We start from the raw sequence: 58322 nt of genomic DNA on the forward strand, positions 1-58322 counted from the left end.
ATTTCAAAAATTTTATTTAGACCCTAATTTTTTTAAAGTTTAATTACTTATTTTATTAATTATATGTCCATCTTAAAATATAAAATTTTTCAATTAATTATTTAATTTACGAACATATTCCCCCTAAAATTTTATTTAATCAAATCATTTAAAAATTTTATATCGTTAACTAAAAATTATTTTTGAATCCTACGCTCGTTGAATCGATGATGCTCGTTTCTTACACACTTTTAGCATCCATAAAAAACTAAATGGGGACATCTGGGGGCCACACCCCAAATTTAAATAAATTATAGTTTTGCCTCTTAATTTTTTAAAAAATAATAATTTGGCCCCTACAATTTTTTTAATTTTAGATTAAGCTTTAAAATTTTGAATGTTTTTAACTAAATCCCTCCCATAATTTTTAAAAATTCTCATTAGGTCTCTCAAATTTTCAAAAATTTTATTTAGACCCTAATTTTTTTAAAGTTTTAAGGTGGCTTCAAACAGTATCACTAAATTCCTCCACTGAATAAAAGTATCCAACAAAGTCTGACAATGAATGTTTAGAAGATTACTGTAATTAATACTATAGAATGATTAGGAATTGGGCTTCTGAATTCATTTCATCATCCCTATGTAATCTATGTATGAGCTGGCAGTTCCATTTTGCCATAACATGATATTGGATGGTGATATTTTCTGGCACGTTAACTTGGTAGTGCGAATCGGTATTCAGCATCTACCATTATCGGATTTAAGCGTGTTGAATTATTGACAATACGGTGCACCTCTAATCCCAAAGTTCTGTGCTAAAATTTTGAGTCTCTCAGACCTTGCAATTTCGTCAGGCAGCTTCACGTGGGGCTTCTTATGCTATTATGGCTCATTCTTTTGATTCATGGTTGATAGCATCAATTTATCACCAGTTGTGTCAGCCTTACTGTTAATTAGATGTGAAATGTTTTCTTTACTGCATTTCTCCATACTCTTTCGAGAAACTATGATTAATTTCCTGTACATGAGTAGAGAACCAGTAACCAAGTCTTCTATTGCAGGTTCATGCGGCTATCGCTGAAATGAACCAGCTGAAATGGTGAGAAAAGGATGCAGGACCAAATATGATTGACATTCACTCTACTCTAGAGTTTTTGAGTGCCGAAATGGTTTTGAGTCCGCCGCTCACATCCATTGAAGAATGCATCCAATGACAGTTTCTTGAATCAGGCTAATAGCTGTGCCCTTTAAATGATCGATGTTTGGATAATTTGGTGTCATCTCCTTTTGAATTAGTTGATGTTGTTTCTGAACTAATGGTGAGTTGTTTTTTTTTTCTTTCCTGATGTTGCTCATTGATGAATCTGGCAGCTCTGCAGGACAGCCCAAGAAAACCCTGAAATTATGTTCCTAAAAGTAAATTTTGATGAGAATAAGCCTATGTGTAAATGTTTGAATGTGAAGGTGCTTCCTTATTTTGAGTTCTATCGTGGAGCACATGGGCAACTGGAATCGTTTTCATGTTCACTAGCCAAGGTGAGTCTTTTATCCCCTCTGAGCCCATGGTCGTGTTTGCATCTTAAGACGTAAGTTGATTCCATTAGTTAGTTGTTCTCCCCCTATAATTGCCTCGCTTACTCGACCACAGAGTCACCATCGGAATCTTTCACCTATCGTAAGGGGATTTATACTAGAAGAACTCTTCTTCATGCACATCTAGGCTTCCAAACTTGCATGTATAGATGACGAACTTTCTCATGCATATCACTTGCACAATTTTTCAAGATAAAGTGATCATCACCATTTCCTTACCATCTGCAGTTTCAAAAAGTAAAGTACAATAACGAAACGCACAGACAACTGCATTGCAACACCTGTCCGTCAAAGGAGCTGAAGACCTGAATCTTGAATCTGTATCTGCTCCAATCGAAATGCCAGCCGTGTCAACCTAAACACAGATAGCATGTGTATTTCTATGCATATTGCAAGTCCGGTTGTCCCTCACTTTCAGCTCATCTGAATAGTATTCTTGTATATTGACATTTTTCTCAGTAAAAGAAATACTAAATAGAAATTCTTAGCTTTGCAGCATTCTTTTTTAATTCTTATTCTACATGTTTATATACGTGAGCTTAAAATTCAAGTGGAGATCAAGTTTCCATGTTTAAGGATATTGTGTGCCGATATTCAGAATTTAGAGGTTAAATTTATTTGGTCTGCAGCCATTTAATGAAATGATGAAACCGTAGACTTTTGAAACAACTGATGACGATAAGTATAACGTAACTCCCAATATGAACCACTAAAACAAGATGACAAACCAAATGATGTAAACCACACCCTTGTCTGTGTACTTTCACTTGGTAACCTTGATCCTACGGTTGTCAATGGTCCACGTGCATGCTATCATATCATGTTCCATGTAACAGCATATAAAAGTGCATACCTATATATAAGTTGAGATGAAGTCAAAGATGGCAATCCTCGGGCTTCAACTACAACCAAGGTTCCCTGTTTTGACTGGTTTTAGTCATTCACGTTTGAGTTCTACTACCATTCATGCTCGGGCTGTTAGTTCTGTTTCTAGTCTTCCGAGTAAGCTGAAAAAATGGAACAATGGTGGTAGGCTGCCACGTAGATTGGTGGTAGGCTTAGGGGCTTCGTTTTGGGCTCAGCTTATGAACATGGCAGGCAATAGCAAGTCTTTCATGGCTTCTGCAAGGCTAAAGAGTACTGTTGAACAGGTTCATTTTTCAATGTTTAACAATTCTTCTTTCATTGATTTGGTTTCTTGGTTTTTTCCCCTAGCACTGTGTTTTGAAAGGTGGGTTATGAAGGAATATAGCTTGGGGGTTATTTCAATTTTAGAAAGCAATTTCTAAGCTTTTGAAAATGGGTTTGCAGCAAAATTGAAGAAAAAAAAAACACTCTTGACTCATTAGTTGATGCATAATCATCATAAATATTAAGTTTATTGGGTTATAATTTTGATTAATTTCTGGGTTGTTCTTGGCTGATTATATAAGAAAAGCTTTGCACTTTATGAAAATTGTATAGGTGGATGGATGGCAAGAAATCTTACAGTCCTTGAGTTCTTCATATTCTGCATATAGGGTTAAAAGGTATATACTTTATATGAAACAATTGCATTGAATCACTAAGAATGAAACCAATGATGTTTACCCTTTCTTAAACCAGAGATGATTTTGAGCTCTATCCAAACCAAATATGGCCTGCTATGCAATTGGTAGTAGTGAATGGTTTCACTCGCTTGCATACATGCGTAATATGTATCAATGCATGCTTTTAGTTTAATTTCTAGAGATTTCAGTGTCACTACTGAACCTATAAAATTCATCAATGTCCTAATGCTTTAGTTCATCACTAAAATTTGAATGGAAATTGTTGTTCTTTCTATCGAGATGTCAATCCCCTTGCTTTACTTCACAGGCATTGCAGAATGTGGATTGGCCAGAGCAGTTCCCCTTCAAGGACGAGGATTTCCAGCGTTTTGACGAGTAAATAATCCAGACTATAATATGCTTTTTAGTTGAACACTATGTTAAATTTCTACTTTACTTGAGGATATGCATCTTATTCTAGATGAAAGAAAGTTGTAAAAGTGAGACATGTTTGGCAAAACTCTTCGTTCAAACTTCAAACGAAGTACTATGATTAAACCACAAGTCGGATGAATCTGATATTTCTCGTGGACTGAAAGGCTTCGTGTTTCAATCATCCTATATCATGTTGGTTACGGAATCTAATGCTTCAATGAGTGGTTCAGTCTAGCAGATATCATTTATCTGAACACATATTGCTTCAAACATTACTCATTTCTGAGTTTCGACCTCAATGATAAGCATATTGTCCGGATTTCATATTTTCATGGCTGTAATACAACTTTTGGTATGTGTCAGATCACCTGATTCATTGTTCTATGAAGCTCCACGATTTGTTACACACATCGATGATGCAGCCATTGCCGCACTTACTAAGTACTATTCAGAGGTTTTCCCTCCCAGCAATACTCCAGGAGTGAGCATCTTGGATATTTGCAGTAGTTGGGTAAGACATTCTTAATGTTGACTTAAGCTTCTCTCTCTATATATCGCATTCCCATGACGCCGTTTTCGGCTTCATGTTTAGGTCAGTCACTTTCCAAAAGGATACAAGCAAGAAAGGATAGTTGGGATGGGGATGAACGAGGACGAGCTCAAGCAAAATCCTGTGAGTACGATATTTCTTCTCGTGTTTTTAATGGTTGGATTAAATCTGATCATCCAAAAGCTGTTATATTATCTGTATTACCTATATTGTTGATGGGATGGGGAGATTCATATTGCCTCAAATTATTGCCTTTGTAGGTTCTAACAGAGCATGTTGTGCAAGACCTGAATTTGAATCCGAAGCTTCCGTTTGAAGATAATTCATTCGACGTCATTACAAATGTGGTGGGTGTTTTTCTTTCTCATCATCAGCGATTCTGTTCGTCCTTCCGTTGTTCTACGCTTTAATGGCTCACGTACCCGCTAAACACGACTCTCTTAGGTTTTGGATGCTTGCATCCTACCCCTTAACAAGCATGCTTGTAAAGATGACATTTTAAGGATGTAATCTTGTAGGTCAGTGTCGATTATCTAACGAAGCCTCTCCATGTTTTCAAAGAGATGTGTCGGGTTCTTAAGCCCGGTGGATTGGCTATAATGAGGTGAACTTTTCATCTACTTCTAAACCAATGGTTGCATCCAAGTTTCAGATCAAACTTTATTCAACTTTTTACAATCTGCTCTAAGAATTATCTGTTAGTTTTTAGAAGTTTTGAACTTAAATGTAACTCCTCCTGTAAACAGCTTTTCAAACCGATGCTTTTGGACAAAAGCAATCTCTATTTGGACATCCACTGGCGACACCGATCATGCTATGATTGTCGGGTCATATTTTCATTATGCTGGTGGCTTTGAACCTCCTCAGGTAAATACTATTCAACATTATAGTCTCTTCACCCCAGAAGTTTTCTTCGACAACCATTAACCGGCACTCTCAACTCTACATGTTGTTATATAAGATATCATCGGATGCTGACTGGGATTATATGTTGTTGCATGTACTTTCATTAAGCCCCAAAGTTTCCAAATTGAAACTAGGAGTTCCCTAAGCCTGCATTGAAGTAAATCCATGTGCATTCATACAAATATATCCGGTTTAAAGCACCCAAGTTGATGGTAGGCACTAATGTGAACCTTTTATTAAAAGGGAAGTTCACTTCTGTTTTGCAGGCTGTCGATATATCACCAAATCCGGGACGCTCAGATCCTATGTACATTGTGTACTCTAGGAAGCTCAGTACTTAAGAAGCTACCAGGCCAAAGATTATGAGGATTTTCTTCCGATCAATAAGTTCCTTTTCTTTTCTTTTTTCTTTTCACAACTTTAAGAAGGGAAACATAGGTTGTCTGAGGTCCAAGGAGGTCTAAAAGTGGATCATTCGAGATTGTATTCTTGTTTTCATAAATTACAGAGTGAAATGAGCACCCTTCATCACTGTCTGTCCATGCATTTTCTAGATATAAACAGACATTGGATATATACAACAGACACATTCTACGGTCTGCTTTAGTCTTCTTCTATACCGTCTCCCGACACATTCCGTTTCGTTTGTTTTAACCCTCTACATAACCTAAGCACCAATGAAAATCAGAAATGGAGGTCTCCTACTTCCAAACTTCTTTTGGTGTTTTAAGTCCAACCGTGTTCGTAGCGGCGGAAGAGGTCCTCCGTTCGGCGCATTCTTTAAGGCACTACGAGCAATGATGAAGACCCATATGAGTACCGCCACTGCCACAATGAGAATTATGTTGGCTTTCCTCCATTCTTTCCTCAGGTTCCCTAGCAGACCAACTTTGCACGAGTTGCAGATTGCAGTTATGGCAGAGTTGGGTCTGGTCATTGCTCCATAGATTGCAGTCAGGGCCCCTGGCCGGAATCGCCGGGTTCGTCCACAATGTCGGGTCCACAAATGTTTAGCCAGCCACAGATTGTCGGAGGTTTACAACACCCTGACTATAAAAAATAAGAACAAACAAGGTTTGAGATGAACAACCTCAATGTGTGTACATCTTGCATTCCCAGCAAATATGTGGTGTACATCATTGCTTTTTTCTATCAAAAAGCATCTTTTTAAATCAATAACAAAGTTAAATAAACGACTTTTGAGATCAAAATGAATAATTTTTCTAAGAGCAAGTTGAACTAACGAGGCTTGAAGGATATATATACAGCCCAAGTTTCTCATTTAAGCTTTAGAGGCTCTTCTCATGGCGTCCCATTTGGCCCGTTGCCTTTGGGTCTCAATCCAAATAACAGAACCTGGAAAAAGAAAAGCCCTGTCGGCCTGCATGTACCCAATCACTGTATGCCAATGGTGATTAGGTGCTTGAGTTACTTCCAGTTCAACCTCTCGATTTTCCCGCGTTTTCCCGTTGGCTTTTACATCCGAGAAAACGAAAAAAGAAAGTAAAAAAAAATGGAGCAATGGGTTCCGTTGTTCGACATTTTCATGAATAGTCCAACACCAGAAACCGAGACATCTCTCTGTCTGCAACAAAATTTCAATGCGAAACAGCGTCATCGTCAACAACAGCTCCAAACACGACAAGCTCTTTCCTCTCTTTGCTTACCAAACCCTGCAACCCATTTGTCAAAGACTCATCTTTTTCTTCACCACCACACCAAAAAGGTAAACCCAGAAATTTTAAGCAAGAAAGAAGACTTCTTTCTTCTATTTTATGTTCTTTTATGAATTCTAGTGATCGATGAGTTGACCACTTTTTTCATTCTTTTTTCCTTTTGCGCTTAAGGATTATGTTTATAGAAACTCTACCATGTATGGTTCAGTCAAGAATATTGCCGTTTCTTGCTTTGGAGAATGAGAGGTTTAATGCCAAGGAATTATCTAAGCTGGCACGTAATTTGTTGAGCGAGGATCGAGGCCTTGATTTTTGGGTCAAGAAATCAGCGCGGAATCTGCTCGATAGAATGTCTGAACCAATTTATGTTAACGAGTGGATTTCTGGTTTTAGTCTGGATCTGGTGAAGAATTAGTCGAAGAGTTCGAGTCCATGCCGGATTGGCTCGAGGACATGGCTGCAGTTGACGATCCGCTTCTCTATTGGCTACCTTTATCCGGAGCTGATTTCTGTCCGAGCTTTTATAGCTCGGACAATGACGATACATTGTTCTGTCAATTTGAAAAAACCAAAGGCAGTGGTTCGAAGGAAGTCGAGGACAAGATGGAGGTGGTTAGCGCTCCGAATGTGCCTTTACAGCCTGAAATCGAAACCATGGCTGTTAGTTTGAGAGACAGGGTTATAAACTCGGAGTCTATCTTCAAAGCTGTAGCTTTAGCAAATGAAATTCGCCAACTTTGCTTGGACAAAGGAGTGAATCCTTTACAAGTTTTGAGTTTGATCGAGCCTTTGAAAGCCGAGGACGAGACCGAGTCGGTGCTGATCTCTCGTCTTTTGAGTGACGACAAAGACGAGCTCGCTTGGCCAAGTCAGGTTCTCAGCTCAATCGTGCTTCCCAAGTTCTTGGTTCTATCAGAGCCAGCTTCTCACCTCAACGATCGGGTACTGCAAGCTTCATCAGAGCGCTGCAGTACACTAAGGCAGTGTTTATTTTTATTGTGTAATGTATGCAAAGTTTTTATGTCTACGCTCTGCACAGACCACGCGTAGACATTGGATTTCGCAGACCGTTTGTTTTTTAGAAGATATAAATTCTTTTAACGTCTGCAAACGTCTTCTAACCTCTTCAAAGAGGTTTTATATTTAATTTTATATTATATTATATTATATTTGATTTTAATTTTAATATTAATTTTTTAAATAAATTAAATATTAATTTTTTAATATTATATTATAGATATTTAATTTTATATCATATAAATTATTTTATATATTATTAAAATTTTATATTTATTTTGATTATTTTGATTTAAGTTTAAATATAATATTTTTTGGATTTGTTATTTTTAAATTATATTTAAATTTTTTATACAAAATGTAAGTATTTAAACCACATTGCTTAATAAAAAATGATTTAATTGTTTGATAATTAAGATTTTAAAATATAAACAATTATAAATTATGTTTTTAAAATTTTAAAATATAATCACAATTAAATAAAAAATAATCATAAAATAATTTGATAAATTAAAAAATATTTTCTAAAAATATCATATAATTATAAAAATAAATTATGAATATATATTTAAAAAATTAAAAGTATTACATAATTGCATATTTAAAAAATTATATAATTTAATGATCATTTATAAATTTTATTCTATAAAACTTGTAAAACTAATAATGCATGTGATTATGTGAGACTTATAACAAAATTAATAAGGTGGTGTTTGTTTTTCTAAAAATTACATTATTGTAGTTGTATGAATTATTTAAATCTCAGTATTATAAAACTAAAATTATTTAAATCTCAATATTGGAAAACTCTTTTAAGTTTAAAAAATCAGTTTATTTATATTTCAGTTTATTTTAGCAGTCTGCAGACGTTAAAAAGCAAACAGTCTTCTTCTTGCAGACTGCAGACTTTTGGTCTACCTCTTCTGTTGCAGATGCCTACAGATGTGATCCGCAGACTTTCAGTTTATTTAGTTACTAAAGTTGATCAAAACTGATAATCTACGTACTAATATGTAATTTACCCTTAAAAAATTGTTATACGGATTGTTTGATGAAGAAATTTAACTTTTTTTTAAAAAAAAATAAGTGATATATATCCGTTTTATTATATATATATATATATATATATATATATATATATATATATATATATAAAAAGATTCTAAAATTTGATGTGCTTGATATTATCATGTTGAGTATCGTAATTAGGGATAGATCAGAAGTGTGGATGGGAAAGTCGCTACATGAAATTTTAAAATTATTATATATTTTTATTAAAAATTTATTTTTATTTTCGTAAAATTTTATAAATTCAAATTTGTCCCCCTTTAAATTTTAAAAATTCAGGTTCTCCTAACATAAATCCCGCATCCGTTCTCGGCCGGAACGTACTTTAAAAATGATACAAAATTTTATCGCCTTCCATTGGAGCATGATGGAGTGCAAAAGATGCCTCAATTTGTTGTAATATCAGTAATACAACGATGACGCATATATAAAACTCAGCACTCGCTGCTATTTCTGACTTTAAGCCCTTAAGATATTGTAATTATGCTGAGTTTATGGACTATGAATGAAAGCAATATTCTACTAATTTTGATTAATTAATTAAATACTGCTAATTACTACAGTATTGTGTTCCTTTCATCTTTGTCAAGTAACACTGATAGGTCTGATCAGGAGGGTTGTCGAGGATGACTTGTTTTCTTCTAAATCCGGCCTCGGGGCGGCGAGCGTGAGCTCGAGGTCAGGCGCCGTCGTCTGTGAATCATCATCGGACACATGTGAATCGTATCGAGGAACCGTGAGACTAGGTGGAGGTCCAGCCATGTTACTGCTTCTAAACTGTCATGGAATCAGAACAAGAAAATTAAATAAAATAAAGGAAAATCTTAGACGGGTAAACCGGACGGACCGATAACGTACCATGTCGAACAGGCTAGAACGTCGGTTCTTCTTGTTGAGAGTCGCCTGTCGGAGAAAATACTTTTGAGCATGACTTGCAACTTGTGTTGGAGTTCTTGTGGTAACAAAGTTTCTAGAGATGCCTCTCCAGTCTCCTTTCCCTAGCTTCTCGAGCCCTACTAGAAATATCCTGTGCTCCTCCTCCGTCCATGGAACTCCTGATTTTAACATCCAAACCATACGGACATATTTAAATAGCGATCGTTATATAGCGGTAACAATATATATATATATATATATATATACTTATAGTTTCTATACGTACCCTTTTTTCTCTCGGGAGATCGGACCATGAGGCCATCGGAAAGATAACCGGCGGAGATTTTATCAGAATTTTCGTCGACAGAAACTCGAGAGGAAGACAAAGGAGAAGGCGAGGCCGAGGAAGAAGACAAACAATCCATGCTGAAACTCTTCGTCATATAATTAGCAGCAGCAGCAGCAACAGACGATGACGAAGAAGAAGATATGTCGAGTTGCAGCTGAACACCAAAGAGCCTAAGTCCTCCGCCGCCGGTAGTGCCTCTGAAAGTGGTGCAGGTCCTGGAATTGTGGCCTATGTTCCCACAATGTGAGCACTTCCTGCCCATCTCCTTCCCTGCAGAGCTTTACACCAAATTCTCAGACCAACAAAAACCAACGGATATCGAAGTACAGAGATAGAGAGATGGAAGTCAAAAGAAATGACGTGTTTGATGAAATGTAATATGATGGATATAAAAGGTGGGGTTCATGAGAACGGAGGCATAGCTAGAGAGAGATTGATTGGATTTGGATGGACTTGTTTGGATATTTTCTTGAGTAAAGTATGCTGATATTCCCCTATGTATTCGGTTACCGATTTAATATATCATATATCAGTTAACATGTAAACGTCTCCCTCAAATTGCCACTATTTTTTAAAGTAGAAGGACGAGAATAGTATGATGATCATTTTGTAGTTTTTAATAGTAATGGGATATAAAAAAATAACTTACAGTTAAGTGATTATTTTATAACTTTTAATAGTCGAAGTACTCAATAAAATAATACATATAGTCGGGTACATTTATATACTTTACCCTTTTTATATAATCTCACCAAAATGGTCTTCATTTTAAAACTACGGTTCAAAAACACTGGCAGCAAACAGAAAGAGGGTTCAAATTGATATTTATTCTTTTTTAATGAATATTTTATTTACGATTGCAGCCCATATTCTTCGCCAAAGATACCATTTGGTACTAATTGATTGGAAAAGGAAAGAATAGTATATTCCCTTTCCCGTATAAGTAAACTTTGATTAATTAATTGATTGATTATTTATATATGTTGTTTAGATTTGAAGATAAATATTAAATTCGAGTATTTATTAATGCTTGTTAGATAAGTTTCTTAGTAGTAGGGAGTTTGATATCGTTTAAACTATACTTCGGGATTGATTAGTACGGATGGAATTTGAGAGAAATTTATATTTACATAACATTTGATCAATTCAATTTCAAATATAGCCGAAACTCATGTAGCTATTAAGGATGAGCATGGAATTTGAATTAGACGGGTTTTAATCCGATCTTATGGAATTAGAAATTTTATATTGAAATTTCGAATTGGGTCGATCGAATTAGATTTTTTAATGGATTTTAAATAATAACTTATGTAATACGATAAGATAAACCAAATAGTATATGATATTGGCTAGATGTGTGGCACAACTACCACTTGTCAATTATATGGTATATTATTTATAAGATAATGGACCGAGTTGATTACTTTAATGATATTAGGTTAATGATGGGTAACATCCACAGGCCAAGTTGAGGAATTTATTAGTCCCGTGGTAAACAATACCATTTACATACACTTACTTGGCATGTATCACAAAAGTGGAATCTCTCGTTTTTTTTTTGTATTTTTCTTTTGTAAACAATGAGTTTCGATCTACTAATTGATTAATCCGAACCGGGTATCATAAAAGTGAGGGCAACCTTCCGAATTCAATTTACTCCATTCGTAAGGATAAAGATTCGAACCTCTAATATTGCTTAAAAAATCTAATATTTCATCCATTAGACCAACGGTTATCGATAGAATCTCTCGTATATGATATGATAATTTACATATATATTTCTAATCTTGTTTGACTAGAAAATAAACAACTTATTATAGCAAGTCCATGATGTTATTATGATAACTATGTGAGATGGGGGATAACAATTATTAATCCCATTTTTATTGTATTATATTCAATCCGATTAAAAAATTGGATAAAATACACAAATAATCCCTCAACTATAAGGTACTACTTTATTTAATCCTTCAACTATTTAAAGATTATAAAATGATTATCTAATTATACAGTGTTACTTTATTAAATCCCTCAACTATTAAATTTTATAAAATAATTACTTGACTATTCATTATGTCCTAAACTCGTTATTTTCCGTTAAAAATATACGATATTATGAGTTGAATGTTAATCTGTTGACTATGATATGATAAAATGATCCTCTGATTATAGAGTGTTGTTTTGTTGAGTCCCTTGATTATTAAAAATTACAAAATGATTACTTGACTATTCATTATGTTCCAAACTCGTATTTTTTCGTTAAATAAATAGACGATATTCTGAGCTGAACGTTAATTTGTTGACTATGATATTATAAAACTTGATCACAGAATCTCAAACGATTATCATATCCTAGTCATTATGTTAACGTCCAACTTAAATAATCGTCAATCTTTTATCAGAAAAAAACAAGTTTGAAATATAATGAATAGTCATGTGACTATTTTTGTAACTTTTAATAGAAACGAGATTTGACAAAACAACATTCTATAGTGGCATAATCATTTTGTAGATTTTAATAGTAAATTACCCTTCCTAATATTTGATCCTAGCTCGGCTAAATTTAACTAAAAATGAAGAACCAAGTCAATTGACCCTATCTCACCGGGAATCTTCATTTTGTTTGTTGTACTAATGTCGACATAGATAGGAGGATACAATAATCTGAATATATCAAATACTTGAAAACAAATCGAGTACACTCGTGTCGGACACAACACAGATGTGTCGGACACAACACAGATGTGTCCGACACTTACTCCCTGGTCTAGGTGATTGTGTCCGACACAAACTCCCTAGTCTAGGTAACATGGGTTAAAACAATAGCAGCCGCAGTCGAAATGTGTATGTGTACATATCAGAGAACCACAAATCAAACCTTCACGAAACAAGCTAAAACTTCTTGGATTGGCTCATGACAGCACACGCTACGCTACAGTTAGAATACAAAGCTCGGAAAGCTACATTTGTCATAAAGATCTGCATAAGCACACCGGAAAGTAAGTCTAACCGCATCGGTTCCGAAGCAGTGATCGAATTTTGTAAACTACATAGATGTATAGCTGAAGGTCTTAGTCTAGTTTGAATGCCATTAAAAACTTTCATACGGCAAACGTATAGCTTGCAGTGAACGAAAGAATATATACACAGACATGCAAAGAACAAAGCTAAACTGAAACTCACTCTGGAAATGCTTTCAAGAACGGCTCCATTGTCTGAATTTGCATATTCCACGGCGATTTCCGGCGAAAGAATCACGAATGGACTGGAGCATGGAACATACAGCAGGAATGCTGCCCAAATCTTCATTATGTTCCTATAAAGTTAATATAGGGCTTGAGTTCTTTGTACATGAATCTAAGTTCGTATTTGTCTAAGAGAGATCGTACCACTTCAGAGAGACGCTCATCGAAACCCATAGAATTTGTGTCGCTTGGCATGAAAATTTTTCTATAAGCTGTTCTCAGACTCTTAATCTAGAACCTTGCACAAAGGGAAAAAGAAAGCAAAGTAAAAATCCAGAAGAAAATGATATGAAAAACCAGTAGAAGACTACATTAACAAAATCGATCCTTTTACACTGAAGTCTTTTCTATCTAGGGTGATAAATAAAACTAAACAGTTAAGCAATCGGAATAAGATTCGAATTTTCCAACAACCTCTGTGACTTGGAATCCACAACGCCGAAGACCCTCCAAATTCAAACCACGAAGCTCAGCTCTATCTCCAGAAACCATCATGTACTTCGGGACATCTTGCGAAACCTTCATGCATGGAAATGAATATGGGAAACAGAGTTCAGTTCTTTCGCAAATGAAAAGGAATGTTTAAAAGTCTTCAGCAATATGATCGAACTGTCCTTACGGTCTACGGGTGGATTATGCTACTAGTGGACTCAATGCAACCTTTTTAGTGAAGGGCATTTATGCAACTAAAAATCATACCACAGATCCACCACCAAGGAAAGAAAACGAGCCAATATGACAAAATTGATGAACAACAGTTGCTCCTCCAGTGTGCACATAATCCTACATTATAGCACTCGAATCAAATTTTAAGCAGACTTGTTGTCTACGAGATAGATATACACAGAATGACTTCAACAAACATTAAGAAGCCTTACCTCCACGATGACATGACCTGCCAGGAGAGTGGTATTAGCAAATATGTTATTGTTACCAATTTTGCAGTCATGTGCAACATGACAAGATCCCATGATAAGATTGTTGTCGCCGATAACCTGATACAATAGCTAGTTAGATAAGGGAATAAAACGTCCATATAATATATACGTTTCCGACTAAATATATAAGAAAACAAATGTGGTTATTATATATATTAGTATTTACCGTTCTATCACATGCTTTTGAAGATCGGTGGATTGAAGTAAATTCTCTGATCTCATTGTTGTCCCCAATAACAAGAAAACATTCATCCCCTAACTAATAGCACAAAAATGCAATGGAAAGTAGTCATATCTTTCGAAAATACTTAACACTTGTACCATACACGTAGGATGCTTCTAACCGATGAAAAGCCGAATAAGACAAGTTACCTTGTATTTCATATCTTGGCATTTGATACCAACCACAGCATGATGGCCGACGATGTTATTGCATCCAATTACAGTACGCCCGGGAATATCATCACCGACCACCGCACCACTGCCTGATAAAGTTTAGTACTTACATAAATTACAACATAAAACATGCATGCTTCTAACAAAGCCTCACAAAGCAGTGAAAGGAAGACGACCAAAGTAAACTCACGTCATCAAAACGCAGTGGTTCCCCAATTCTGTATGTCCGAAAACATGGCTCAAAGGATGCAATCGACATCCGTTCCCTAGCTTTGCAGAAGAACCAATTGTGCAAAAAGGACCTACTGAAACACCCTGTGCCATTACAATTTTGAAATTTTACTCATAAATACAAATCATTACAACAGAGTACACAGCCAACAAAGAACTTAGCTTTAACAATCGAACAAATCATATAGATTTCAGATACCCAAACGCAAATGCCTCTTAAGGGAATTAATAGAAAACAAAGCACCTGGCCACAGCATTGGGATGAACAATTGAAGTTGGGTGTACAAAGCTCGTCGCCTCCTCTTTCTCCTCGAAAACATCTGTTCGAATATCAGAGAGAATTAATCAGCTGTTCAATTCCCATGGTGTGTTTATATATATATATATGTGAAAGAGGTGAAGAGAAAAAAGGGTTTACAGTTGAGAGTTGAAGAGAAGCGTTGCAAGGATAATGAGGTGAAAGAAGAGCTTAATGGCTTTCGAAACTTGAGCAGCGAATTCATAGATTGCCGCTCTCAGTGTTTGCCGATGGCCGATCCCGTCTATTTGTTGTCTTCTTTCTTTTTCGTTTTTTCTTCTTCACTTGAACTTTAACAGAGAGATGATAAGAGAAAAGCTTCAGGCTTCAGCCGCCACGATCGCCGCGCTTCCAGCCGTGTAAAAGAGGTTTGGCTTGTCTTGTCTTCTTCATCCCAGATTTTTCTATCCCTTTGTATCGTACCACTGCTCGCTGTTAATCTCGACCGTTCATTTATCCGACAGAGCTCCATGTACGGATGGAGATATACTTCGATTATTTTAAGCAAAAACAATTAGGTAAACAACATTGGTCACATATATATATATATATTTTTATATTTTTTTCAAAATAAAATTTAATATTATGCATTCGATCAAGTCGAGTTAAAAAAATTGAGTTACTCGACTTGAGGAGTCATATTTTAGAACTCAAATTTAACTTTAAATTTTTCATGTTGAGTCACGTTTAAGAAATTTGAGTCAAATTATTCGAGTTTCTATGCTAATTTTATTATTAGTATTTATAGTATTATGGTAACATTGGTAAGGATTTGTTTTAATTTTTCAACTTTCTCCAACCATATAAGATCTATATATTCCATATTATTTTCACATTATAATGTTATTTAATATATAAAAATAATCTTATATTATAAAATATATACACAATATTATATTTTTCTTCATTTTGAGGGTAAAATATTAATGTGAGTATATAAGAGTCAAGGAATCGATAAGAAGAAATAATGTACAAACAATTACAGTTAAAAGATCAAATTGAGTAAAATGCAATGTTAATGGTCTAAATAGAAAAGGAGAGTACATTTTATAATAAAAATAAGAATTAAAATTGAGGGACTAAATTGAAAAAGAAAAAATTTCTTATTGAAAAGAGAAATTGAATGTATATATGTATTCTACGATGGTTTAAGAATATGCTGTTCAAATTCAATTAAAAATAGACTTAAAGTGAAGAAGGAATTGATAGAATAATGAAATTAATGACTAAAGCGTAAAACTATCAAAATACGAAGTCAATTTTTTTATTTTTCTAGCAACTCGAAATTTCCCATAATCAACTCGACTAAAACTTGAAAATCGAATTGATAATTCGAGTTAATTCAAATAACTTGAAATTAAAAAAAAATCGATTTTTCAAGTTAAGTTTTACTCACTCCTAATTTAAACTATTAGATTTTATCATATCGAAAACTATCAAAATCGAATCAAATTTCAATTCATAATTTATACGATACATTAGGATAAAATTAATGTGATTTACAACATAGTCCCTCAAATTTTACATTTTTACGAGTGTGACCTTAAAATGAAATCTATACCATAGATAAAATACATTATTTCCAACCAATTTTTGCCTCGGGCCTTCTTCAATATTCAAGAGTGAGTTGACTATCTACTCCTTGTACATTGTGTAGCTACCAATATTTTCTGCCAAGTTCATGATGCTGTGATATTCAATCTAACAGCTTCGGCAGCTCGTCGGATGCACGACACTTCAACGATCTGCAGGAATTCATGCATCGGAAGTCGAGTTTGTGATGACGTCCCCCTCCAGCATCCGAAGTACCTTCACGACGTAAAAACGAAACTATAAGTTCGACATACGAGGCCTTGTATCATAGAATAAATGTGTTCTGCAAACCTGAGACATGCGAGGCCTTGTATGAGGGTCCCGCCTGATGCACAAGGTGGCACATTGCAGCATGCCGTAAACCTCTTGCTCGGCGTAGCTGTTCCCCAGGCGGGGGTCGACAAGTTCCCTTATGGCATGACGTTCTAGTAAAGGGCGTGCCTGCTCCGAATTAGAATCGATGAGAAAATTAATTCGGACAACTCCTACGAGTTTGTAACCTAAAATAATCGAACCCTCACCCATTCTGTGAGGCATTGCTGTCCCTTCGGACGACCGATGTCCATAGCTTTTCGTCCAGTGATCAGCTCGACCATTACCACCCCAAAGGAATAGACATCAGCTTTTTCTGTGATTTGCCCACTTTGTGCATATTCTGGAGCTAAGTACCTACCAAGAAGGGTGTTTTTAATATGTTTGTTCTTGCTAGATAATTCAAGTAGCAAGGAATTAAATAGCTATTGCGTACCCGAATCGTCCGATCACTCTAGTTTCCACTCCCCTGTCTCCATCTGGCTGCCACCTCGCCAACCCGAAATCTCCGACCTATATGGTCAAGAAGCAATAGTTAGTTCACAGTTTGTCATATGCTATGTGTGCCCAAAGTTTGATACAAAGAGAAGACCATTCAGACTTGAATGAGATAAGCATGAAGAAGAACAAACAGCTGATCAAGGAAAATTGAAACTTTGTTGACGAACAGCTTAGAAGATTCGACATACCAAAGGTTCAAAATCGTGGGTGACGAGGATATTGTTGGGCCGCATATCACGGTGTACAATACAACCAACTCTACATTCTTCATGAAGGTATCTCAATCCTCTGGCTGCTCCAACAGCAATCTTTTGTCGTGCAGACCATCGCAATGTGTCGTGATTATTCCCTGAACATTTCCCATATCTCGGTTAAATTACCTATTTGAAGAAATCATCAATGATCATGGACAAGGTGCATATTCAAGGACTAGGCAGCATTTTTCATTAAAGACGGTTTTGATCGTGATTGTATACACTTCAAGCATATTTATCCACCGATTAAATGTTGCATACAATGTCATGACTTAAGGACATTCCAGGGAACTCATGTTAGTCAATCGAACAATGGTTTCAATGTCAATAGGACAATCTCCCTTTGCTAATATAGCTACTTGCTTGCATAGCAGTTCCATGATCAAGATCAGCGAGCAATAGGGTGAATTAGAATAGAAGTGAACTTACCATAGAGATGAGAATCCAGAGACCTGTTGCAAACGTACTCGTAAACTAACAATCTTTTTCCATCCTCAATGCAGTATCCGATCAGCATTACAACATTCCGATGCTGTGCACAACTTAACACCTCAACTTCTGAGCAAAATTCTCGGTCACCCTGAGAACTAGCCAACTTATGTTGCTTTACAGCAATCACCTGACCATCTGGTAAGATCCCTCTATGAACAGAACCGAATCCGCCTTCAGCCAAGAAGTTCGATTGCGAAAAGCCATTTGTTGCACGTTCCAGTTCAGCATAAGCGAACCACCTTGGAGGGTGCCCAAACACGGGTCCCTTGTGCTGACATATCGAACATAATGGAGGAGGTCCGGGAGGAGCATTCCTTGAGAATGAGATAGCTTCCCTCACACTTTTGCTGACCTTCAGATCGAGCCTATAGTTAAGGACCCCGACATCAGGTTCTCTATTCAATGTAGATAAGTTATCCAACAAAATGTTATATGTTGAAGTTAGAGATGAATCATTCAGTCTTCGTAAATCCTTGCCAAGAAGCTTAGAGTCGGTGCTAGAACCACGAATGCCAGACATCCATGGAGAGAAATAGGATCTGGTTTTATGAGGATCTAGCTCACTTTCAGAGTCCGAATCAGATTCAAACAGACTTTGTCTTTCCTCGGTGATAAATGAATAATCTTTCTTCAAACTTTCATATACCCCAGGGAGCAACAATGGCGATGCCCCTGGATCTGAGCCTGATATCGATGAAGTTCCGATATCAGTAGTGGTCATGGATGATTCCCGCTCGGGACTACTGACCGGAGTCACAAACGGACCTTTAGTTTCATCTAACAGATCGTGCTTGCTTTCCCTACGTTTATGATATGTTTCTGATTCAAACGATGATGGCCAAGCCACTTGAGGCGCCATGTTCGGTGATCCAACCAAATTCAACCGAAGAACCTTCGGCTGAGATCGCTTCATGACCACAAGATTGCATTGCAGCTCTTCCAGGCAATGTTTCTTCTCATGTTTTAAGTGTCTGTGCAAGGATTCAAAAGCAACAATAATGAATTGAACAAAAATAGAAGAATCGAAAGGAAACCGAAGTAAACAAAGTTTACATTGTATATATTACTTATCCAATATAACCCAGTTCGATTGAGCTTTCTTGGCCTCGGTAGCGACTATTCCGTACGGCGATCCAGGAACAATTTTTATCCTGACTTTTACCTGTAAACATAACTTAAAAACTGAATTCCAAGAACAAAGAATTTAACAACCAAAGAAGAATCTGAAAAATAATGTAATCCACAAACCTGGTCGGGATCATAAACATCTTTCAACTGAAAAATCATCTGGGAGCATGAATCTGCAAGATCTTGTTTTGCATCCGAATTAGCAGCTCCCGAGAGAGACTTCCAATGACCAGTGGCACAATCACTGGTAAACCTTGAAATTCCCCACATCCTTTTACCTGAGAATGCATGAAGCTATCATCAGCAATGCAGTAGAACCATGTTCTCAGCCGTAACGATAATCGAGCATCACCGGTTTAAGACTTATGTGCCAACAAACACCCCAAGTATTCGGCAATTTCACCACAAGCTCACTAAAATCTATTCAAACTGGCGTCTTAAGGCTTAATTCCATTTTCCATAACAGCCATGTACATAGATGGACAAAGTGAGCTCTCCTAAACTTTTCTTCCTCATAGATTAAAAGGCAATCCCCCAAATCTATTCAATGATTTCAATCATCGTACAAAAAAGTAAAGAAAGAACAAGTAAAAGTGAAAGAAGATAAAGAGGAAAAGCAAGTTACTTGAGGAGTGGACAGGAATAACCACGAGCAGCTTAATGCAATCCCCAGGCTGAACAACATGAGTCAAAGCCCAGACCAGAGCAGTCCTTGGGATCTCCCTTGCTGCTTTAACAGCCACCACCACCACTTTACTCACCAAATCTGAGCTGCCCTTCTGTTTCATATCCCAAAACTCAGCTACAAACTAAACCCCTAACCCTAAACCCCTCCCAAAGACCCCATAATCAAAACCCAGACAAACAAAGCTCTTGATGGAAAAAAAGATTGATTTTTCTCCCCGATTGACAATACCCAAGATGCTCTTTTTTTTCCTGTTTGATTTCAGAAAAATAAAAAGAGTAGCAGGCAGGGACGTGCACTTCAAGGTAACTTAACTTTGTTAAATCAAGTAAGCTTCTTTCTCATAAAAAGGACGCGTCAAAACTGTAATTACAGAGCTACAAGACCCTCTCTTTCTCTCTCTTAAAAGACAGCTTTGCCTGCTCTGGATGGAGTAGAGGAACATGTAAATATCAGTTCTTTGTAACTTGTAAGAACGATCTCAGCTTTTTTTCACAGAAACTGAGGCTGCCATCTTTTAGTTCACGTAAACTGCGTGAGCTTTTTTCTTTTTCTTTCTTTTTTTGCTTTCGAAAAAGAATTTGATTCTTAGTGCAACAAAGAGGTAGGCCTAATTTACAAGCTTTTCTTGTCAACTTTGTCATTGTTTATACATATTTATCCTCCACCTTTCAACAAAATTACAATCTCTCTCTATGATTTATATTAACGTTAACACTTTTAGTATTTACGGTGGTCAAACTCGAATTTTTAAAAATAATATTTATTTATTTATAACAAAAATTAATTGATTCGTGCTCTAATGTTTGAATCTTAAACATTTAAAAATAACAATTATTCTGATCGGATTAGCTTGGTTAATGCATAAAATAAATAAATTTGTTTAAATTATAATACTTATTATACGTATAATAAGAAGCGACAAAAAGAAACCTTTGGGGTGGTAAGAAACGACGATTGTTTAATACCAAACCACATGTAATTATACAAGCAATCAGCTCCATGATTGGAGGAAATCCTTCCCTCTCCCTTTCTATCTCTGTATCTCACCTAATGCATCTTAGCAAACTATGCATTTAAACTCTCCGTTGTGAATTTTAGTACATAAACTTTTAATTTTAAAAAAATTATTTTAAAGTTTAGTTTTTGTTTTATTTTAGTATTCTGTCGTTAAAAATTTAATCATTTAGTACCTAAACTATCAATATTGATCTTTTTTAATATTTAAACTTTTAATTTTTTTCAAAACTTAACGTTAAATTTTTATTTTTTTTTAAAGTTTAGCTACTAAAAACGGGCCAAAACTATAATAAACTACGAATCTAGTACTTAAACTTTTAGTTTTGATCCGTTTTAGTACCTAAATTTCATTTTTTTCAAAATCATAGCTAACATTTAGTTTTCAGTTCATTCTAGTACTTGTTGTTAAAAACTTAACGGGTTTAGTACCTAAATTATCAGTTTTGGTCTGTTTTAGTACTTAAACTTTCAATCTTTTCAAAAATTAAAGTTAAATTTTGACGGGTGCTGAAATGAAACAAAAACCAAACTTTAGGTATGATTTTAAAATTTTAAAAATATAAATACTAAAACAAGCCAAAATTGATAATTTAGATACTGAATACGTAATTTACCCTATTAACTATTAGGTCGTTGGGTAAAAAGTTGAGAGGGTTGGTAATGGGGTGGGGGAGCTGAATTCTCACAGTTTAGTAGAGTTTGGTCATGTGCCTCACCTTCCATTTGTTCCGGTAATGACTGGATTTCAACACTAAAATAATCCTCATGGAAGCCACAAAAATATACTTTAAGATATTGGGATTTTCCCCATTGTTTTTCACCACTTGGGATTAACAAAACCTGCAATTGTTTTGCTCCACACTAGTTCCATTTTAAGGCAATTGTCTCTTGGGACTGGAGACAGTTTTCTTTTGAAAAAAAATAAAACTTTAGATGTAATTTTGAAAAAAATTTAAAGTTTAAGTATTATAACGGATTAACATTGATAGTTTAGGTATTAAATGCGTAATTTACCTTGTATGTTATTATTTTTTTGTGTGAAATGTGGGACTTAGTTATGGATGGCAGATGGGTACAGTTTCGTGGGTTTCGTACAATACCTATTTCAATTGGGGCAGTAATAGGCATAAGTTTAGTAGGTAGTGGACGGGTGTAGATGTAAAAAGTTATACCAGCCGTGTATAGTGGGTAGGTGATAGGTTTGAGACTTTAATCGCTCTGCATCTATTGTCCACTAACTACTCAACATATAAAATTTGTATCATTATGAATTTAGATATAATTCTAGAGACTATTTCGCAAATCTTAAGATTTTATTAGACATGATTTATAATTTAACCAATATGTTAGAGCATATACATTTTTAGAATTGAATATCGTTGTTTTTCCTATCTTAAATTGACGGACATGAACCAGGGTCGGCCCTGGGCCAGGGTAGGAGGGGCGCTCGCCCATGGCCCACAAAATATATTTTTTAGTATAATATTTTTTATTTTTCTATTAATAAATTAAAAAATTGTAAAACAAAATAGAGTAATCTATGCATTTAGTATATAAACTATAAGTTTGATCCGTTTTAGTACCTAAACTTTTAATTTTTTCAAAATCATATCTAACGTTTAGTTTTTATTTCATTTTAATACCCGTCATTAAAAACTTAATGTGTTTACTACCTAACTATCCGTTTTGGTTTGTTTTAGTACCTAAAATTTCAAAAAAAAAAAAAAATTAACGTTAAATTTTGAATGAGTACTAAAATGAAATAAAAAAAACTAAAGTTTTTAACGACTGATACTAAATGAAACAAAAACTAAACTTTATATATGATTTTGAAAATTTGAAAGTTTAGGTATTAAAATAAACCAAAACTGATAATTTAGGTACTAAACATAATTTACTCAATAAAATAATGGACCCATGAATTTATTAAGGTGTCCATTATTTTATTGAATTTTATATTAACGTTAATAGTTGTTCTTCCATAAAATTCTAATTTAATATTTCTTTCTCAAAATTAAAAAAAAATCAATTGAACTCTTTAATTTTGGTATTTCCAAATTCCCACTATTAATTCACCAAATTTCTCGATTTTTCATATAATGAAAAAATTTATTAACGTTATTTTTTTTCAAAACTTAACGAGAGGAAAAAATTTAAGTATAATTAGCATGCTTTTTTCTCTTTCATGATTCATTTGAAAATTATTATTCTCATTTTTTAATTTATCATATTTCTCTCACACGTAAAGTCACAACTGTTTATTATTAATTATGATGCTTGAATCATATTGATGATTGTTCGTATATCACGTTCTCAAATTCTTTCTTTTGAATGTAATTTTTTTATAAGTATTTGTATTCTTAAATATATTTTTGACATCTTTTATATTGTAATGAATTACTATTTTTAATTTGATAAAAAGGATATATTATATATATTTTTTTTTTATATATTAGGGGCCCGTCTTTTTATTTTCACCCCAAGCCTAGAAATAGTCAGCACCGTCCCTAGTATGGACTGGTACAATCGATTACAGACGAGCATGAGATGGATGATATATTAATTGGATAGTGGGTGTGGAGATGGATTTGAGAATGTATCACGTGGGCGAGTATAATTTAAATTTTTTAACATAGTGAATAATAAATAGGTGGTAGTTATGAAAATATTAGATGGAATACAGGGATAGAAAAAGAATATCCGTACCCGCCCCACCCTTTGTCACCCCTAGATTTAGTGAAGGAACATGAAATGAATTTTCTTGTCTTTGTGTTGGTTGATACTAACAAGTGAAGACAAAGAGCTTGTGGCAGGGGCATGGCAACACCAATCATGTGAGCCTGATTGATGCCATTTTAATTCAAGGGAAATGTCAACTTCTGGCCATTAGATAGTCAATTACAGGGCACTTTACAGCAGAGAGTATGGTAATTTCAACATGCAGATATGAAGAAGAAATGAAGAAGAGAAACATAGAGGTAGGTTGGAATCTGGCATCCAAGAATGTCCCAATTATGGCATTCTTTATGAGTGTGGGACCTAAAAGTTGTATGGCTGACTGCCTTTGCTAAAGCTATAATCAAAGAACCTTTATGACAGATTCCAGGACGTGTGGTTGAGTCAAGATGTCCCATTAAATCCAGAAGAAAGAGGAGCAGCCTTCGAGGAGACAAATGGCAGAGGAAATTATGAGAGTTGATGAACAAAGATTAAAACTTTTACGCATCCATTGATGTACAAAATTCAGTCTTTTGGGAAGGAATGCAGCAACTAAGGACAACTCGGGATTTCTCAGTCACATAAAAGCTTTATAAACAGCAACAAAATTAAAACAAGGGTAAATTAGAGAGTGGAGAAATGGGAGGAGAAATATGCAGCAAAGAAATTAAAACAAGCTTTATAAACTCGGGATTTCTCAGTCACGTAAAAGCTTTACTGTGACATCTCCGGTGGTCGGACGACCATTCCACACGGTGAAGAGAAGCGCAATGGTAAAGAGAGGAGAGAAATTAAGTAGATGAGAGGAGAAAAATGGAGTAAATGAAGCGATTCAAGATTTTGAGAGAGATGAAGGGAAGAGATGGAAGAAAAAGGGATAAAATTAAAAAAAATAATTTTTTGGTCAAACTAAAATGACTTCATTTTGATATATATTTGATTTTTTTAATGATTCAAAACTATTTCATTTTAGTATAAATTGTAATGTCATAACGACATTAATTATTTAATAACAAAATGATAAAAAAAAAGTTCAATGTATAAAATTTAGTAAGTAAATTAAAAAAATCGAAAATTTAGCCTTAAAAAAAGGATGATTGTGACTTTTAGTTTCTTTTAGGGTTTATATCCTCGTGCATTTAGGGCTTAGAGTTTCACGGTTTATGTAATTATATTCAAAATGAAAATGTTTTATAGTAACAGTTCATGTGAGAAAATAATCTCAGTGACCAAAAATGCCTTATAATATACGAATTTAACCAACTTTTTTTAGATTTACCAAAATGGCCAACAAATTCACAACACGATCTCAAATTCGCAACGCGGAAGTCAAATTTGCAACGCGAATTTATAAATCGCAACACAGAAGTCAAATTCGCAACGCGATAGTCAAATTTGCAACGCGAAAGTCAAATTTGTAAATCGCAACACAGAAGTCAAATTCGCAACGCGAAAGTCAAATGTTTTTACGCGAAACACAATATTAATTTCGCAACACAAATGTAAACAGTATTATCGCAAATCATCTCTAACCTAAAACCCTAAAGCACAACTCAGTCCCATCTCCATCTCTCACTCTCTGCGGCGACAACCGTCCCCATCTCCGACGAAATTCGTCCCCATTTCTGACGAAATCCGTCTATCTCCATCTCTCAGATCAACCCTCACAACCATTCACAGTCAGAAATAGAAAATCAACCACCGAGGGTTATATTTTTTAATCTCTTATTTTTATTTTGAATTTTTGTATTATTATTAGATTAACCATTTCACTGAGATTGCTAAATTCATTCGGTTGCTGCCAATACTGCTAAACTGTTTAGTCTTTAACCCTGTGAAGTTAGTATTTGTCTTTGTTTTGTCTTTTTGTTTTGTATTTTTGTTGAAGAAACCCTAAATCGCAACACCAAATTCGCAACGCGAAAATGAAAATCGCAACGCGAAACTAAAATCGCGTTGCGATTTTCATTTTCGCGTTGCGAATTTAAGTTTCAGAAACTTCTTTTATTCTACAAATTGAAACTTGAATAAATTGTATTACTTCAACTAAAAACAAAGACAAATACTAACTTCACAGTGTTGTTAATTTAAGTTTCAATAATAAACTACTACTCTTTATGTTGTCATTGAACATGCACTAAACCTATATGTTGTCATTTTAAATGTTTATATAAGTGCTTACTTCTGGAATGTTATCTGATGCATTTTGTGAACTATGATGGAATAATGACTTGGGTGAATATCGTGCTAGTTTAAAACATATTTGGCTTTGTTTTCACTGTTTAATATCATATCTGTTTGTAGTGTATAATTTGTAGTTTTTGGTATATCTAACTTGGTATGTTTATTATTTTTGTAGAATTTTTTTTGGCTCAATTGACCTTAAGGAATAAATTAAGCATAGCCACTAAAATTGCGTCGACACTTACACCTCTACAAAGAAAATTGTTTGAGGATATTTGCTTCGGGCCATGGCTGAAAGTAAAACATCCGGGTGGAGATGCTATGTTGACACATTTGTTTATTAGACCATGACTAACAATCTACCCGAGGGGGTACAACGTGGTGATGAAGAGATATGGTTTCATTTTCTTCCGACACCGGCGTATACTTGCTTTGGGCAAGAGGAGTTTTGCTTAATCACCGGTCTACGCTTCGGACATGATGATGTAGGCCGGTACACTAGTCATATCTCCCGCCCATCATGGTTATATCGGGTTTTTCCTGAGCTGGCAAAATCGAAGCCGAGTATACATGTCGACGACTTGAAAAGATTATTTGATAAAGATGGTTTTACTCGGATGGATGACCGTGATGTTGTCCGAGTATGCCATTTACTACTTTTGCATGCCGGCTTTTTAGGCAAAGAGGGCAGACAACCAATCTCCGAGGACCTAATATTATTGGTAGAGGACCTAAATGCATGGAACATATTTCCGTGGGGTTCATATATATGGAAAGCTACCTGGAAGAAGTTGTCGTCTGCCTTCGAGGACCGAAAAAGTTTATGGGGCGATGATTCTAAATACACTTTGGCAGGCTTTAAGGTAAGAATTTCTATATAATGTTTCCAAAATTATAATTAATTATTTAACAATTACTAATGTTTGTGTATTATATTGTTTGTAGATTTGGATATTTGAGGCTTTCCCCAGCATGCAGATATATGCGATAAAAAGATCAAATGATATTCCTAGGACTATTACTTGGAAGAGGATCCGCATGTTGGATTGGGAAGACTTACTCCCATATACGACGATTAATGATGTAAGTTAACACACACATACTACCATATATAAACAAGTTATTACTAGTACACGTTTAACTTTGTTTGAGCTTTTATATTGTTAGGAGGCCAACTACCCATTACAGAGGCTGACACCCTCAGATGCTGAGCTTGCCACTAATTGGTGGCAAGTTAGTAAGCGGTTTTTTGATGGGACGGATGATGAGCACCCCCCACTTCGAGAGCCATCACCCCATCGGACCGATTCTATAGCTCGACACCCGGAGCCATCACCTGGTCGAGCCTCTTCTCCACCTCCACCATCACCTATTCCATCACATCATCGAGCCTCTTCTCCACCATCACCTCATGATATACCCCAAAACATTTGTGTTGCGAAACTAAAACATGTTACGAAATTAAATTCGCGTTGCGAATTTGAAATTCAGTTGCGAATTTGAAATTCAGTTGCGAATTTGACTTTCGCGTTGCGAATTTGACTATCGCGTTGCTAATTTGGAATATCACAACGCGAATTTGGAAAATCGCAATGCGATTTACATATTCGCGTTGCGAATTTGGAAGCTGGGTTGCGAAATTGGAATTCGCGTTGCGAATTTGTTGGTCATTTTGGCAAATTCAAAAAAAGTTGGTTAAATTCGTATATTATAAAGCATTTTTGGTCACTGAGGTTATTTTCTCTACTAATAAGGATAATCATATAGGTTAGTCAAGTTGAATTTTTACCCCACATAAATATAATTTGAGTAGGGCTTAACACGAGATTCGAATTTGACGTGTTTTGATCTGATTTGATATTATTGGATTAGATTTTTTTAAAATTAAGTTTCGATCAGGTTTTTTAAATATTATGTTTGGGACGAGTCGAGCTTGGGTTTAGGATGAAAAATATCTTACACTTCCTTACTAGAAAAAAATCATATTTTTACCTTATATATTTATGGATAATTACAATAAGAATATTATATATTATTTTTTAATTAAGTCTCTATTTTTTTATTGAATAAAATAAATTTATATATATATATATATATATATATTATTTCGGGTTAGGATTACAAAGTAATATATGTTCTAAATACTCTAAACCATTTGAGAATGAGCGCTCAATCACTCTTAAAGTCGCTAGTGCTCGAACCCATAACATCTAAAAACAACAATGATTCATTTAATCACTAAGATGATTTGATTCACACATATGATCTAATTTTTAAAATAAAAGTCTATACTTGATTTAATTTGACCCAACATAAACGTGTGTGTATATATATAATTTTTACTTTTTAAGTAAACCATAGATATAAATTTAATGTTATAAATATAAGGGTAAACTACATATTTGGTATCTAAACTATTAGATTCATTTTAGTAAATAAATTTATAATTTTTTTTTAAAAATCATACCTAACGTTTAGTTTTTGCTTGATTTTAGTACCTTCCACTAAAAACTTAAAGCGTTTAGTACCTAAACTATCCGTTTTGGTCCGTTTTAATACATAAATTTTCAGTTTTTTTTTAAAAACTTAACGTTAAATTTTATGTATGATTTTAAAAAATTAAAAGTTTAATTAATAAAACGAACAAAAATTGATATTTAGATAGTAAACGTGTAATTTACCCTAAATATATATAGAAATCAATAAATTTTTTAAATTGATATTGTTTTAAAAAATATATTATTTATGTTTTAATTTGCATTTCAACAACCACTCAATTTTATAATATAACATTAACATGTTAAAATAATTAAATTAATTTGCATTTCCCAAGGTTTAAAACTGGAACGACATGTCTACGTCTTTTTGCAGGGCGTTTGAGCTTGAATTTTGAACAAACAAACAAATTAATAAATTTAAGCAAAAAAGACACTAAAAGTCCCTAACCAATGTCATCATTATATTTTTTTTTCTTTCAATGTGACCTTATAACTCAGAAAATACACTCCATGTGCAGAGGCGGATGTACATTGGTGGCACGTACCATATAAGTCCTCCTGACACGAGGTCTGTAAATTAGTTTACAGATGCATACTTGCCTTATTTCTGTATTATATGGTTTGTATCATCTCCTGGTAGCAGGCTAAATCAGTTCTTGGATTCTATTATTTACATTGTTTCATTTCTGGAACTTTCACAAGAGTTCTTGCAGTTGGGAGCTGCTCCAGTTTGTCCAAGTGCTTCTGCACATTGTGTTGACTACTTGGCCGATCAGATCCTTGAGATTCTCAACTATTTTGGGTAATTTTACAACTCACTTAGCCGGTGTTTTGGTCGAGAAGGGGTTTCTTATCCCAATAAGAGCAGTAGATGTCTTAATCAAAGTTTCGTAGTTAAGATGACTTTGTTTCTGATTGCATCGGGCTTGGAGCAGTGATGTGCACGGGAGTGACAGCGGGTGCTTACATTCTTACACTATTTGCTGTAAGTTTCCTAATGGATCCTAAGAATAGTATTATTTAAATGCTTTTTTATTGTTAGTTAGAGGAAACGTGTTCTTGGGTTGATACTTGTATCCCCTCTTTGCAGAGCACCCTCTTGGACTGAATGGTTCTATAACAAGGTTCCTTTCTTAAGGCTATCGGGTTTTATGCATGAATTTCTCATATATAGGCTAAACTGAAGTATATAACCTGCAGGTGATGTCAAATTTGTTATATTTTTACGGAATGTGTGCATTGCTTAAAGAGCTTTTGCTTCAACGTTACTTTAGCAGGGTACCTAGCATTTCCATCCCATTGATCTATCGTTTAAGTTTCTTTCGTTCTTTTTCTCGTTATATTCGCACTTATAGAGTAGGTTGAACGATGAAGTTTCTTTAAATCGAAGCAGGAAGTTCGCGGTAATATAGAAGTTCCAGAGTCCGATATAGTTCGAGCATGCAGAAGAGTTGGTGCTTAAGCATTTGGTTCTCATTTTTCTTCTTTCCTGAATTCAGATTCTCTACTTGTTTCTTTCCTTTTAAAAAGTGAGTTTTTAATGTCAGCATGGTTCATTCCTCTGGCACGTTTGTTTTCTTAGTTGCTAGATGAAAGGCATGGATCAAATTTGATGCAATTTCTTCAAGCAATTAATGGGTACAATACAAGATAATGGAACTACATTGGACTGTCACTTCATGTTTTGCATATTACTTTCTACATTAAGAAATTTCAAGTGCTCAAAACTTCATCAACATGCAGGAGACCTGACCTTACCGGCGGGCTGAAGAGGCTCGGCTGTCGAACCTTAATAATCGTCGGCGATAGCTCACCATTTCATTACGAGGCCGTATACATGGCATCCAAGTTGGATAGAAGATTTAGTGCCTTAGTTGAGATAGGTAGCACTATTTCTGGAATTACCAATGTAACAGGGGTTATTGTGTTTGGTTGCTGATATGATGTTGAATGATACTTGTCTGTTTTGCTACTCTAGTAGTGTATATTCCTAATCATCTGCAAATCAGAAGTATCGAGTAGTGCGCCAGCCTGCTCGTCGAATAATTTTTGTGTACTTGAAATCAGTGCGTCGAATTTATGACTAATGCGGGTAGGATGCTTGTTTGTGCAGGTGCAGGCTTGTGGCTCAATTGTGACAGAAGAACAGCCACATGCAATGCTGATACCTATGGAGTACTTCTTCATGGGATCTGGGTTGTACAGGCCTTGCTATTTGAGTGGCAGTCCAAGGAGCCCCTTAAGTCCATCTTGCACCTCGCGTCTCACATCTCGCCGGAGCTCCTCTCTCCGGAGAGCTCGGGTTTGAATTTAAAACCGATAAAAACCCGCAGGGCGTCGAAAAAGATCGGTCAAAATTGGTTAATCTTTTTTTTATAAAAAAAATTGGAAAACGAAAATGTACAAGAAGGGTAGAAGCAGAAGCATATAGGGAGGGGAACATGCATGATGTCTCTTCAAAGCTTGTAGATTCATGTAATTCATTCTTTTTGTAGCCATTCATAAAGGAATCATTCTAGTATGTATGCGATATAAAGAGGACTTGTAATTTATTCATGATGAGCATGCAATCATTAATGGACATAAAACTCTGCCGAATATTGTAATACCAATAAACCATATTGGATGAAATTTGTAATTTATCCATTGCAAAATGAGCACTGTAAATTAATTGGATGAAATTGCAAAATGAACCCTGTAAATTACACAAATAAAAAATAGAACCTGAATTGGAACCCTAAAAGGGGGGTCATTAGCAAACGAGTCCACTGATCCCGAAAGCGTGGGTCTTCCTGCTTAGGTAAAGCGGCGTGACAAGCCAAGAGCAGTCCACACATCACAACGCGCCTTTTCATCTTCCATTTTTCTCTCATCGAAGGTAAGGTCCACTTCCTCTGCTTAGATCCACAATTTACTTGGTTTTAGATCGTCTCCCAGCATTCTCTCATCTTTTTATTCGTAGATCTATTGATTTCGGAGCTCGATCAATATCCACAGTTCTTTTATTTTCCATTTCGATGATTCTTTCATCTTGATTTTTCTTTGTGTTTTAATTAACTAGTATCATGCTCTTTTCAATTGTACCGTTTTTTTGTTATCTTTTGTTTTGTATGACATTTCTGGAGAAGAAAAGAGATTTGTTTTTCTTATTGATAACTACTTTCTGTGTTCGATGTGGCGCAGATTTTGATGGCATCAAAATTGCAACAGTTGCAATCGAAGGCGTGTCAAGCGTCGAAGTTTGTGGCCAGGAATGGAACTGCTTACTACAAGCAGTTGCTGGAGGAGAACAAACAATACATTCAGGAGCCACCGACGGTTGAGAAGTGCAACGAATTGTCGAAGCAGCTGTTTTACACTCGACTTGCTAGGTATTCGTTTCTTGCCTCTGGTTATCTGTGTTTCCTTCCAAGTTCTGATGAATTGATAGCAATATGTTGTTTAGCATCTGATTTTTATTAACTTGATTTCCAGAATGTGTCAATAGTTCCTGATTTCATTAGGGACTAGGGATTTACTGAATCTGCCTTCATTGAATTGACTACATTATCGTATGAACAAGATTTCATGTGTGTCAGCCCATGTGATGTGACAATCTAAGTTAGCCGGAATTGAGGGAGTTTATACACACACACACAATCACGGAGGATCATCATAGTCATACCTATGTCCAAATATTAGTCACACACAAATGCTATATCAAAAATGAAGTCCGGGTAATGTAGGCGAGTAAGTTTGTAGTTCTCTTCTAGTGCCAAGAATTTTGAGCCAAGAAAAAAGAGAAAGTGAGACACGACTTGAATTGTTTTTTCATGTCACTTCTGTTGTAGAGCTCCAAGATTTGAGGCCTAAAATAACAAAATGATTTGAATTTCCTCTATTTAACAGATCGATACTGTTATTGGTAACTACAGTAAAGGAAATATGGTACAACTAGTCCAAATATCTATCAAATTGATTCTAGTAGTACTTCTTAGCCATAAGCCAAGCACTAAAATTTTGTTTTTGATAGAGAATTAGAGATGGCTACACACGAGTTTGTTTTATATGGAATTCAGCTGTAAAGATAAATTTTGCAGGGTAACATGTTTTTCATGCTGTCCACAGCTCCCTGTTATTGCAAAGCTAATGCTTTTGGTGCTTTTTATCGATATATGCCAAAACTTTGTGGTTGTTACTAGAGAATTGAATTTATTGGCTTGTTAGATGAAACTGAAAGACCTTGGATGGTCTGCTGGTGGTGCATTGTTGTTAGCTTAGTTGCAGAATTCATTTGTACTCCAAGTACGGGAGGAAGAATGGAGAAACCATTTTCTAGAGAAATTCCTGGAAAGATATCATTTTGTTGTTCCTCTCTTTCTCTCTCTCTGTATGTGGTTTGTCGGCTTACTAGCTTGCCATAAATATGTCAACGATTGAGTTGATGAGAACCTATAAATGAGATTTTTCTTTTTTTAACATCATGGAAATTTCTGGCACCGTGCTCGACTGCATGTGATGCCCTTTGAACTTCTGAACGGAAGATAATTAAAGAACAAAACAAAGTGGCACTCTGCTCCTCCTACCTTCTTGTCATATGCTTTGTGTCATTAGCATATTTATTAGTTTACTCTATGGTCCCAGTAATACTAGGCAAAAATCAGAATCCTGAATGCATATATTTATCAGTTTACTCCTTTTGGTCCAATATTTGCAGTATCCCTGGCCGTACCGAGGCATTCTGGAAGGAGCTTGATTATGTCAAGAGCCTATGGAAGAACAGGTCAGAGCTGAAGGTTGAAGATGCATCTATTGCTGTGTTGTTCGGACTGGAATGCTTTGCGTGGTTCTGTGCAGGTGAGATTGTGGGGAGGGGTTTTACTTTCACCGGATACTACCCCTAAGGACGACCATTTAGCGGAAGTCATTTAAGGGAGTCCTATCGATGTGTATGCCATTTATCATCGTTTGCATGATTGAATTACGGCGATTCTAGATACACATTTTTCCTTGTTTTTGTTGAAATTTTTTGAAGCTGAGAAATCAGTGATTAACTCGATAGCCTGAATATTTTTTATAGTCGAAAACGGCCTATGCTTGGTAAGCCAATTACTGTCGTGTGATCCGGTTATGTAGATAAATTTTACTGCATCCAACCCCATTCCAGGTTTGATGATAATTGTCCAAGTTTGAATATAATAGAGGGGTTAAACCCATAATTTGACCTAAATCTCGCTGCTGACGAAGAGCGTCGTCGTTTCAATGACTTGTAAGGGCTTTCTGTAAAGTTGTAACAATCGTAGGGGGTATTCTGTAATTTCGAACATGATCTAAAAATGGCATCTTGGATGTAAAAATGAAGGGTAAATTACATCGTCACTGATTTTTTAGGATGCTTTCAACTTGGTAACCAAACTCTTAAAACTTTATTATAATTACTAAACTCTTAAATTATTTTCATTACGACCGCTGTCAGTAGATGCCAGTTTTAAAATGAAGGAAAGAAGAAAATAAAAAGAGTACTTCGATGATCTTTTTAACTGAATTGAATAACAACAAAAAGAGAAGCAACAACTATTAATTTTTTTGTATTTTTTAATATGACATGTCAACTTCCGTTAATGATTTAATGACATAACGACCTATTGAAAGTTTGTCTAAATAACAGTTATTTCAATCATAAAAAGAATTCTATTTTGGTGATCAAATTTAAAGTGGTCCAAAATTTCAAAGACTATTAGTGTAATTTACCCTAAAATGAGATATAAGGTCATTTTGTAAACTGATTACATTCTGAATGGGTTAAGTAGAAGTAGTTCCGTTCGAAACAAATAATTCCAACACCTTCCATTCAGCTGTCTGGTCTCGTTTTTCCTTTCTTCTCGATGGACGATCTTCCGCCGTCTCTCGTCGTTGAAATCCTGAGTCGACTCACGGATTACGCCGACCTCGCTCGTTGCCGACCCGCCTCCAAATCACTGAACTCGCTCACCCGCGAGGTCCGTTCCGTTAACCTCCTCTGCACCTTGTCTCGCTATCTCAAATCCCGTTCGCCGGCGACCAAGGACCACGTCACTCCTTTCAAGGCAATCTTTAATAACATCGTCGGCAACGCTCGGTGTCTCGACGCAATCTCGATCGGAGTCGATAAATCGCTCGGGAATATCTCGTACGACGACGTAGATGACGAGTCCGATGATTTGTATCTGACCGATGTGGGGTTCGTCAAGGAGTGGTTGCCCAAGGTTTGCGGTGACCTAGGGAAGCTTTCGATTTCGGATTTTTGGATTCAATCTTGCTGGAGGAAATCTCAGATTTTGAGCTTGATTTCTTCTTCTTGTGAGTTCCTTTAAGGAATTGGAAAATTACATTTGGAAATATATGCATAATTAGTTTGAAATTGATGTTAAAGGAGTCGTTTTAAATCGAATTTCGTGGTTTGATTTGTGTCTAGATTTTGAGAACCGGGGGGTTGTTAATAGGGTTTGTTTTCTTGTGTGTGTAGGCAATTGTCTTATGGAGCTAGAGCTAAAAAATGCTTGGCTCTCGGTTGATGGATTGAATCCTATGACTAAGCTCACAAGTTTGACGCTTGAATTTATTAGACTTGAAGATGAGGACCTAAACAAAGTTAATGATTGTTTCCCTTCTCTTCAAGTTTTGAATTTGGTTGGCGTCGGAGGGCTGAAAGACCCGAAAATTCGTCTCTTGCATCTTAAATCATGCTTCTGGACAGTGTCAAACGCTCCTCTGTCTTTGACTATTGTTGCTCCCAACCTAGTGAAGCTCAGACTGAAGTGTATTAAGCCGAAATCTCTTGTTCTTGAAGCCCCATTGTTGTCCGATTTCTATCTTTCTGTTGAGGAAGCACTCGATTTTAGAGTGAAAGAGTTTCGTAATTTGGAGAACCTTCACCTTGAATCTTCGAGTCTTTGTAGCCTCCTTGACATGTTTCCATCTGGTAAATCAGTTAAGAAGCTGACAGTGAATTCTCTCAAATCGACTGCCATGACAAAATTTCGCTTGGAAGCAGTGTTTGATGTGTTCCCGAGTGTAACCTATCTTAATATAGGTCCGGGGGCTTGGTGTGAAGGTGAGAATTGCTTTCGAGAAGGAGTTTTGGAGGATTGGAATGCGTCGAAGGAGTTGACAGAGATAGTGGCAAATTTAGTTGTGCGTGATATAGAAGTTACACTCTCCTTTATATTCTCGATCTTGGATAAATGCACCAATTTATCAGACATGGCAATACTCTTCCACCCCAAAGGAGATTTTAGAGTTGCTAGTACCCTCATCCCTAGGTGTACAGCTTATCGTCCGGGAGTAAAGTGGAGATGGGGTATATGTGAAGGTTTCAAAGATACCTGGGTCTCTGTCGGCATTTAATCGGGTACTCCTTTTCGGACCCGAAACACGAATGCCTAATCTTTTATGCTCTGTGTGTGTTGTTACCTGGTTTAAATTTAACCTGCCTGCATGACAGTGATGAAGCTTAGAATAAAAGTTTCTTTAATTTTCTTGTATATAAACATATGACTTGTACAAATGAACATAGTTGCTTTGAAGGTGAAAGCATGTCGGATTATAGTATTGCAGACATGTCTGGAATTCAACAACCCGGACTTCATAGCCGGGGCCGTACCATCTTCATCGCTTTGGCGTGACCGAGCGATATAGATGAAGAACAAGAGAGATCGCCCGCTGGGTACCATAGCATCCCGCCTTGTAGCTAGTGTATATTTGTGCTTTCTTTTAGGAATACTCCTGCGGGTTGTATTTTTTGCAAAGCACAGTTTCCTTGAGCAAGTTTATATCGGTTAATATATTGTTTCTGATAAAGACTCATAGTGTTGTTTATTAGCCAATCGGTTCTCATTGTCTCCGTGTCATCCACGTCATTTTCTCTTCTTCTTTTTCATTTCATATTTTTCTTCAAATATGAAAAGTTTTACAGTTTCATTCATGCATCGTATCGACGTTGCAATTATCATTCTGTGGTGTCTTCTCCGATCATTTAAGGTTAGATTTTATCTAAATCATTTTAAAAATAAAAAACCACCACCCTAAATTCATGAAATCTCAAACCACTATAATTTATAATATTAACCATTCGATCAACGTTTAATCAATTTATACAGCTCGCTTTCTTCTTATCTATCTTCCCACATAGAATTTGAAAGATGATGTTTTACCTTTGCGGAACTAAAAGAAATTCAAAATTACAAGTTCTTTTATATAAATAAACATGATTTTTTTGGGGTTATTTTATAAATTTTTAAAGAAAATATACATCCATAAATAGTTAATTATTTAACGATGCAATGATTATTTAACGATGTAATGATAAAATAAGAGTAAATCGAAAGTTTAATAAATAAATTAAACTTTAATAAAAGTGGACCCAAATAGAAGTGGAATAAAATTGAGTGATGAAACTTGTAATTTACCCTGAAAATGGACCAAACGAGTTTTTTAAGGTAAATTACGTGTTTAGTACCTAAACTATCAGTTTTAGTACCTAAACTTTTAATTTTTTAAAAATATACCTAAAGTTTAATTTTTGTTTTATTTTAGTACGCGTCGTTAATAACTTTAGTTTTTTTGTTTCATTTTTGTATCCCGTTCAAAATTTAACATTAAGTTTTGAAAAAATTAAAATTTCAGGCAATAAAAAAGACAAAAAATAATAGCTTAGGTACTAAACTCGTTAATTTTTTTAACGGCGTTGTACTAAAATGAAATGAAAACTAAATTTTGATATGGTTTTGAAAAGAAATGGAAGCTTGGATGTCAAAACGGATTAAAACTGATAGTTTAGATACTAAACACGTAATTTACCCTTTTTTAATACATCACGTGTAATGCACGTGATGATTCCCTCCTCTGTTGTCTCTATTTTGCGCGGCTCCAATGAGTTTATGTATAAATAACCCTAAATCATCCCCCAATTTGTACAACATAATTTCCCGCCTAACAGTTCCTCATTTCCCGCTCTGCAAAACCCTAACCCTCCGTCAAATGGGAAAGAAGCAGCAACATCCCAACGCCGATCAGCTCCCCGACCCCAAGAAAAAACGACGCGTCGGTTTTTCCGGCATCGGTCAGTCTCCTCTTCTCCGTTTTCAGTATTCTACCCCCCAAATTATATTCTGTTTCCAGCTCCACTTCGGATTAATTTCCGTTTTATTTACTTTTCAAAGAGTTCCATTTTTTATTCCGATCGCTGCTGTTTCTTTTTTGTTTGGCCTTGAAGCAGATGCTGGAGTTGAACCCAATGAATGCATTAAGATTTACTTGGGTAAGTTTCGTTTCTTTAATTTGTCTTCTACACTTATAACCTATGTTTTGGGTTTTTCCATATGTTGACGGATAAAAAAGGCTTAAAAATGAAAGTTGAATTTCTTGACTTCGATAACTGGATGCGCTTATTAACTGTGTTAACTGACAGCAAAAACAATGCAGCCATTTAGTTTTGACAAGAGCGTTTTTTGTAGTACTGCTAACTTTTCTTAATTGATGTCAATTTAGTCTCTAAGAAAGAGGAAGTTGGAACTTCAGATGGTTTCTGTATCAATCCGGTTGATTTGAATGGCTTTTTTGAAGAAGATGAGAAGATATATGGTTACCAAGGGTTAAAGGTAATATGCATTCATAATTTGCAGCATATTTGCCTTTAAATATTATTTTGTTCTGATCAATGGTTTGGTGTTGATGTATTATTTCATTTTCCCAGATAACTGTCTGGGTTAACATCATTTCTTTTCATTCACATGCTGAAATTACCTTCCAAGGCACATCTGATGTAAGTAGAAATTTGCATCCTTGACTGTTAGTAGTTTTAATCTCCATTTCAATCATATAGAGTCAGAGAAGCATTTCGTTTTCCCTTTGCATGACATTTTAATGATTTTCAATGTTGATTATTCAGGGGGGCAAAGGGATTACAGACTTGAAATCTGCTCTTGAGGTATACATTATTTACATTGTTTAACTTCAGCTTAATCTCTGATATCTTGAGGCTTTCCTGATTTTATGTCCTCTTTGTACAGAAAATTTTTGGTGAGACTCTTTTGGACAACAAAGATGACTTCCTGCAAACTTTTTCAACTGAGAATAACTTCGTTAGGTATTATTCCATGAAAGCTTATGCGTAATAAAGATATATTGCCCTTTTATCTTAGCAATATTGGCTTTCTATTTTCTTTGCTTATGGTTTTGTGAAGTCAATATGTTACCCTTTTTCAGTTCTGTTGTTTCCCATGGAGAGAAGTTGCAAATGAAAGCTTCCAATGGCCTTATAACTAATTTTAATGGCAATTCAGAAGCAGCCTCTTCTGATCTGGAGGTACTTTTACTATCTTTGCATGAAGTGAAATATTTTCTACTCTAGTAACTTCCATCTTCAATTATGCATGAATAAAGTGTTTGTTTTGTTGCCTGAATATCACCGTTATTACTATTCTAATATGAAATTCCTGTCCGATCCCCATTTTGTTTGTTTTTTAAATTTTGCAATTGACCTGAGTCACCTGACAGCACTAGGGCTTTCCTGATCTTTTGCTATTATCTTTTTGTTAAATTCTTCATTGCTATTTCCCATCTTGTTACTAGTTTCAGTCTCGTTCTGGTCTCATCTTTGTGAGAGGTCTCTTTTTGTGGTATTTGTTTTTGCATTACATGAAATTTTCAAGCATCCAAATTTAATAATGAGTTATTTTTCCTTCTCTTCCTACTGTTATTTCTTTTTTCTATCTTTTTTTCTGTAGGCCCCTTTGGGCAATCATGGGGTTATCTGTTTTATGCTAATTAACATTCTTAGGAGGCTACTGTGGTGATTCTGCTCCTTATAAGTTCAAATCACCACAGAGAGTCCCATGAAGTATATTATAGGGAAAATATTTTAAGAGATCAAGTTACCTTGATTTTAACTTTTTGGTAGGCTAAATTACCATAAAAGCAATGGTAGTGAGCTGCATGCATGCAAATGTTGGGCATGGTTGATTTGCTTTCTTTCTGTGTTAGGTTGTGCGCCTGAAGATGGACAATTTGGCAGCTGGGCATCTTTATAGTCGCTTGGTACCTTTGATCCTTCTTCTTGTTGATGGTATCTGTCACCTTTTGCTGAATGTTAATTGCATTATGCATCTCATTCTTAATACAATTTAAATAATTATATTTTCTTGACTAGGTAGCAATCCTATTGATGTAACTGACCCAATCTGGGAGTTATATCTCTTGACTCAGAAGAAAATTGATCAGCCAGAGAACGCTCAGCATTTATTGCTTGGTTTTGCTGCGCTATATCGTTTTTATCATTACCCTAATGGTTCACGCTTGCGGCTCAGCCAGGTTAACCTCTTTCATTGTTATTATTCATGTTTAGTATCTGAGGTACACTGAATGCAACCCAAAGTATGACTACTCTTCAACAGCTGTTACATGTTAACATTATTTTACTAATCACAAATAGCATTCACTTATGAAATTATTCCTTTTGTTGGCAGATTTTGGTATTGCCTCCTTACCAGCACAAGGGTTACGGCAGCCATCTTGTGGAGGTTCTGAGCAATGTTGCAATATCTGAAGACGTTTATGACTTCACAGTTGAAGAGCCTCTAGATTACTTCCAGCATGTGAGGACCAGTTTTGATATAAAACGACTGCTAGCTTTTGAACCAGCCCAAGAGGCTATTAAATCAGCTGCCTCGCGTCTGAAGCAAGGGAAATTGTCAAAAAAAGCCCATATTCCTCGATTCTTACCTTCTCTTGACATAGTTGAGGAAGTCAGGAAAACTTTGAAAATCAACAAGAAACAGTTTCTTCAATGTTGGGAGATTTTGATATATCTTGGCCTTGATCCCATACAGAAGCATATGGAAGACTATGTGACAATCATTAGTAATAGGGTGAAGGCTGATATACTAGGGAAAGATTCCGAGACTGCAGGAAAGCAAGTAATCGAGGTCCCAAGCGTTCACGACGAGGAGGCGTCATTTGTCATGTTCAGGTCTCAGAGCGGTGAGGCTGGCAGTGTTCAGATGGACGAAGATCAGACAAAAACTCAAGAACAACAGCTGCAGCAGTTGGTTGATGAGAGAATTAAGGAGGTGAAGCTAATTGCAGAAAAGGTGTCTCTAAAACATGTATGAAGGGAACCACTTGGCTTGATGCATTAACCAGGTGAAGCGTATTACTGATAAATTAGTTAATTAGTGCTGTAGGATGTGTTAAATTTGAGGTTTGTTTTGTAAATTTTTTGAGCTGGACTTGAATTTAAACTTATTTATCTTGGAATATTAGATCACTTTTTACGCAGGCTAATTTGAGTATTATGAATTTTGACAGCATATCTGGTGGATAGAATGGCATTTCATGAAATCCAAACGGGATAATATAACATTTGGTACATGTACGTTAACAAAATATCCAATGTGGTATTTACCTTACCTTGATAATGTGTTTGGATTAATACTATTAGTACGTGCCGAATCAGTGAACGTGTAAACATTACAATAAACATTTTATAGATATAGGTAGGGTTGCACATAATTCGGATTTCAATCCGATCCGGATCGGTTTTTATCCGATCCGGTTTTTCCCATAGAAAAAAAACCGGTTTATAAAATAACCGGTTCGATTTCTAACCGGTTTGGAGGGCCGGATATCCTAACCGGTGTAACCGGTTTCGGTTTTAAAAAAACCGGTTATAAAAAAACCGATTTTAATATTCCAGATTGCTCATAGGGAACCGATTCCCCCAAGGGGGTACCGATTCCTCACTGAATGGTTTGGCTCCGAGATTTCCATAATTATCGGAGGGAACCGATTCCCCCATAGGGGTACCGATTCCCCCCTATTCAACGGTCGAAATATTTGAATTTTACACTTAGGGAACCGATTCCCTATGAGAGAGTACCGATTCCCCCACGCTCTAATCATTTTTATTAAATGTTTTCACACTTAAACGGCTATATTATCTTCATTAATTATCACTAACGTTCAGAAGTGATTCAAGGTGTATTTAAGCAAGCTTAGAAGTCATTGATCAAAGACAAGAAACATCAAGCAACTAGAATCAAGAGAGAATCAAAGAGAAAGCATCAAACCTCAAGTTCGATAAATTCAAATACTTAATTGAAATACTTAATTAACTCAACATAATTGAAATACTTAAATACTTTCAAGTTTGATAAATTCAAATACTTAAAAACTTCCAAGTTCGATAAATTCAAATACTTAAAAACTTCAAGTTCGATAATTGAAACAAAGTTTACGATAATTGAAATAAAGTTATAAAATAAACTACATTGCCATCTCTTCTTCATCATCTTCGCCTTCTTCGTTTGGAGGGGATATTCCAAGTTCGACTTCTTCAATGTGTAAGTTTGCTTCCAAATCGGCATCAATTGCATCTTCTAGGGTAGTGATATGTTGCTTACGAGCCGCTCCATCCAAATAATCCTTTAAACAAATGCATACTTCCACCGACTCGGGACTTAGTCTTGATCTCCGTTGTGATATAACCCTGCCACTAACAGAAAAAGCGGATTCCGAAGCTACCGTAGAAGCTTGGACGGTTAGTAGATCACGGGCCATGGCGGCTAGAATCGGAAATTGTGCTTCCTTTTCTTTCCACCAAGCCAAAATATCCAAACTTTCAAACTCTTCAAATGTCATTTTTGATAGAAAATCGCATGACATGTAATTTCCCAACTCGCTACTTGGGGTGGTAGTACGTGATCGTTTGGATTGGGAATTTACAAGAGTGTTAAAAAGATTCAAATTTATGTTACTTGGACGTCTACTAGATGATTCCGCATTCATTCTCATTTGATCGTGTATTACACTACTTGATCCGTATTTAGTTAAATAAATTGCAAAGATGTCTCGAAAACATTTGTTAAAATAATTTATTTGGTTTTGGACAAAGTTGGGTTCATCATCGGTTAGATTAAAAGCAAACGCAATTTGTTCAATTAGTGTTTCAACCCCACCAACATTTAACGTTGGGTTTAAAGCGGCGGCACAAGTAAAAATGGGGGGAATCTCCTTAAAATATTTTAAAAGTTTTTCCTTCATTGCAAAGCCAATTTCTTGAAAAACTTCGGTTTCAAATTCAAAGTCATTTAGTCGGGTAGCCAACAAAAATATTTGATTAAGAACCAACGGGCTAGTAGGGTAATAAACACCGGATAAAAAAGTTGTTGCATTTTTAAAAACCTCAAGCAAATCGGTTATTTTGGCTATAGTTTCCCAACTCGAATCCGGATAAATGTCTGGGACATGACCCCTCTCGAAAAGCCGATCGTAAAATGTTTGCAATGTTTCCCTTTGCCTTAAGGCAGTATGCATCATCATCCAAGTTGAGTTCCAACGAGTTGGACAATCCAAATTAGGACCCAAAGCTTTTTTATTAACAGACTTACAAAATCGTTTATAATCATTTAGTCTTTTGTTGTTGTTACAAAGAATCGATTTTATCATTGTTTTAAATTCTAATCTAATTGGCTCAATAACCTCCAAATCGGCTTGCACGGATAAATTAATTATGTGTGCAACGCAACGGGTATGAAAAAACGCACCGTCTAAAATCGGTGAAAGTAATATTTTCAATCTTGGAACCGCGTTTGTATTATTCGATGCATTATCAAAGGATATAGAAAAAACTTTATTTTCTAATTTATAAAGACAAATTACCCGTTTTAAAAGTGTAAATAAATTAGCACCGGTATGCGGCTCACCGAATAATTCAAACGCGATTGTTCTTTTCATCATTTGCCAATTATCTTGATCTAACCAATGTGACGTAACGGCTAAAAAAGAATTTTCGGTATTATGAGGGGAACTCCAAACGTCACATGTAAGCGACACACCATAACGGTGTTCTTGGAATCTTAAAATCATTTTTTCCCTCGCCGTACGCCACATTTTTATAGCATCTCTTCTAAGGGTAGTACGACTTACTTGAGTATAACGTGGTTGCATTAGTTGTTGAATTGTTGTCGTGAAATCTTCATCATCAAAGTGGTCGAACGGCAATGCTTTTGTAATCACGAACTTTGTAAACGCTTCTCGTAATTTTTCGTTGTCGTAAACAAAAACACCATCTTGCGGTGTAAGATTCGATTGACTAGGATCCGATCTTGAGCGAAGTGCCTTGCATGATTTTGTCAAATGGTTCTTCAACGTTGTGTTTCCTTCCGATGCAAGAAACTTTAGACAAAGTTTACAACGCGCCCTCCTCGAGCCATTTGACATCTCACATAAATCGTAGTGATCCCAAATATCTTTGTTTCGAGTGTGTTCGATCACTCTCACGACTTCAAGGTTTCCCCCGACGGAAGATTCAGCAGTGTTACTCATGATGAATAAAAAAATTACAAAACTAAGATTTGAGAGATGTTTAAGTGTTGTGTAATAAGATTTGAGAAAGTTGTAATCAACCAAATACATCCCCAACCTATTTATACATGTTTAGGATGGTAAAATAGTAAATTTTTAAAGAAAAAACGGTCAAAAACGGTCACAAACGGCTATATTAACGGCTAGTTTTTTAAACCCAGACCGGTTTTTTTTTTCCGGATAAAAACCGGTTTTTTAACCGGTTTTTTATCCGGTTAAAATACCGGTCTGTGTTTTTTTCTCCAAACCGGTTAAAATAACCGGTTTAAAAAAATCCGATCCGGTTAAAAAAAAAACCGGTTTTTCCCAAAACCGGTTTCGGATATTTTTTTCGGATATTCGGATTTTTTGTGCACCCCTAGATATAGGTACTCTATTGAACATTTTATCCAAATGAAAGCGCTAAATGTGATATTATCTATCGATAAAAAGGCATAAGAGGTCTTGTACTTTAAAAGAAAAAATAATAAAATCCTCGTGTTATTTCTCTCTCTCGATGTGATTGTTTCACTCAAAAAATAAACTTGTCCTTTGACCAATTTTTTCATTGTTGATCATTACGTGTCGACGCGACGGTCCATGATGATTGATAATGTAGCAGATAACATGATAGATGAGCTAAATTGAAAACTCAAACATTACAGATGGACTGTTACGTCATTACTGTGAATCGCTACGTCAACATTATAACGGTCAACGACGAAAAACGTTGGTTAAATGATCACATTGAGTTTATTTTCTAAGTTGAAGGGTCGTATTAAAAGAAAAAAATAATATGAGTACTATATTAATTTTTTTAAAAGATACGGTAACCTCTCATACATTTTTGCCTTATCTATTTTTCCCCTCGAGCGGGGCATCTATTTAGATTTCACATAATCACATGGAGGAGGCTAACTATGTGGTCCATTAATATTCATAGAACGTCACCGTTTTATGAAGCTGTATTCTAGCTAGGGTTTTCTCATCTATGTATTTTTACTTGAGCTCTCTTTCGGTCTTCATTCTCTAGTCGGCTCGATTCTGCTTTCCATCAATCCAATCAGGTCAACCGCGCCTTTTTCCCTCCGTTTGGTTTCCTAGAAAACTCAGCGAGAAAGTTTAAAATTATGAAAGAACTGTATTACTATTTCTCTATTTCTGATCTATTTTTGCACTATATGCCAATTTCTGTCGTTCGAGAGTCGGTTTTTGAAGATGACGAGTGGTGATTGAATGCAGGTAAGGGATAACGCAAGAGGGATTGAAAATGGTCGAGAAAACGAGGGGAAGAAAGGAAGAGGTGGTGACCAGAGAGTACACCATCAACCTTCACAAGCGCCTCCATGGCTGGTAACTGATCTTTCCCTCGTAACAGCAAAACACGTTCGTTTTTTTTCTGCTTTGCTTGCCCTTTTCCTTATCAATCTTAGTTTTCTTTGTGGATTTGATTTGATTGTAAACATTGTCTTTTTCTGTATAAACTTGTTTGCTTGATTTATTACTCTTTTCAATATCTCGACGGCGTGTATCATTCACAGATCGAGGTATTCATGTTGTTAATGACTATTGGAGTGAGCTATTAGAGGCATGAATTTAGCTGACTAAGTAATGATTTTTCATGGAGATCAGTAATGGCTCTATAGAGATGAACATGTAAGTGATTGTGAGATTTATGAATCGTGATCCTCGCGATGCATTGTTCAATAAATAAAAGTGATTACATATGCCTCAAGGTGGTGCCGCCGGTTTGAGTTTAATTTTGTGCTCGGAAGCTGTAGGAATGAAATGTTCAATTAAAGGAAAATAATGCTAGATTTAATGCAGAAGTATGTTTCCATATTTTAGTATGATTCTCGTGTTATTTTGGCTGTGATAGCTTTATAGAATAATCGATAACGATGATTCTGCCCTCGAATCGGGCGGAATCCCGTGTTATTTCTGGAGCCGGGAATCGCTTCGACCGGAAATATGTTAATATTTCAGCAAAAGGGTTGAGTATGTAATGTTTAACTTTCGTCATGGTAATCTCGCAAACAGCACCTTCAAGAAGAAGGCTCCCAAGGCCATAAAGGAGATCAGGAAGTTTGCAGAGAAAGCAATGGGGACGAAGGATGTGAGGGTTGATGTGAAGCTGAACAAGCACATCTGGAGTAGAGGGATACGGAGCGTCCCGAGAAGTATCAGGGTCCGCATTGCTCGCAAGAGAAACGACGATGAAGATGCAAAGGAGGAGCTCTACTCTCTGGTGACTGTCGCTGAAATCCCAGCTGAAGGACTAAAGGGTCTGGGCACCAAGGTCATAGACGACGAGGAGGAGTAATTTCATTGATCTTTAGTTTGTGAAAGCTTGCGTTTTGTTCACCAAGTTTACATCAGAATTTTGGCTAGTGTTACAATTATGACTTATGAGACATCATTCTCCTTTGTATTTTTGTTTATTGCAAGTCTAGACATTTAAGCATGGCCATCTTGCAATTGAAACTTCTCGCATAAAGATTATCATGTTATTCTTCTTAAGCTACTAAACCATGTTTTAAGTCAATATTCTCAGTCGCAAAAGAGTTTGAATTGTTGTCGAAATAAAAATGTGGATGCTTTATACGAAGGGATAGCAATTTTACCCCAAACAGAGTGAATGCTAGAGCTAAAATAGATGTGGAATAGAGCTGAATGGACTCGCCGTATAGGCAAAAAATATTTTATTAAAATGACAAAAGACAAGGAAATTTTGTTTAGATAAGCAAATATCTTTATGTACATTGTCTGTCACACCTTAAATGCACACAAATTTGAAGTAGAAGATTCAATAATACAACGACCTCTTTCATGTTTTGCAACATGACCTGCGGCCGTGGTACTCCACTCAACAAAATCAGTTCACTACTAGATGCCTGCAGATCAAAAAAACAAATCGAATAAACCATTATGCTTCCCACAGGAACAAAATGAAATAAAAATGAATTACCTTAAAGTGCCATCTCAGCCTGCAATGCTGCAAGTTCATCTTCCTCAGCAGTGTGCTTTTGAGGAACGGGTCTAGCTGGTTGCCTACCAGCAGGTACCTGGACTGGAGCTGCAGGAGCGGTTGTCGTAGGCTGAAGAAGTTGTTCTTCCAACTCAGCACCTTCAAGTTCTTCGAGTTCCGCCTCCAATTCATCCTACACCATCAGAAGTTTTCAACTCGTTTGTTAGACGAGTATAATTGCTAGACATGGTATTCATAAACATAGATATGTAGAAACAAAAAACAAACGAAGACGAGCGATTGCATCAGAAAGTTAGTAACCTCATCAAAATCAGCTGCAGCTCCAATCGGAGTTGACAGTGCTTCTTGAATCTGTTTCATGTTTTCTGTTTGTTCATTGATCTCGTCCATTGTTTTGTCAACGTCATCTATATTCCTGAAAAGAAAGCAAATTTCAGTAGAACACATGGCATGTGCTCCATGAAGACCTAAATATAAGTTCTAATTTAGATGGCATAAATCACTAGTCAGGAGACATCAATGATAAGGTACTGATGATGAATTTATTGGAATACATACGTTGCTTTCTGCATTGCCTTCATGGCAGCTGCTCCAGTTCTCAATGCATCTACAGTTTCGGTTGTGGCTTTAGCACCTTCTAACATTATCATCTGCAGAAATTGATATATAAGTAATGGTATCATTATAATAGGAAGAAAACCCCCAAGGGAAGTGCTAACGCACTAAAAATAACAAGATTCCAAGCTCACTTGATCATGAATACGAAGCTGGAAGTTCCCAAGCTGCTCTATTTGTTGTTCATATAATCTCTTTCTCTTCAAGCACTGTATAGCAGCTGCATAAGAATAGCAGTAATGACTACAGATTACAGAGTTCGCTAGAAATGTAACAAACGTGGTTTTATATGATACATAACTAAAAGACTTAATCCTTTTCTACAAGGAGAAGATCTTTGAATGTAAAACTTCTAAGAAATGAGCACAATACATATCTGAAATACAGAATCATATCTTAGCACGTTAACAGCTAATCTGTATTAGCGCATCAGCCAATTTCTAAAGATCATTGAGAACTCAATGTTTTTTCTTTCCTGAAGGAATAAGCAAACACTGGGAGCGGGGTTATAATGGAAAAGAACCATAATATACTAAAGAAACATGAAAAATTATCATGAAGCTCCTGCAAAATTAAGCTACGAGTCATTGCATTCCATATTATATGTCTACACACAACCATCAAGAAACCAAACATGAAAACTATACCAATTACACAGTCGATAAGTTCCACTAACACTTGTATGCAATTTTCTTTTCAATAGAGGAAGACATGGAAATCTAGGAAAACAATAAGTATTGAGCAGATGCATTGCAACCATACCTCTCTTGTTTCTCCCTTTGGCGAATTCCTTGGCCTTTTCGACCTCTGCAGCAGCCTTTTTCACAAGTACTTTCTCCTTTTTCTCTAGCATTTCAAGGGTCTGTATTATGAAGATGAATATAAGTAATAGGATTCCAATTAAGCAGAAGTGCAGGCATCGAGAACAACCCTTCGGAAAAATGTGAACAATCAGTTTAATAATTCGTCAAAGGTTATTATTCCATTAATCACTCAGCCAGTAACTCGGTTCTTATATCTAAATCCCAAAGTCTCAACCACTCATGACTGCTAAATCCAATCCACCCAAATTCACCAAACGCCAATTTTCGAATTCAGAACAAATAACCGACTTAATCAATGAAATTCGAGAATATACCTCATTTAATTTGTCTAACGTGGTTAGAGCATTCGCTTCCTGCTTGGGTTTCCCAAAAAGCCGACCAAGCATGGTTGATTCTCCGCGATTAAGAACCCCGACCGCCTAGTTCATCGATAATCATCAATAAGATCGGATCAAAAGAAACAATAATCAATCAATAAATTGAATTAAGCTTAAAAAAGGTAAAAAAAAAATACATTGCAAAAGAGGGGGAAGCTCAACCTGTAAAATCACGAAACTAGGGATTTGGGAGATCGAGAGAGAGAGAGATCCGTAGACTCCTTGCAGAAAGGGATAAACGAGGGGAAATTGGATTTTATTTGCGGATTTTATATATATATAAAAACCTTAAGCGCGTTGTGTTCGAAAAAAAGATGTTCCCTCTTTGCGCGTGGGCGTGGTTGATTGGCCTTAAGGAGCTCCCCTCCATCTATAAAGAGTAAATTACATTTTTAATTCCTCTACGTTTGTCTTATTCCTGTTTTTAGTCATTGTTTTTTTAAAAAATACTTTAATCATTAAACTTTGAAGATATATCAGTACGGGTGTAAATGAATAGAGCATATGGTAAACTGTTCATATAACATTCATTTATGTTTATTTGTTAAGCTAAATAAACGAACATGAAAAAAATATGTTCATTTAATAAATAAATGAACACGAACAGATGTGTGTTCGGTTTGTTTATGTTTACGAACAAGCTCGTTTATCAAGTCGTTCATTTATGTTCATAAAAAACTCGTTTACCTAATTCTACTTTTACTTTTATTTTTTATATTTTAAATATTAGTGAAGATAAGAATTGAATAGAATACATGATAAAAGTTACATTTTAAACTATGAATTTTAAGGAGTTTAAGCACCAATATTGTATTTTTATCATTTTTCTTTAGCTTGCAAATGAAACTAAAAATCAAATATATAAGTGAATGCTAAACTTACACTAAATGAACGCTATACGAATATGTTCATGAACACGTTTTATAATTTTTAATAGTATGGAGACTCAAAAAAATAATACACTATAATCAAGAGACTATTTGTATATTTTACCCTAAAGTCTCTTAACTTTAATAGTATTTTGGGTAAAATAAGTGTTACTTTGTTAAGTCTTCTAATTATTAAAAGTTACAAAATGATCCCTTTATTATAAAACGTAAAAAAATTGACGAATGTTTAAGTTTGATGTTAATCTGTTAACCATATATGATAAAATCATATTTGATGATGTATACTAATATTATTGCTGCTTTCAAGTATTAACTTAACGATATTATATAAATAAAACGTCGATTTATAAAATATTACTCAATAAGTTATAAGATCATATTTATTTATATTTAAGTCAATAAGTTAACGTTTTTTTTTTTTTTTGTAATCAAGCCCACATGGGAGTATATATAAATTAATGTAGTCGTGGTTCCAGCAGATCATCCCTCACAAGATATAAGATTTCGGTTGTAGGGTTTATATCACTCAAGTTCTAAATCCAAGCCATCACTCTTACCGTTTCTCTCTGTCAAGCTTAGAAAATCCAATGGCGGAAATAGATCAGGCGCCGCCGCCGCCGTCGGACCAACTCGTTGCGATGAACTTGAACGACGCTGTTGAGAAACACGCATTCTCCGACCGAGTCCTGATCCGTTCCATCGTTGGCCGACCAGACGGCGGGGCTGGCCTTGCTGGGCAAAAAGTCCGCGCGGTGGTTGGGTTAAGACAGGGAGAGAGCAAGGGAAGGGAACTTTCGCATTCTTGGAACTGAATGATGGATCGTGCCCGGCGAACTTGCAGGTCATTGTGGACGCCGGAGTGGCTGTTCTGAGCAAGCTGGTTGCAACCGGCACGTGCGTGGTGGTGGATGGGATGTTGAAGGTGCCGCCTGAAGGCACGAGGCAGAAGATTGAGCTTCGGGTCGAAAAAGTGGTTTCTGTAGGCGAGGTGGATCCTGCCAAGTACCCGATTCCTAAAACGAAGCTCACACTTGAGTTCTTGAGGGATCATCTTCATCTTCGATCTAGGACCAACACGGTATGATTCTTTGTCCAATTCGAATGATTTCCTTAATAAGATTTAAATTTTAGTACTACTGAATGTATTGAAGGTGAATTTTCCATCTTCCTTACAAGTAAACTCTGCTGAGTTTAATTTGGTGGCTGTAGCACGGGTTTTCATGCTGTATTTATATATAGATATGTTGTGCGATATGTAAGGTATTTAGCTTCCTTTTTTATGATTATAATTTTGTAATCCTTGGGTAATTTTTTTATGTGGATTCAGATTGCTGCCCTTGCTCGAATTAGGAACGCACTTGCTTTTGCTACTCATTCGTTTTTCCAAGAGCATAATTTCCTCTATGTGCACACTCCAATTATTACTACTAGTGATTGTGAGGGTGCCGGTGAGATGTTTCAAGTTACGACTTTGATTAGTGAATCTGAAAAGCTAGAGAAGGAACTGATTAGAAACCCTCCTCCATCCGAGGCGGATATAGAAGCAGCTAGGCAACTTATGAGCGAGAGAGGAGAGGCTGTTAAACAACTTAAAGCTGCTAAAGCAAGCAAATCGGATATCACTGCTGCTGTGGCTGAACTTAACAGAGCGAAGGAAAGTCTCTCTAAACTGGAGGAGAGATCTAAATTGAAACCCGGGATCCCCAAAAAGGATGGCAAGATTGACTACACTCAAGATTTCTTTGCTCGTCAAGCTTTTCTGACAGTGTCCGGCCAACTGCAAGTTGAAACATATGCTTGTGCTGTTAGTAATGTGTATACATTTGGGCCAACTTTTCGGGCCGAACAGTCTCATACTTCAAGGCATTTGGCAGAATTTTGGATGGTAGAGCCTGAAATAGCATTTGCAGATCTTCAGGTATGTCTGGCTACATTCATGTATGTGGGGCAAAATATATTCATGTGGTAATTAATCAAAAGATTGAATGCTTTTGCAGGATGACATGAACTGTGCTGAGGCTTATGTGAAGTATATGTGTAATTGGTTGCTTGATAAATGCCTGGATGATATGGAATTCATGGCTAAAAGTTATGACAAAGGTTGCATTGATCGGTTGAAAATGGTTGCTTCGACTCCCTTTGTACGAACAACATACACTGAAGCTGTGGAGCTTTTAGAGGAGGCTGTAAAGGGTGGTAAGAAATTTGAGAATGAAGTTAAGTGGGGGATTGATTTAGCTTCTGAGCATGAAAGGTATTGCAAATGTTTCTAATTCTTTCTTCGACTCGCTTTTAACATGGATGCTAATATCTCGTTTTCCGTTGACCTTGCAGATACTTGACAGAAGTTAAATTTCAGAAGCCTGTTATTGTTTATAACTACCCAAAGGGAATAAAGGCATTCTACATGAAACTCAATGATGACTTGAAGACTGTTGCTGCTATGGACGTCCTTGTGCCGAAGGCCAGCATTCTCTCTCCCTTCTATGTCATCACATATGTATTTACAATCTTCCGTTTTGCTTTGCTACATTTTTTAGTCTATATTTTCCAAACATTTCAGGTTGGAGAACTGATCGGGGGAAGCCAAAGGGAAGAGCGATATGATGTCATTCGGGAAAGGTATGTGGTAGCGTTTCCTTGGTCATATCATAAGTTCATTATAGTTTTGCAACTCTTAAGATTGTATGTGTCATATCATTGACGATGATACCGAGACTGACTTCTGTTGTTACTCCTAACAGAATTTTGGAGATGGGGCTGCCTCTTGAGCCATACGAATGGTATCTCGACCTACGGCGCTTTGGAACCGTTAAACATTGTGGATTCGGGTTAGGCTTTGAACGAATGATACTCTTTGCCACCGGCATCGACAACATTAGGGATGTTATTCCCTTCCCAAGATATCCAGGTAGAGCTGATCTTTGATTGTGTGGTGATCCGAGGAAATGATATTGATTTTCAGTTTAAAAATACTCACGGATGTTATTATATTTGCTTTATCATATAGAAGTAAAACCGGTTCTTCACTTCAGCTCCAAATATTTGTTTGTGTGTGGATTTTAATCTTATTTTCCAGTAAGATGGAATTTCTCTTGGAAATACTATGTATTGGAATTGCTAATTTAACTGCTCTGAAAACGGTATTCATACACTAATTTAACTGTAACAATTTTTACTTTGTTAACCCCCTCTGATCCGACAGCCGTAGTAAAACGAATAGAACGAACACGAATGAAGTACGTTCATGTCCGTTCGTTTAACTTTAACCGAACAAATGAACGAACACAAACATAAACAAATACAAAATTACTTGTTCGTGTTTGTTCGTTAAGAATGTAGTTTGTTTGTGTTTGTTCATTTAAATGATAAATGAACACAAATGAACGAATATAAATGAACGAATGTAAACTAACATAAACGAACGTAAACAAACATAAGTGAACACAAGCGATTGAAATGAGCCTACCACCAAAACGTTAGGCATGATTGCAAAGTTTAAGATAAAGCGGAGCAAAAGCATCAGGAGATAATAAAACAACAAGAAGCTTCGTGGGATAACTGTCGTAGACTTTAAGATGGTCACCGGGGATACCATTAGTCTTGGTTGGAGAATCAGTAGTCATATCAGCTTCTCGTCGGATGAATTTAAGATCTACCTCTCGGTCTTTATTGATTAAAGAAATTGGACTATCCCGGTTGGCCGGTGAAACCATCTCAAAACCCTCCATGCAATCTAACCACAGTTGAAGATGACAGCAACCTCTGTGCCACGCCAATTTCAGGCCATCAAGAACACCCCATAACTCAGAGTGAAGCACCGAGGAAGAGCTCAAGTGTCGGGTGAAATCTGCCAAAAAAAATATCCTTTTAGTACCATCATAAGCGTCGTCGGTATTTATCTTAATCACTCCACAATAGGAGCCATCCATCGAGCACAACCCACCACATCCTTCAATTAACCACCTTAATGCTGGAACAATGCTCCATCTTCTCCTTAGCAATCGCTTTCAACTAACCTTGATGTAGAATCTTCGCATTGGTTATCAAGATTTAAGGTGGTTATAACCTATCACCGTAAACAAAAGAATTTCGATTATTCTAAATATTTCGTAGTATAACCAAAAAATCAGTAAATAATAACATCCAAGGATTGAGAAAGCTTCCTCCATGGAGCTAAGGTAGATTTGTTCTTGAATACAATGATTTATATTTTTTTATACCAAGATTTATAATATTATTTAGGGTAAAGTACACATATGGCTCCCGGCTATAGGGTACTTTATTAAGTCATCGACTATTAAAAGTTACAAAAAGATCATCCAACTATAGAGTGTTGATTTGTTGGGTTCCTTGACTATCAAAAGTTACAAAATGGTCACCTGACTATTCATTATGTTCCAGACTCATCATTTTCCATTAAAAAATTGACGGTTGTCTAAGGTAGACGTTAACATGACGACTGAGTCATTTGAGATTCTGGGATCAGATTTTATCATATCTAGTTAGCAAGTTAACGTTCAGCTCAGAATATTGGCAAATTTTTAACAAAAAAGGACAAGTTTGGAACATAATGAATAGTCATGTGACAATTTTGTAACTTTTGATGTCAAGGGACTCAATAAAACAACACTCAATTGTCGAAGGACAATTTTGTAACTTTTAGTAATCAAGGGACTTAATAAAAGAGTGTCTTACAATCGAGGGACCAGCCATGTACTTTACCTATTATTTAATAAATCAAAATCATCTAAATTTATATAATATACTAACATGTACTCTGAAGTTGTGAAAAAGCATGCGGTTTAAATTTAATAAAAAAAATAAACCTTAGACAAATAAATAATCAAATAAAGAAGGAATTTAATGATAAAATTATAAAATAATTAAATTATTTAGCAAAAGATCAAAACAACATCATTTTAATTTTTTGATTTTCCTATTATTTAAATTCAACTTGAATAAAAAATTTAAGTTGAATCGAATCACTCGAACAACTCATAGTTATAAAAATATTTTTTTGACGAATTGAATTTTATTCACCACTAATAACATTATTTGAGCTGGGACTGAAAATTAAAAATCCGAAAAACACACGAACTAAAATTGATCAAATCAGATTATATATATCAAATCCACAAAATAAACATAGTGCATGGACTACTGGTAGAATTGGACCGAAAATATTTCATTCTTATGGGCAACAGACAGTGGAATCTTTTCCAACCCTCCAATCCAGTATCCAGTGACTCAACTTAGCAATGAGCCAACTCGCTTGCTTCCCCACTTCAAATTCTTTTAATATCTGATTCGTGATATTTGCGCTTTCTTTTTTGGTGATTCGATCTTACATTTTGTATATACATAATTTTACCTAAAGGGTTGACACTACCCCGCATTCTCCACACCTACGCTTTGCAAAAATTTTCTGGGAAAACAAGCAACAATTTCTCCCATGGAAGCTCCCCTTTTAGCTTTGGTGCCAAACGAGAAGAACAACAAGAGAAACAATCGATGGAACACAGCTCTCCGGTTCTTCCTTGTTTGTGTCACCTTTTCAAGTCAGTTTCTTTTTCATCTTGTAATTTCTTGTAGTTTAATGTTTCCCATCAAAGACTGGTTTTGTCTGTCTGTTTTCTTTCTGGGTTTCCAGGTTTAATTGCCCTGCTCTTGTCCATTTCATCAAAGTCAACATATATATATATATATATATATATGTGTGTGTGTGTTCAGTTGCTCTGCCAAATGTTAATAAATAATACCCAGAGTTTCTTTTTTGATCCTTTTGAATATAACCATGTCTTATTTGTGATCTGATACCATGATTATATCAGTACAGGGATAAAGATTCTTCTTGTTTCATTTAGTTTTATGATCATGTCTTGTATGCTTCGTTTGATGCTGGGATGTGGTGTATGTTTCAGTTGTTGGGCTGATAATACTCGGAGATGGCTTTAGCTACTCGCTAGTTAGAGGAGGGAACAAGTATGATAGAAGGGTTGGAGTTAGTGGCCCCCATAGTGTCTAGTCGGAGCACGGACTTGCTGCCGCGGACGATGGCCGTTGTTCTGAAATCGGGGTGCTTATGCTCAAAAAAGGTGGGCATGCGGTGGACGCGGCAGCCGGCAGCCGGCAGTGGCAACGACATTGTGCGTCGGAGTTGTCTACTCGATGGCTAGCGGAATTGGAGGTGGAGCTTTCATGGTTGTTTGGTCTTCATCATCACAAGTTCAAGCCTTCGACTCGAGAGAAATTGCTCCGTTAGCCTCTTCGCAGGTTCGGAATTCTCTCTTTTGGCTATGTTGTTTCTAAGACGAGTTGATCCATTATTAGTTGAATCTTCAATTGCAAGGCATTAAGTATTGCTCAACACATGATCGAGTTACAGCAAACGATTTTCTAGTTCATGTTGTGTCAATCTACCCTTATGAGTGTATTTTTGTTGAAACTTAAACTTGGGGAGGGTGCACGGCAAACAATTTCAGATCGGCATCCCCGTTCATTAGGCAGAGAAGATCACTGATATCCCGTGATCCGCTGCCGAACTTATTCCAATTCAACAATCATTCTCAATATTATCCTTTGCAGAGGACTCGAGCCCAGGCTCCTAGCTTGTGTCTTGATTGTGCATGCTAATATGTTGTTATTGTTAAGCTGCAGATCATGTATGAGAATGATATGAGAGCTAAGTACCATGGCGCATTGTCGATGGGAGTTCCCGGTGAGATCGCTGGCCTTCACGAAGCTTGGTTGAGATATGGTCGACTAGATTGGAACACATTATTTGAGCCTGCAATTAAACTAGCTAAAGACGGATTCGTCATTGAACCGTACCTCGGATTAAACATTGCTTCGAGAGGCAGGTGTTTGCACCAGAGGGAAAGTTGTTACGAGCAAGTGAAAAGTGCTACAATGTCAAGCTGGCACACAGCCTCGAGGAACTGGCAGAACATGGACCAGGAGCATTATATAACGGAACTATCGGAGAAAAAATGGTCGAAGATGTAGACAGGTATGGAGGATTTAAGGAATTACAAGGTAGAAATTACAGATGCAATGACTGCAAATGTGATGAATTACACTATATGGAACACTTGGCATGTCTCTGGTCATGAACATCTTGGACAGCTATGGAAGTGCCAATGCCGCAAAGGGCGATCTAGGACTTCATCGCCTGATCGAAGCATTGAAACACATGTTTGCTGAAAGAATGAACTTGGGTGACCCTGATTTCATTAACGTAACCGAATATGTATCCGAAATGCTTTCTATTTCTTATGCAAAGCAAATCCAGGAAAAGATAGTCGACGACACAACTTTCCCTGCAAGCTATTATATGTGCAGGTATGTATGGTATACAAACAAACCCTTTAAATTCTTGTCAATGGAGCTTCCGAGCTTTTGTAATCCTTTTCATTACCAGATGGAGTCAACTTAGAGACCACGGAACTAGCCATTTCTGCGTCGTGGATGCTGAACGCGATGCAGTATCAATGACCACCACTGTAAATTACCCTTTCGGAGCTGGAGTGCTATCACCTTCCACCGGGATTATCATTAACAAAGAGATGGGCGATTTCTCAGCACCAACAGAGATATCCCCAGACATGCTCCCTCCTGCTCCGGCTAACTTTATTAGACCAAACAAGAGCCCTCTATCTTCCATGACACCACTTATTATTACCAAGGTTTCAGAGATTCCGAGTACGATCGTGCAGCCGATAAATCTACGTGTCTTGTCCCTTTCACTAAAGTTAATACCTCTTTTGGCAAGATAATCAGCTGACCGGAGTCATTGGTGGCAGTGGCGGAATGAACATAATACCAGCAGTAACCCAGGTTTTTCTAAATCATTTTACCTTGGGGATGGAACCTTTGGCTGCAGTAGAACATCCAAGGATCTACCACAAGGTATGATTCGATCAAATACTAAGATATAATAGTTAAATTTGAAAGGTTATCCAATCAACTTCATCTTTGGTTTGCTGCAGTTAATTCCAAATGTAGTTTCGTATGAAAACTGGACTTGCATCGATGGTGATCACATCGAGTTTGCAGAGGAGACAGAGATATTCCTGAGAGCGAAGGGGCATCAGCTGGAGCCAAAGTCAGGTGGAGCTATCGTTCAGTTTGTTGTTCAAACACTCCAAGAACCAATAGTAGCAGGTCGTAAATTCGGCAAGGATTCGTACATATTTCATGGAAAATTAACTGCTGTTAGCGACCCTAGAAAAGATGACAAGCCTGCAGGCCTTTGAATATCTGGCTAAGCATCAGTTCTAGAAGCAATATGCCACTAAAGAAAAATTAAATGCAGTATATGTCAATGGAGGAATTATAAACAGCCTGTTGGAGGGTGTGAACATAGCCCCTTGCGGACAATCTCGCCTTCGAAGATGAGCTATTCCATCGTCGTGGGCAAGATGACACTGCCCTTGCTTGTTGCAGATAAGGACCAAGCCATTCTTAAGTTCACTTGAACCTGTAATGTTTAATAGTATTCGATGACAATGATATCAACTACGTTAAATGTTTAATCAACGGATTCTTTTGCCAATTAATAACAAAAAAGATATGACAAATAAGTCGATTACAAAGAACTCAAAAACTATGATGCATGTTAGACCAATATGTAAACAAGGCTGTGGCTGCTATTAGAACAGATTCCAAGTCGTAAATAAAGCTTAAACATAATAACACTCATTAAAATAAAGTAAATAAAAGATCTAATAAAGTTTTCAAGCTTAAGGTCTGTCCGAGACCCAAACAGAAGTTGATAAAAATTCAAGCCGGAAA

The 58322-nt window shown here is 36.1% G+C and overlaps 12 protein-coding genes and 2 pseudogenes across 13 annotated transcripts in view; 9 read left to right on the forward strand and 5 right to left on the reverse strand.

Annotated features, from left to right (window-relative positions):
- The first annotated feature begins 2429 nt into the window (after positions 1-2429).
- Positions 2430-5559, forward strand: LOC120148738. The gene is made up of 8 exons (XM_039161770.1): positions 2430-2723; positions 3430-3497; positions 3900-4047; positions 4129-4209; positions 4347-4433; positions 4605-4690; positions 4833-4953; positions 5259-5559. The coding sequence occupies exons 1-8, from the start codon at positions 2442-2444 to the stop codon at positions 5331-5333; spliced, it is 948 nt and encodes a 315-aa protein (XP_039017701.1). The 5' UTR covers positions 2430-2441; the 3' UTR covers positions 5334-5559.
- Positions 5560-6505: 946 nt separating this feature from the next.
- LOC120148743 lies at positions 6506-8680 on the forward strand. Its single transcript, XM_039161773.1, has 4 exons — positions 6506-6718; positions 6877-6942; positions 7062-7610; positions 8618-8680. The coding sequence occupies exons 1-4, from the start codon at positions 6506-6508 to the stop codon at positions 8678-8680; spliced, it is 891 nt and encodes a 296-aa protein (XP_039017704.1).
- Positions 8681-9193: 513 nt separating this feature from the next.
- On the reverse strand, positions 9194-10380 carry LOC120148731 (transcription factor MYBS3-like). Its single transcript, XM_039161761.1, has 3 exons — positions 9916-10380; positions 9612-9808; positions 9194-9530 (listed from the first exon to the last, which is right to left on the reverse strand). The coding sequence occupies exons 1-3, from the start codon at positions 10238-10240 to the stop codon at positions 9339-9341; spliced, it is 714 nt and encodes a 237-aa protein (XP_039017692.1). The 5' UTR covers positions 10241-10380; the 3' UTR covers positions 9194-9338.
- Positions 10381-12590: 2210 nt separating this feature from the next.
- LOC120148744 (probable acyl-[acyl-carrier-protein]--UDP-N-acetylglucosamine O-acyltransferase, mitochondrial) lies at positions 12591-15367 on the reverse strand (the record flags this gene model as incomplete). The annotated part of the gene is made up of 11 exons (XM_039161774.1): positions 12591-12957; positions 13162-13294; positions 13368-13454; positions 13638-13742; positions 13923-14006; positions 14102-14218; positions 14328-14420; positions 14534-14642; positions 14748-14872; positions 15033-15108; positions 15207-15367. Coding segments are annotated over 10 exons (1077 nt in total), but the record flags the coding sequence as incomplete, so codon positions are not given.
- A 1258-nt stretch (positions 15368-16625) lies between these two features.
- LOC120148761 (inactive protein kinase SELMODRAFT_444075-like) lies at positions 16626-20244 on the reverse strand. The gene is made up of 9 exons (XM_039161787.1): positions 19992-20244; positions 19487-19644; positions 19306-19400; positions 18176-19209; positions 17681-17841; positions 17428-17504; positions 17201-17348; positions 16971-17120; positions 16626-16895 (listed from the first exon to the last, which is right to left on the reverse strand). The coding sequence occupies exons 1-9, from the start codon at positions 20152-20154 to the stop codon at positions 16842-16844; spliced, it is 2040 nt and encodes a 679-aa protein (XP_039017718.1). The 5' UTR covers positions 20155-20244; the 3' UTR covers positions 16626-16841.
- A 9164-nt stretch (positions 20245-29408) lies between these two features.
- Positions 29409-30779, forward strand: LOC120148739 (protein NDL1-like). Its single transcript, XM_039161771.1, has 7 exons — positions 29409-29456; positions 29518-29595; positions 29672-29749; positions 29865-29921; positions 30054-30109; positions 30215-30354; positions 30568-30779. Exons 1-7 carry the CDS (start codon positions 29409-29411, stop codon positions 30777-30779), a joined length of 669 nt encoding a protein of 222 aa, XP_039017702.1.
- Positions 30780-31237: 458 nt separating this feature from the next.
- LOC120148735 lies at positions 31238-33588 on the forward strand. Its single transcript, XM_039161766.1, has 3 exons — positions 31238-31349; positions 31655-31842; positions 33168-33588. The coding sequence occupies exons 2-3, from the start codon at positions 31661-31663 to the stop codon at positions 33352-33354; spliced, it is 369 nt and encodes a 122-aa protein (XP_039017697.1). The 5' UTR covers positions 31238-31349; positions 31655-31660; the 3' UTR covers positions 33355-33588.
- Positions 33589-34277: 689 nt separating this feature from the next.
- LOC120148722 (F-box/LRR-repeat protein At4g29420-like) lies at positions 34278-36006 on the forward strand. The gene is made up of 2 exons (XM_039161753.1): positions 34278-34789; positions 34956-36006. The coding sequence occupies exons 1-2, from the start codon at positions 34336-34338 to the stop codon at positions 35834-35836; spliced, it is 1335 nt and encodes a 444-aa protein (XP_039017684.1). The 5' UTR covers positions 34278-34335; the 3' UTR covers positions 35837-36006.
- A 1360-nt stretch (positions 36007-37366) lies between these two features.
- On the forward strand, positions 37367-40739 carry LOC120148728 (histone acetyltransferase type B catalytic subunit-like). The gene is made up of 10 exons (XM_039161759.1): positions 37367-37550; positions 37707-37748; positions 37979-38088; positions 38184-38252; positions 38379-38417; positions 38500-38576; positions 38696-38795; positions 39473-39554; positions 39639-39799; positions 39955-40739. Exons 1-10 carry the CDS (start codon positions 37469-37471, stop codon positions 40597-40599), a joined length of 1407 nt encoding a protein of 468 aa, XP_039017690.1. The 5' UTR covers positions 37367-37468; the 3' UTR covers positions 40600-40739.
- Positions 40740-44757: 4018 nt separating this feature from the next.
- On the forward strand, positions 44758-46315 carry LOC120148727 (60S ribosomal protein L31-like). 2 transcript variants are annotated; one of them, XM_039161756.1, is made up of 3 exons: positions 44758-44898; positions 45074-45184; positions 45872-46315. In XM_039161756.1, exons 2-3 carry the CDS (start codon positions 45102-45104, stop codon positions 46152-46154), a joined length of 366 nt encoding a protein of 121 aa, XP_039017687.1. In that variant the 5' UTR covers positions 44758-44898; positions 45074-45101; the 3' UTR covers positions 46155-46315. The 2 variants fall into 2 exon arrangements, with proteins under 2 accessions (XP_039017687.1, XP_039017688.1); XM_039161757.1 differs by lacking the exon at positions 44758-44898 and adding an exon at positions 44948-44972.
- A 190-nt stretch (positions 46316-46505) lies between these two features.
- LOC120148726 (vacuolar protein sorting-associated protein 32 homolog 2-like) lies at positions 46506-48850 on the reverse strand. The gene is made up of 8 exons (XM_039161755.1): positions 48799-48850; positions 48574-48678; positions 48198-48297; positions 47570-47655; positions 47379-47470; positions 47121-47235; positions 46800-46992; positions 46506-46725 (listed from the first exon to the last, which is right to left on the reverse strand). The coding sequence occupies exons 2-7, from the start codon at positions 48643-48645 to the stop codon at positions 46801-46803; spliced, it is 657 nt and encodes a 218-aa protein (XP_039017686.1). The 5' UTR covers positions 48646-48678; positions 48799-48850; the 3' UTR covers positions 46506-46725; position 46800.
- Positions 48851-50061: 1211 nt separating this feature from the next.
- LOC120148723 lies at positions 50062-52555 on the forward strand (annotated as a pseudogene).
- Positions 52556-54981: 2426 nt separating this feature from the next.
- LOC120148745 lies at positions 54982-58004 on the forward strand (annotated as a pseudogene).
- Positions 58005-58309: 305 nt separating this feature from the next.
- LOC120148724 (ATP-dependent 6-phosphofructokinase 3-like) overlaps positions 58310-58322 on the reverse strand; it is a 3975-nt gene continuing 3962 nt past the window's right edge. The window contains exon 13 of the mRNA XM_039161754.1: positions 58310-58322. This exon is cut by the window's right edge and continues 294 nt beyond it. The gene's annotated coding sequence lies outside the window, so the exon portion shown is untranslated.

This window comes from Hibiscus syriacus, unplaced genomic scaffold, assembly GCF_006381635.1.
Source record: "Hibiscus syriacus cultivar Baekdansim isolate YM2019G1 unplaced genomic scaffold, ASM638163v2 tig00110986_pilon, whole genome shotgun sequence".
NCBI classification, from domain to species: Eukaryota; Viridiplantae; Streptophyta; class Magnoliopsida; order Malvales; family Malvaceae; genus Hibiscus; species Hibiscus syriacus.

Bases quoted from the DNA above. Each gene is read 5' to 3' on its own strand.
- LOC120148761 (XM_039161787.1), bottom strand. From the start codon at position 20,154: ATGAAACAGAAGGGCAGCTCAGATTTGGTGAGTAAAGTGGTGGTGGTG. The intron at 19,645-19,991 runs GTAACTTGCTTT...ATGCATTCTCAG, and splicing joins TATTCCTGTCCACTCCTCAA to GTAAAAGGATGTGGGGAATT. The intron at 17,842-18,175 runs GTAAGTTCACTT...GGAAATGTTCAG, and splicing joins TCTGGATTCTCATCTCTATG to GGAATAATCACGACACATTG.
- LOC120148731 (XM_039161761.1), bottom strand. From the start codon at position 10,240: ATGGGCAGGAAGTGCTCACATTGTGGGAACATAGGCCACAATTCCAGG. The intron at 9,809-9,915 runs GTACGTATAGAA...TGTTAAAATCAG, and splicing joins ATCTCCCGAGAGAAAAAAGG to GAGTTCCATGGACGGAGGAG. The intron at 9,531-9,611 runs GTACGTTATCGG...ATTCCATGACAG, and splicing joins GTTCTAGCCTGTTCGACATG to TTTAGAAGCAGTAACATGGC.
- LOC120148728 (XM_039161759.1), top strand. From the start codon at position 37,469: ATGGGAAAGAAGCAGCAACATCCCAACGCCGATCAGCTCCCCGACCCC. The intron at 38,418-38,499 runs GTATACATTATT...CTCTTTGTACAG, and splicing joins ACTTGAAATCTGCTCTTGAG to AAAATTTTTGGTGAGACTCT. The intron at 38,577-38,695 runs GTATTATTCCAT...ACCCTTTTTCAG, and splicing joins ACTGAGAATAACTTCGTTAG to TTCTGTTGTTTCCCATGGAG.
- LOC120148722 (XM_039161753.1), top strand. From the start codon at position 34,336: ATGGACGATCTTCCGCCGTCTCTCGTCGTTGAAATCCTGAGTCGACTC. The intron at 34,790-34,955 runs GTGAGTTCCTTT...TTGTGTGTGTAG, and splicing joins GAGCTTGATTTCTTCTTCTT to GCAATTGTCTTATGGAGCTA.
- LOC120148735 (XM_039161766.1), top strand. From the start codon at position 31,661: ATGGCATCAAAATTGCAACAGTTGCAATCGAAGGCGTGTCAAGCGTCG. The intron at 31,843-33,167 runs GTATTCGTTTCT...CAATATTTGCAG, and splicing joins TTTTACACTCGACTTGCTAG to TATCCCTGGCCGTACCGAGG.
- LOC120148738 (XM_039161770.1), top strand. From the start codon at position 2,442: ATGAAGTCAAAGATGGCAATCCTCGGGCTTCAACTACAACCAAGGTTC. The intron at 4,048-4,128 runs GTAAGACATTCT...CTTCATGTTTAG, and splicing joins TGGATATTTGCAGTAGTTGG to GTCAGTCACTTTCCAAAAGG. The intron at 4,210-4,346 runs GTGAGTACGATA...TTGCCTTTGTAG, and splicing joins ACGAGCTCAAGCAAAATCCT to GTTCTAACAGAGCATGTTGT.
- LOC120148739 (XM_039161771.1), top strand. From the start codon at position 29,409: ATGTGCACGGGAGTGACAGCGGGTGCTTACATTCTTACACTATTTGCT. The intron at 29,596-29,671 runs GTTCCTTTCTTA...TATAACCTGCAG, and splicing joins CTGAATGGTTCTATAACAAG to GTGATGTCAAATTTGTTATA. The intron at 29,750-29,864 runs GTACCTAGCATT...AAATCGAAGCAG, and splicing joins TTCAACGTTACTTTAGCAGG to GAAGTTCGCGGTAATATAGA.
- LOC120148726 (XM_039161755.1), bottom strand. From the start codon at position 48,645: ATGCTTGGTCGGCTTTTTGGGAAACCCAAGCAGGAAGCGAATGCTCTA. The intron at 47,656-48,197 runs GTATGGTTGCAA...ATTCTTATGCAG, and splicing joins CAAAGGGAGAAACAAGAGAG to CTGCTATACAGTGCTTGAAG. The intron at 47,236-47,378 runs GTATGTATTCCA...CTTTCTTTTCAG, and splicing joins AAGGCAATGCAGAAAGCAAC to GAATATAGATGACGTTGACA.
- LOC120148743 (XM_039161773.1), top strand. From the start codon at position 6,506: ATGGAGCAATGGGTTCCGTTGTTCGACATTTTCATGAATAGTCCAACA. The intron at 6,719-6,876 runs GTAAACCCAGAA...TGTATGGTTCAG, and splicing joins TTCACCACCACACCAAAAAG to TCAAGAATATTGCCGTTTCT. The intron at 7,611-8,617 runs GTACTGCAAGCT...CTTCTGTTGCAG, and splicing joins CTTCTCACCTCAACGATCGG to ATGCCTACAGATGTGATCCG.
- LOC120148727 (XM_039161756.1), top strand. From the start codon at position 45,102: ATGGTCGAGAAAACGAGGGGAAGAAAGGAAGAGGTGGTGACCAGAGAG. The intron at 45,185-45,871 runs GTAACTGATCTT...TCTCGCAAACAG, and splicing joins CACAAGCGCCTCCATGGCTG to CACCTTCAAGAAGAAGGCTC.